Source organism: Schistosoma haematobium, chromosome 2 (genome assembly GCF_000699445.3).
Source record: "Schistosoma haematobium chromosome 2, whole genome shotgun sequence".
In the NCBI taxonomy this organism is placed as follows: domain Eukaryota; kingdom Metazoa; phylum Platyhelminthes; class Trematoda; order Strigeidida; family Schistosomatidae; genus Schistosoma; species Schistosoma haematobium.
In genome coordinates, this window is record NC_067197.1 from 5,600,837 (window position 1) to 5,666,026 (window position 65,190).

The 65,190-nt window shown below is 36.9% G+C and overlaps 1 protein-coding gene across 1 annotated transcript; it reads right to left on the minus strand.

Moving 5' to 3' along the window:
- Positions 1 to 829: 829 nt before the first annotated feature.
- Positions 830 to 48,610, minus strand: MS3_00006075 (uncharacterized protein). Its single transcript, XM_035731355.2, has 15 exons — positions 48,552 to 48,610; positions 44,557 to 44,779; positions 43,120 to 43,369; positions 39,216 to 39,335; positions 35,446 to 35,697; positions 33,881 to 34,037; positions 31,851 to 31,963; positions 28,579 to 28,770; positions 26,784 to 26,885; positions 18,700 to 18,837; positions 12,030 to 12,452; positions 7,638 to 7,739; positions 6,293 to 6,424; positions 3,662 to 3,879; positions 830 to 1,109 (listed from the first exon to the last, which is right to left on the minus strand). Exons 2-15 carry the CDS (start codon positions 44,733 to 44,735, stop codon positions 953 to 955), a joined length of 2,535 nt encoding a protein of 844 aa, XP_035587364.1. The 5' UTR covers positions 44,736 to 44,779; positions 48,552 to 48,610; the 3' UTR covers positions 830 to 952.
- Positions 48,611 to 65,190: the final 16,580 nt, after the last annotated feature.

Below are 65,190 nucleotides of genomic sequence, written 5' to 3' on the forward strand. Positions count from 1 at the left end.
GAAGAGCATACAATCAGTTAACAGGGAGTAGATTTAAGAAATTCAAGCATAGGATTGTGAAACAAGTTTTTATTTTAGATTATGGCGTTTTACACGGTATTAAAGTATTATGGCTTTTTAAATCAATATTTATATTTTCAGACAGGAGTTTTGTGGAGATTGTAATAATTTAATAACTGGATTCATGAGTCAATTGAAGCTAGACCACTACGGAAAACCTGGAAGCAATGGATGGCCGTTTCGTCCCACCATTGGACTCCTCAGCAGTGCACATCCACGATCCCTCACAAAAGAGATTCAAACCCAACACCTATCAGTCTCGTGCGTGAATGCTTAACCACTAAACCACTTAGCCGGACGGCATCCAACGGTGTTAATGTCTAGCTTCAACTAATCCACGAAATTGATCGACACATCCACCATTGTCATCAGTGAGTTACTATCTCACAACAGACCTGGTTGAACTCCACTGGTCACTGCTTCTCACTAGAACAATTTTTATTTTCCATAGTTTAGATCACCGTTAAGCTACTCTATCAATATAGGTATTCAGTGTGATAAAGCTTCAAATGTGACTAGAACTGCATCCTATATTTTGATTCTTGCAAATTCAGAAAACGATGCTATGCTTAGGCTTCAGTTTGTTGAATTCACTAAAACTAAAGAGATCATTAAGATAAATTCAATCTCTTATGAGATGGTGAAGAAGATTTGTAGCTCAAGTGGATGATTTTGATGGAATTTTATTCTTTGAGCTGGATGGTTTAGTCGTGAAGATTTCATTGTTCTTCTGAACGACAATCATCAGAAGAAGAACAATGAAAGCTCCACGACTAAACCACCTAGTTCAGAGAACAAAACTTCATCAAAATCAATCTCTTTTCGTTATTTTGATAAACAATTATATCATTTATAAACTAAATAATGAATGAATTATTTAATGAATCAATTTTCATTGTTGTAATTCTGTTAAGATATTTACAAGTATATTTGCATCATTTTGTAAATGATTTAATTCATTATTCATTTTCAATGCAATATTACGCCAATAATCTGCTTCAAGATTTGTACAATAATTTGGATTAGTATACATTTCATTCATGTATTCTCTACATAGAAAAATTAAAAAGAAAGACTTTAAGCAATATGTAAACATATACATATATATATATATATATATATACAATGAGATTAAAGACATACATTTCAGCCACCTTAGGATTATACAAAAATCTTAATGTTATTGTTCACAGTGAGACTCGAACCCAACACTTATCTTTAAATAAAACAAACAAACAAATTGTTAACTTATTGATTGAGACCAACATTGAAAACCTGGAAGCACTAGTTGGCTGTTTCGTCCTATTGTGGGACCCCTCGGCAGTGCGCATCCACGACCCCGTCTCGCGGGATTCAACCGGGTCAGTTGTGAGGTAGTAACTCACTGATGACAATGTTGGATGTGTTGATCAATTTCGTGAATTAGTTGAAGTTAGACATTAACACAGTTGGATGCCGTCCGGCTAAGTGGTCTAGTGGTTAAGCGTTCGCGCACGAGACTGATAGGTGTTGGGTTCGTAACTCCTTTGTGGGGGACCGTGCATGCGCACTGCTGAGGAGTCTCATGGTGGGACGAAACAGAGACCCAGTGCTTCCAGGTTTTCTATAGTGTTTTATCTTCAACTGACTCATGATCTCAACTGGATATATATATATATCATCATGTTTTAATTGGCATCCAATTGTCCTGTTAGAATCTCATTGGTTTAAAAGTTACTCAACGGTTACTTAGAGTAACATATTTTGTATGAATTTGATTAAGAAAACAATGGGTTATATACTAGTCCTAGATTGATCTTAGTTAGGAATACATTGAAAAAAACCCAGTTTGCACCAGACAAATGTATCGTCGTCTTAGCATGAATCGAATCTTCAAGAGTTATACCTTATTGATCTTGTTGGAAAATGAACTCATAACCTAGAATTTTAGCAGTGAACACTTATTCATTAGACCAATGAAATCACTGAGATCAGTGATAAATTAAATGATTTTTCATTAAATTGTTTCATTAAATTAATTCAATTGTTCAAGATTGTAAATAAGAGAATCAATTACGAGAAATCAATAAATCTATATTGACCAGGATTAATTTCTTGATAAGAATATAATGAAACAGTCAAACAATTTAGCAAGAACTCAGTAGGTTAGATAACATATGGATCATAACTGTTAGGCATCATAGTATAGTGATTCAAGAACGTATGATAGTGATCTATTTAACAAAGAATAATTGTGCTCAGTATTAAACAAGGAGGTAGTGAATGTAAATTTCATTTCACCTAATTAAAATGTTTTGTCCTATAAATTCTTATAGTCATATTTCTAGGAGTACATCTGAGAATATTTAGATTACACAATTTGATGTCAAGTGTAGAATATTGCTTAACCTGGCTTTCGTGCTAGCTGATACAAATCTTCAAAATGCTTGTATAGTTTTGACGGAACCGATATTTCCCTGTAAGACTCAAAACTATATCACCTGGTAGACTATAATCAGAGATGTTACCACTTGATTATCAAATTATTAACCGACATTTTGTAAAATTGAATCGTTTACACCATGGTCAATCCCTTAGTAATTATCAATATTGCTTATCCAGTCCTTAGTATTGAATAAATTATCCTAAGCGATTTTGAATTCTCCAACGAGAAAAAAAATGGTGATACATTGAAGTAAACATTGTCAAGTATTGGATTATGGAGTTCACACATCAGTTTTAGGTGGATTAATGATTTCCTCTGAGAATATTATTCCAAATTGACTAATCTACTTCAGAGAGCAAAATATTATTGCTAATTCTTGTTGATGTGATTTTGACAAAGATGTGTACAAATAGAATAATAAATTCATCCACATGGTTGATGATAATTTGATAAAAGAACTTACCTCAATTACATCTTTTGAATTTAATATTCCTTTTGTCAGACGATCTTATAGATCCAATATAACTGAGATCAGTATCAGAAGGGGTTTTGTGGAGATTGTAGTAATTTCAACAGTTGAGATCATGAGTCAATTGAAGCTAGACCACCATGGAAAACCTGGAAGCTTCAATTGACTCATGATCTCAACTGTTGAAATTACTACAATCTCCAGAAAACCGTTTCTGATACTAATCAAAATATGCTCACTAGTAACTGGCTTCAAGAGGTATATCCTAGAGTTCTAGTGAGAAGCAGTGACCAGTGGAGTTCAACCAGGTCTGTTGTGAGATATCAACTCACTGAAGACAATGGTGTACGGTGGCGCAATTTCGTGGATTGTTTAGAGTTAGACATTAACACCGTTGGATGCCGGCCAGCTTAGTGGTCTAGTTGGTTAAGCGCCTGTGGCGAGACTGATAGGTCCTGAGTTCGAATCCCGCAAGGAGGGATCATGGATGCGCACTGCCGAGGAGTCTCACAATAGGGCGAAACGTCAGTTTACTGATTCCAGGTTTTCCATGGTGGTCTAGCTTCGATTGGATAATGATTTCAACTTTTGAAATCAATGATAAAATGAATGATTTCTTTTGTTAACAGCCAGAAAAGAAAGTTTTTTATGAAAAACAATATAATACACACGCACGCACATATTATACATCCCTAGTTTTAACTTACTCAATATAAGAATGATCTTCGATTTGTAATAATGAAGAGGGAATGTTTTCATTTGTATATTGACTTGTATTCAAATCATATTCACTTTTATCCCCGTTGTGCAAATGATGGTGAAGATGAGGATGATAATGTTTATTTCGATTAGTCATTAATTTTTTCAGTCGATTTAATTCTGTTTGTCTGGACACAATGGTATCAATTTGATTTTTAAATTGCCTCTGAAATGTAATGAATAAAACAAGAATTTGTTTTTAATATGTTAGGTGGTTGGAGATAGTCAGTAGGAAAATCTACTTCGCTTGTAAGTTAAGACTCGTAAACATGATATTACTCGCGATATTGAAAAAATTGATACTTACTATGAGATTCGAATTCAATTTTAAAGGCTGAGTATGACCATACACTACTGAGGTATTTGCATCTTGACTGCTTTACAGGATTGAGTTGATGATCAATCAGTTGTAAATGAGGCAATTAGCTAAATATTCTTAATTAACAGCGCAAATATTCATTTTGAAGCTTAAAACCATTGAGATTAGATGGTGGTTGGAGGTAGTCAACAGAAAACCCTGGACCCGGGTTTCGTGCTACTTGACACTCGTCAGCATGGTGTACCTGTAATCTTGAGGGAACTGGTGCTCCCTGACGGATTCGATCTCGTGTCACCCAGCTTCGCAGTCAGAGACGTTACCACTGAGGTATCCGAGCCGTGACTAACCTCCTGTAGGACTGAGATATAATCGCAATTGATTGATCACCACCCAGTGATCAATCAATTGTGCTTAAAACCATTATTTATCTCTTCGAACGCTAACGAATTATTCAGTAAGAAACTGAGTCTAGATACTCAATAACTAGTATAGCATTTATAAAATTCTCACTGTTTACATTCAGGACTTAAATTGATCAACCTCTGTCGGCAGCTATGTATGACCACAGGATTCCTACATATTACTGTTTATTTGCAAGTTTATTTTAAGGAAGTCTTTTAAATAAACAGGAATATCAATAATACATCGTTAAATACTGGCTGGCTTATGAGATACATTTATCGAAGTTCTATCAAAAATCAGAAGGGGTTTGTGGAGATTTTAGAAATTTCACTGATTGAAATCATGAGTCAACTGAAGCTAGACCACCGGGTTTTCCATGGTGGTCTAGCTTCAGTTGACTCATGATTTCAATCTGTGAAATTCGATTTATGTCATATCTTTTCTGTTCGTTTGCTACTCATCTTAACAATTTAAGCTCGTCATGTCCATATATAGGCCAACACGCATGAGCGTCAGGAGCTACGTTGATCATGACTGAATAAGTGGCTCAGCAAAATCTGGGATAAATTTACAGAAATGTTTTGTGGTAATGACGAATTTTTTATTTCGAAATTAAATCCCTCCCCGTAATGAAAAAAAGCACGTCTGTTGGAAGATCATTTTCCTTTCAGATTTTCCTCAGAAATTAAAAAAAAAGTTCCGTTAATACTTTTAGACTCATCCTTACGATTTATGGGAGAATTAGTCTCATTAAACCCACAAAACGAAGTCACAGAAGAACGTTCTGAGTACTATGTATGATAGAAATCTGGTTCTGTCTATGCATGTGTACACCAAAAATACCTAGGGTGGAGTATACCACTGAAGAGCAATTTAGTAAAAACCAAACTGAATCCAGTTATTATCAATATGCACCTTGAATACAGATATCATTTGTACAACAACTATGAGGTTTACCTGTTTTTGAACACCTTCTACACAATTTCTACCTATTACTAATGAAAAGTAACTATCCATATTACCAAACCCTTATAAAAACCCAAGCCCGTTTGGTAAGAGTACCCACCCTATTTCTAATTGAGGTGAATTATTTAAGGTTAAGATTAGGAGTATGATACATGTAAAACTGCTCTGTAGTCATACAAACGAACGAGTTTCGTTCAAAAATATGAAAGACGCCATATGAATAGTTTATCCATAAAGCGAAGTGTCACTAAGTCAAAATTTCCATCTGAGTTACGAATTTATGGTTAGGATTTTGGCATAGTGTCAAGTTGCCTATCATATTACAGTCTACATAGAAAGAATTAGTCAGTTAACACTTTAACACCACTAGTTTTGTTCTATGTCTGCAAAAACGTTTTTGCTATCATATTAAAGATTTTAAGCAGTGTACAAAAATATTTCTATTGTACGCCACACATAATATATGTAGTTCGAACAGGAACTTAAAAGTCGATTTCTTGGTTCTGATTACCTCGTCCCTAAAGTATACTTTTACCAAAAGTGTTAACTTCCTTCAAACAAATGCTCAGCCTAGTAACCTCTGTTTGTTCTATAGGGAATTCAGCAAATGTATCATAAACATATTCAACTCTCAAAAAATCTGAATGTACGTTGTGTACAGTGACTGCAACAGTATTATTATTACTATTACTTATTACTGGTTACTATTATTACTAGTTGAAGTAGTAAAAGCGGTAGATTTGAGAATTTCACGTGATCCAAACCTTTACTGGAAGATACCAGGGCTAATACGATAAGATATTTGAGGTTCTCTAAAACAATATGACCAGTCAACTGACATTGATTATAGGCAATAACAATATTAATGATAAAAATTAATGTAATATCATACCTCCCGAATTTTGATATATGAATCATCAGTTCTTTCAATGAAATCAGTGTTTGTGGACGCATCACAAGTTACTCCAGATTTCACGGATTCCTGTGATTTTTTCAGCTGAATTTCAAGTTTAGTTATACGACTCTGGAAAAAGAGCATGAAAAAAAGAATAAAACATTTTTTGCACGAAAAAGTTATTTATTTGAATGCCATTCAACTGTTATTTGGTGTAAAGTAGACTCGTAAATTGATTAGTTCCGTCAGTCAGTCAGCTGCAGCATAGGACCAAGCACATATATGCATCTGTCCAAGTTGCCATACCTCATTAACACAACAAGATGAACACCGGATTCATAGAAGTATTTAATTCAACGGTGGTAATATATAAAAGAAAGATTGCATACAAGGACCGTTGTTGCTACCTTGACGTGGTGGTCGAGCTTGCCTATCGTGATGAACCAATCGAGCTATACTGGCTGGAACAATCGTTCCTCAAGGTCTTACCATGCCAGATAGGCCGGTTGAATAGCGATAAGACTAAAAGCAACAAACTCAAGGTCTGAGGGTAAAGTCATACTGCTGACTGTACAAAGGTGTGACAGCAGTAAGGTGTTCCCTCCAGACAACCAGCATAACAGTGATGCTGCCTTCCCACAAGGAGGGGTACGGTTATAAGTCGTCGACCCCAAAAAAATGCACACCTCGCCTTATCCCACGGATACCTGTTTCCTTCGGTAACGTCTCAACAAGTACGGAGCTAACACGAAAATTACCCACTAAAAGGTCGTGTATGATAAACTTCAAGCAGTTGTCTCTTGGGCACTGCGATCACACTCTCAGGTCACTAAGACCATCTTTAATCCAATTTCCTTTTCATGTACCTCCAGAAGAACCTTTCTACGGTGTGGGCAACCGGGAAGTGATAATCGCCCTCATACCTCTAACAGCACTCAGTACCACTGTATTCATAATCAACCTCCCTCTAAATTGATTATCTAAACAAAATCTTACGTAGTGATTGAGTAGTTCGTCGGTTAAAGTGATCAATTTTAAACTACTTGATCGCATGTTTATACCTGACTCTACATATTTCGGTCTACACAACTTTATCATATCATTTGCCTCCAGATAATAAGCCTTCAAGTATCAAACTCATGGTCATTGATAACAAAGTCAATAGGTTGGGAGAAAGATAGGTGTAGTCATACGAAGTCATGATACCAGTCTATAAAGTCATTGAATTTTGGTCTGGAGCATATTGGTAGGTGAAGAGTATCATGGCTAGGATCTGTGTACTTGTAATATTACTAGTATGTTAAATAAATTAAGCGGATATACATATACAACAGAAACTGACCTGTAACAAGTTTTTGAGTGCATTATGTTCTTTCAAACTAATTGATTCTTTATCGTTGATGGAAACATGTTCATTGTTTTGCTCATTTGAATTGATTATTTTCTTAAAGAGTAAATATCAAGAAGTAATGTAAAAAAGAAGCTAAACAACGAATATTAAAATTATTCCATAAAGTGTATATTCAAAAATAATGAATCGCTGATAGAATAAGCGAATGGAATATTCTAACTAAATTGCTGCACTCTGACCAATTATGATGACAAGTAGTCATTTTTATGATTAATGTAAAAATTATTCCCCGTTTACACGGTAAAGGAATGCCAGTCAGTCAGTCAGTCAGTCATACACAGTGTAGAATCTGATACATATGCATCCGTTCCAGTTGTTATACTATACAAGTACAGGGAGGTAAAATCAATCCAAGAGAAATCCCGGTGTAATCAGAGTAATTAAAGTCTCAGTAGTAGCGGAAAAGACTAAATAGAGAAAAAGAAAAGAAAAGATATAAGGTTTTAGGACTCAGATTCTAAAGGGATACAATGAATTAATGTACCTACTTCATTACAAATAATTCTTGGCCATGACATTCAAAGTCTCTAATTATTGATTACAACAATCACAAGGATCACAACCAGGTGGTTTACATCTATCTATACGGCTTAGTTCAATTGCCAATGATTTCATGAACTGATGCTACATCTTTGTTTGGTCGCCCTTAGCTTTCTTCCAGCCTACTCAAAAACCAGATAAGATTGAGATCGTCCATGTAGGCGGTGATTGGGCATAAGTTACATATGTCATGATCACATAAATTGATGAAGACTCACTGCCTTATTAATTGAATTTCCATATTTACTTAGTAACCTATTCCTAACCTCGGTATTCGGTCGTGATAAATCTATGGGGATGAATTATTATCGAACACTGATAAACAATTAAACACTTCAATCATTCCAATTTTACGACATGTGGTCTCATATACAAGTCATACTTGTCAACTTGAACTTGATGGAAGTATTTTACAAAAAAGACATGTTTAAGCCGTAAACATAAAACTTTACCCCTGTTCCTACATTGAAGGTCTTCAATTTCTATTTTATTACTTAACTGAATGTAGAAAATATTTTTTCCGTTTTTTAGTATCCTTGTTACAGATAACCATCATGGTGATTGTATTTGAGATCGTTTAGTGATTATTTTTACACAAATTACGACTATTAAATTTATGCGATCAGATTAAAATGTATCACAAACTTGTACATTACACATTACATGTAATTCTTGTCTTCTTCAGTCAGTCAGTCAGTAACAACGTAGAACTTCGTATGTACGTAAATCAGTTCGAGTTGCCATACCACGTAATATTACCACAGAGATATAATTGTCAATTCAAATCGCATAGTGGTAGAGGTTGTAAAAGTATAAGTAGTAATCGGAAACATTAGAGTTTGAAGATGTCATTCAAAGAGTATAATCCAGTGAAATAAATTTGGAAAGAGGAAAAAGGGAAATGAAGATTTCAGAAGATTAGAATTTAGGAGAACACAAAGAGTGGATGCACCTGGCCATTGCAAACGATTTTGAGCCATGTCATTCAACGTCCCTAACCATCGGTTGCTATCGTCTCGCGGATCCTAACCAGGTAGTCCACATCTACCAACATGGCGTAGTCTACTTGTCAGTGACTTCATGAGTTTGTGCCATGTTTTGGTCTGGTCGCCCCTAGCTTTCTTCCAACCTACTCCTATACCATGAAACATCGCACGTTGGGGCAGTCGGTGGTTGGGCATGCGTAACACGTGTCTCAGCCATCTCAACTGATGAAGTTTCACTACTTCATCAATTGATTTGTTTTCTTAGAACATTGTTTGGATTTATTTATGTAAAATAATTGATAACTGAAATGATGATAAGTGCTTAATGTTGTCAGTATCCATATGTCATAGTAGATGTGATGGAGAAACAGAACTTTCTTACGGGGATGTTCTATTATAAATTCAATTAAGAAACTGATTTGGTAAAGAAACCATACAATTCTCAAGCAGTGAAGTACAATTGTAAACCTCACTACACTCACTTTAGTTTCACTTCCAGGATCATAAAACTAATTTTAACTCTAAACCCTAGTGTACTAGCATGTACATGATTGATGAGTCAAACTAACACGACAGTGGTTACGTAGCTATCTCAAACATGTACAGACTATTATTTCATTTGTTGAATAGGTTTTTAACAAGATAAAATAAATATTTCATCACAACAAGTGATTTCGATTAGAACAATACAATCTTACTACTTAACTGAATCATTCCATTGGACTGAAATTAATAAACGTCTGTAAAAATCTTATTCTTTTTAAAATTAACTTGCAACTAATTGAGCTCGGAATAGTGATCAATTTTATATTTTCAGAATGGGAGTTTATTAAAGACTGTAGTAAATTTAATAGTTGAATTCATGAGTCGATCTAAGCAAGACCACTATTGAGAACCTGAAAACACTGGACAGCTGTTTTTTCTTAGATTGAAACTCCTAGGCAGTGCCCAATCACGATCGCAAATGTGAGACTCGAGCCGAGTACTTTCGGTCTCGCTTGGGAACACTTAACCTCTAAAGCGCTGAGCCGGCATTGAAAGGTGTTAACGTTTAACTTCAATTAACCCATGATCTTGCACAACCCTTCGTCCATTTTCTTGGTGCATTATTATCCAAAGGGGGGTATGTAGAGATTGTAGTAATTTTAATAGTAGAACTTTATATTTGTCCAATCGTTTAGTGCTGATTGGATTCTATCGATCATGTTACAATACGGCGACAAACCAAAGTAACTTGACATCATACTCATACATAGATACTGTTTCACATTAAAAGATTTATTTATTTATTTAAACACATAAACATTGGTACGAGGAGGCACCAAATACATATGCGCCACAAAGATCATTCGATTTGTGTGAGGGCTGGAATACTGTCCGGGTGCCCAGACCGAAGTATATGGTTTTCATAGGGGGCCACTACCCGAGACTTTGACCTAAACGTCTAATGCACAAGACAGTGAAGCAGGGAGATGCAGTCCCATGGTAGCCAGTGACCAACAACCAGTTCATACATCACTTGTTCTCTCAGGATCCTGAATCCCATGTGCACAATTGGATTGAAATCAGGGTTTTCCATCTCCTCTAGATAGATTTTCTGCATCCATAAACCTGGTTAAATCGCCGGACATTTGCTTTTCGTCCTCTCGATTTCATGAACAATCGCCCCAACCGTCAGAAGGCAATGAATAGGACTTTCTTGACAGAGGCTGTATACGCGTGGCCATATAAGAGCATTTCGAGAGAGAGAGAGAGAGAGAGAGAGCTGACTCTCCCCATCTTCAACCATACCATGACATTAAAAAAATCTCCTAATCAATGGTATTATAAAATTACTGCGAACACCTGAATGTATAACCTATCTTTTTTCTCTTCCGATAATGAGTTTATTTTAAATATTAAGTATTGAATATTTGTGACTGATATTATATCAGTGTATTGAGTTACTCTCTATTATATTAGGTATACACGTAAACACTCATTTAATATTGTCATATTAGTGCTAGGAAGCAAGAGCAATATATCTACAACTGAAAAACATCTGAAACTCAAAACAATTTTCAATCAACACCATGGTCAGAATTTTCAATACAAATGTCAAGACAATTCTACTGTATGAGGCAGAAACTTGGAGAACTACGAAAACCATCATCCAGAAGATACAAGTGTTTATTAATAGTTGTCTACGCAAAATACTTCGGATCCGTTGATCAGACACTATCACCAACAACCTACTGTGGGAGGGAACAAACCAGATTCCAGTGCAGGAAGAAATCAGGAAGAAGCGATGGAAGTGGATAGGACATACATTGAGGGAAGCACCCAACTGCGTCACAAGACAAGCCCTCACTTGGAATCCTGAATTCCAAAGGAGGAGGAGAGGAAGACCAAAGAACACATTACGTCGAGAAATGGAGGCAGACAGACATGAGTGGAATGAACAATAATTAGATAGAACTAGAAAGGAAGTTCCAGGACAGATTGGGTTGGAGAATGCTGATCGGCGACCTATACTCCATTCGAAGTAACAAACGTAAGTAAGTAAGTGCTATGAATTATCTACTACTTAAAAAAAAATAACAACTGCTCATGGAGAAGATTTATAGCTCAAGTAGATGATTTCAAAGAAATTGTATTCTTTGATCTGGATGAATTGATCATAGAGTTTTCATTGTTCTTCTTCTAATATCATTCAGAAAAAGAACAATGAATGTTCCACAACTAAACCATTCAGTTAAAAAAAAACAACGACTCATTTCAATAGGCAATCACAATTACTTAGATGAGAACAACTTACATTTTTTCTCAAATTTATCTTATCATTAATCTTATTTATTTGTCTAGATTGAATTTCATATAAATGTGAATAATGACATTGTTTATTTTTATGTATTAAAGGCTTGAATTTATTATTGTTGTTTAAATGGTTACTATTCAATTGTGCAAAATGTTTCATTTGTTCAATTGTTTTTTGTCGTTGTTTTAATTGTATTTTTAAATTGGTTATTTGACCGCGTAAATCATCTAATAAATTTGAAAGGATTATTGATTGATTAGAATTTTTTAATTGTTTTAATGATTTTTGTAAAATTTCTGGGTTTTTTAAATCATTTGATGTTAAAATAGAATTTTCATCTTTAGATAATAAAGGTGAATAAGTTTGATTATGAATACAATATGAATTGATATATGATTCTAATGATTGTATACGATCTTCATACTATGGAGATATATAAGAAATAAGTGATAACATTTGTTAGAATTAAGTGATTTAATGAAATAATACTCAAACATCAAATGCATCGTTTCACATATGACGGGACTAAAATTACTTCATATAGTTTCTGTTATAATTTATGGGTTTGTGCCCTTAACAATCTATAATGTAATGATACAGCCAATTATTGAATAGTGATTTATCAACCGAACTAATGAAGCATAAAACCTATACGAGAAGTCTAGAGGGTTTATTAGTTCTTCTTCCTGTTTAGCCCTGCCTGTTAAGTTCAGAACATCAATCTCAGCCTCGTCCATATGAATCATGTATTTCAAACATAGTGGGTTTATATACAAACTAAACAGATCACATCGTACCATAAAATACAAAATAAAATCTGTACAAGATTTAGCCAAATGTGGCTGTGAATGTGGGAGATAGTAATTGATAGACTGTGTATAACTCAATAATGATAAATCGTATAATAATAGTTCATAGGTTAAAATAAAGCTTATAATAAGAGGGACACAAATATGAATAGTTTAGTTACTTGACAATTATACGATAAAAATGTAGGTATAGTATTGGTCCGTATAAATGGGTCTCAGAATTTATCATTCATCATTCTTATCGCGATGTAACAGTTTCAAAGGAAGAAATGTTACCTAAACGTTATTCAGGGTCCATCTCATATTCTATAAAGTTGAGATATTTATAATAATTAGTAGTAATTATTGTTGCTGATCAAGTTATATTAACATTGGGTCATTAAGAATAACTATCAAATTCCATTTCCAGTAGTTGAGATCATGAGTCAATTCAAGCTAGACCACCATGGAAAAACTGGGACCAGTGGACGGTCGTTTCGTCCTACTACGGGACTCTTCAGCTATGCTCGTCCACGATCTCTCACGAAAGAGATTCGAACCCAAGACCTATCGGTCTCGCGCGTAAGCGTTTAACCACTAGACCACTGAGCCGGACGGCATCCAACGGTGTTAATGACTAACTTCAACAAATCCATAAAATTGAGCGACACATCAACGATTGTCATCAGTCAGTTACTATCTCATAACAAACCCAGTTGATCTCCGCTGGTCAATGCTTCTCAGTAGAACTCTAGGATATCCCTCTTGAAGCTAGTTACTAGTGAGCATATGTTGATTAGTACCAGAAGGGGTTTTCTGGAGATTGTAGTAATTTAATAGTTGAGATCATGAATCAGTTGACTTCTGATATTAAATTCCGATTTGATTAACAGAACTCAATCAGCTCTGAAGACTAGAAAACAATTATGTTATTTATTCCTGTTAGAAGTTCAAATAGTTTAAAATTTATCTGTGTTATATTTAATCAAAATGACTTTGTTGTCTCGGGAACCGCTGATCAGTGTCTCATGGACTAAGTCACTACACAAAACTCTAATTCCAACTAGTTCTATTTCGTGTTTACTATTTACTCTATAAATTATTGTCGATGACTTAGCCAATTACTCGCTCGACCAGCATCATTAACATTGAACCGGCGAGAGGTTCCTTATTTTATTATTCATTTTAACACATAGATATTGGTACAAGGAGGCACCAAATACATATGCGCCACACAAATCTTATTCGATATGTGTGAGGGCTGTGATACTGCCAGGGTGCCCAAACCGAAGCAGGGGGTTTTCTTAGAGGGCCACGCCCCGAGCCTTCGACCTGAAGATCTAATCCACAAGGCAGTGGAGCATCGTAAAGAGATACAGTCCCATGGAAGCCGGTGACCAACAATTGGTTCATACGCCATTTGTTCCCTCAGGATACTGGAACCTATGTGCACCATTGATTTGGAATCCGGTTAAAGCACCGGACATTCGCTTTTCGTCCTCCCATTTTCGTAAAAAAATACCCCCGCCACGAGAAGGCAGTGAGTAGTACTTCCCTGGCAGAGGCTATATACGAGTGGCCATGTGAGAGCAAATCGAGAGGGAGAGCGGACTCTTCGCACTCTCGGCTGTACCAGGGTATTTGGGGGCTACTATTCGCTAGTTCCTCTTTACGCTCTGCCTTGAATTCAGAAGAATTATTTGCATAGTTTCCAAAATAGTTATTCGGTTAGTGGATAACGTTTTTTATTATAAAACTAAATATTTAACATAATTCGATAGAATATAAATGCTCAGAATACTTTGGAAATTTTAAGTTGACTAAATGTTCCTTAAAAATGTTTGAAAGACATATTTATCAAACTGTCATTATCATAGAGTTGGGGGGTGATATGAAGCCATCAAAGATTAAATATAATAATTGAATCAAACTGTAATTTATCGGTTATATAACTTGAATATTAACTATTACATCATAGAATTGAATAGTTCTCCATATAGTTCGTTATAAATGGCAGAAAAGTGTAAAACCAAATACTCAAATCTGTAATTGATTTCAGTCAGTAAATCACAACTGACGTAGGATGTAGTATAGATGAACAGTCGGTTTAAATTGTCACATCATATTACCACGATGAGTTATAATTCACATACATGAACAACAAAAACTTTGAAAGGACAAAGGTACTATTAACAGTAAAGAACAAAAATGTAATGAAGAGTTTTAGTATTTTGTGTGTTGTTAAAGAGATGAGAGTTGTTGCTAATTATCGGTTCCCCACATCGTGAAAAGATATTCCTTGAGGGATCTAAAAGGGTGTTATTAACTCTATAAGTGACTGCAGAGACGAAGAGACAACTGCTCGATACCAGTGACATACGTCCATTTTTAACAAATTTTTGATGTTTTAGCTTTCTACTTTAGAAGGCTTTAGTGGAAGAAATGGTGATCCATTTGGTAAGGTGAGGTGTGACATTTACAAAGTTGATTTCTTCTTGCCTTTTCCTTTCATTATGAAGAGACAGAATATTTATATTTAGTATATGGGTAGTAATGGAATTTGACACTCGAGTTGAGTCTTATTTGGACTTCTCAAAACGGATATACCTGTACCTTAGTGTTGATGTTCATAGTGTGAGTTGAACCTATTATCTTTCGCTTCAAGTGTGCTACTCATCATCCACTGAGCCTCTGAAATTTGGATAGTCATTTTTTTCTCAGGATACTGGAGCCCATGTGCACCATTGGTTTGAAATCAGGGTTTTAAAACTCCTCTAAGTAAATGTTCTGTATCCACTAAGCTGGTTGGATCGCCGGATACTCGCTTTTCGTCTTCTCAATTTCATGAACAACCGCCCCAACCGTCAGAAGGCAATGAGTAGGACTTCCTTGACAGAGGCTGTATACGCGTGGCCGTATGACAGCATTTCGAGAGAGGGAGAGAGAGAGAGAGAAAGATAACTAACTCTCCCCCACTCTCGGCCGTACCAGGTCATTTGGGGGCATGATACGCATTTATTCCAATATGTCTTTAAACAGTTTAATATGAAAACCATCATAAACATTTCTTATTCTGAAATCAGTATCCTGTTTTATAAAACATTTACGGAAATATTTCTATGTTCGTTAACTCTGTTTGTTGTTGAAAAACATATTTGCTGTAATAATGATCTTATTGGAAATGAAGAAGTCAGTTCTTCTTGAACTTATGACTGTAACAAAAAATCGGGTTGAAAAATGCCAATATTAACGATTGTTTCTGTATTCAGCCCTCAAATGCCCTGGTACGGCCGAGAGTGCGAAGAGTTCGCTCTCACATGGCCACGCGTATATAGCCTCTGCCAGGGAAGTCCTACTCATTGCCTCCTCGTGACATTACTGTTGTTTACGAAATTGAGAGGACGAAAAGCGAATGTCCGGCGCTTTAACCGGGTTGGTCGATATGGAGAGTCCACCTAGTAGAGTTGAAAAACCCTGATCCCAAACTAACGATGTACATGGGCTCCAGTATCCTGAGGGAACGAAGGATATATGAACCAATCGTTGGTCACCAGCTACCATGAGACTGCATCTTGTGACGTTGCTCCACTGCCTTGTGAATCAGACCTTCAGGTCGAAGGCTCCGGGTGTGGTCCTCTAGGAAAACCACGTGCTTCGGTTTGGGCACCCGTGCAGTATCACAGTCCTCACAGATATCGAATGAGATCTGTGTGGCGCCTATGTATTTGGTGCCTCCTTGTACCAATATCTATGTTTTAAAATAAATAAATAAATAAATCCAGTAAAATCGAATCGAATGAAACGTGGGCTTTATTATGTCACAAACTAAATAAGTCGACTACTACTACTTTTGATAATTGAGTAGTATGTATATTTTTGATGACAATATTATGTGTATAAAGTGTACAAAGAGTAGAATGTTAGTAAAATGTCATGATTTAAAACTTTTCATTTGTAGGTTTGAGTTTCCTTACATCTATATCAGTTTAAATAATTAGTGATTGTACTTAATTAGTGCCGAAAATTCCAGCACAGGAATTTATACATAGTAAATTCTACTGTATATAATTTAGGATATGAGAAGTTTATAGGTTTCTGTAATGTATCTTAGTAATTCTATCTGCCTTCCAAGTTTGTTCAGCTGATTCAAATACAGAAGGTTTGGAAAACTCTTTAATGGTAACAGTTCATTGTGCTTTTCCCTTTTTTTTTTCCTAAAGCATAAGTTACGTATAAACAGTGATCTTAGGTGATTAGGCCGAATACTATGAATCTAGATTCTGCGTTGACTAACTGTGGTCAAAAATCTCTAAATGGATTCATGAAAATACGTTTATTCACCGTGATATTTGAAACCATACAATCAAGTGTCATAGTCAGTCATTTTACTCCTGAACTTATCAGTTTATGATTATGTTAATGCTTGATAAAAACGATTACGTTTTAGTTACCTGTCGCCTTATACACTTGAGAATTGAGGAATGATTAAATTACTCTAATAGAAACGGGTTAATTGGGGATACGATAACAGAAGCTGGGACGAAAAACCTCAAACATTCGCCGCCAATACAGATAAACATATAATGTGGGAAAAACCTGATATTTAAATAGAGCATCTTGAAATAGTATAACTCAGTATACGTAGTAACGGGGGGCACCTTAAAGTAGACATTAAATTAGTGAACCAAATGTAGTGACAGCCAGTCAGAAAAGGTAAAAGACCATGTGAAGAATTTAGTTAGATGATATGTGCCCTCAATTATCATTACTATCTAAATTGACTGAAATTAGACTTGGAGACTACTGAATCCCGGCTAAGCGGTTTAGAGATAAAACGTTTGTAAGCGATATCGAAGACCCTAGGTTCGATTCTTGCCCCCAGGTTCATGGACTCGCACTACTGAGGAATCTCATGCTAGGACAAAATAGCTGTTAGCGCTCCCAGGCTCCCAATAGTTGTCTAACTTAGACCTGTTTGTGATTTCAATGGAAAACTGAGTAATCAACTGATCGCATTGACAGAATTATTTTCTGTAGCAGTGAGATTCGTACTCGTCTAGTTTTCAGTGGTGAGCGAATTTTATCGCTAATGTTTCAATCCAGCCTAATTCTAAGTAACTTAGTATGTTTTATTGTTAGATGAATTGTTCCTATGACTTGTAGATGTGTTATCGCAATCGGTATAATCATATGATTTAGTTCAAAAATAGTTAAAATGTTCAAAAGTTCCCTTGTTTTTCCTTGACTCAACTAAATCTCTATTGGTATAAAAGTATTTGATAATACAGACAAAAGCTGAAATATGGGACATATTAGTCATATTTGCTTCATTACCTAGACTAATATTGTAAATGGGTATGGTTTATTAGTAACTAAGCGGATGGTTGCGCAATAATCAGCTCAAAAACCTTGTCTTAATTATTTGATGTTCACCCTTAACCTCTAATATTTAGTTGATGATCTGGAATATTACATGATAGGGATAGTTTATAATAGTAATGCTCAAGAATCAGAAAAAAGTAATATTTTTTCAACTTGAAAGGTGAGCTCAATCGGCACTGGGGACTAAGGAAACATGGTATTTATTGACCACTACTCAGTGGTCAAATAAGTGGCCAACTCACGCCTAAACAGCACAGCGACAGCGATTCGGACGGTGAACCTGAATAACTCTGATCTGAATCCCATTGAAACCATCAGTTTCCCCGAAATTCCAAGTACGTCTTGTTGATGAGTTCTATGTAGTACAAAACTTAGGTGAGGTAATTCTTCCTGCCATCGACCTTGAACTATTTAACACCATTAACTCTTGAAGATTGATTGAACGTTAAATTTTAACAAAACAAGAAAAAAACGGTGAATGACACTAATGAATCAGTTACCTGTAATTTAACTTGTTCATACTGTTGCTGAAGTGCACGAATAGCTCGTTTCTCATTTTCATGAGCTCTATCTAATTCTGATTCAAGAAATTTAATTCTTTGAAGAAGAAATGCTTGTTCACTTTCATTTGATAAATCCTTTAAATATTTAAAATAAAATTAGGAATAACGAGAAAAGACGGTAACATTGAAATAATAATTAAATGTATAGTGACTGATTTTAGCAAGCGGATTTTCTTTGAGCTGAATGGTTTGGTCGTGAAGCTTTCCTCGTTCTTCTGAACGATATCATCAGCACAAACTTCAGGTAAAATTGAAGTGTTCGAATTTCTTCACATATGGTTCACAGCTTGTCATGTAGACCTCGATGTTGATTGGTTCTTGTTGACTTTAAACCTCTCATTGTTCAGAAGAACGATGAAAGCTCCACGACCAAACCATTCAGCGCAGAGAACAAAACTCCATCAAAATTATCCACCAGAGCTACAAATCTTTTCTACCATCTCAATGTAATCTTTATTATGACTCTGGTCATCATTGCCGCTTCCATTGTTCAATATGTGTCATATCTAGGGATTTTCCATTTATTTAATGTGTTGGTACAATGTTAATCAGAGTGTAATTTTCACTTTAGATTTCATTGAAACCATGATCTAATCTACGTTAGACAACCATTGAAAACACGTAGGCATTGGACGACTGCTTCGATCTAATTTGAGACTCTTCACCAGTTCACATCCACGACCACACAAGCAGTAATCGAACCCAAAATCTTCGATCTCGCGCACAGATGCCTAACCTATAGGGCATTAAGCTGATATCTAACAGTGGTAATGTCCAGCTTCAATCAATCTACGAAGTTAATCGAGCGATGTCGTGGATTATTTAAAGTTGGACGTTAACACTGTTGAATTTCAGCTAAGTGGTCTACAATTTAGGCGTCCGTGAGCGAGATAGGTTTTGAATTCGATTACTTCTTGTGTGGTCGTGGATGTGAACTGGTGAAGGGTCTCAAATTAGATCGAAGCAGTCGTCTAATGCCTACGTGTTTTCAATGGTTGTCTAACTCAGATCAGACCATGGTTACAATGAAATCCAACATCCAACACAACCACATACTGACAGTTCATGATTTCGTTTGAAGCTATAACTTTTAGCATATCCGTGTTTCTCATTCGCCATGTTAGACAGCATTACTTCGAACACATTCATAGCACACGGCTGCTGATAACTCGAGCTATTTGTCATCTATCTTAAAGTGCATTGTTTTACTCAATTGCTAGGCAGATTTCAATGGTAAAGTTAGCCACCATTTTAACAACCTCATATTTGCCAAGTGTAAGATTGTCTACTCTTTTTTTGAGGCACACGTTTTGTATGAGTGCTAATGAAGCTACACGATAACCGTGACTGAAGTACCGGAAAGTGGGGTTCGAACCACTCATCCAGTGATTACATAATTAGTACATTAACCACTAATCTACCAATCCAGTTGATTTTTCATCCTTCTCTAATCGGTTAATCCAAATTATAGCAGATAGCATCATTTATAATGATGATAACTTCAATAGTGTTGAACTGAAAAAATTGGGAAATGGCGTCAAACATTTAACTTTATGATCATTATTACAATATGGTAAATTTTGAATGGTGCATGATGTCACTTCAATGGTATAATTAACTTTTAGGTAAATACAGTCAAAAGATGAAACTCTCCAAGTCTAGACTTCCAACCTATCGGCTCTCATCAATATCATCTGTAACATGTAAGTAATTGATGCCACGTCAAAGACTTTCAGTTTATCCTTACACTACTGAGGACGTTACGTAACGAATATCAGTCACACTGTATAGTAGTGATAAGTAACTTAGCGTACAGATGAGATCATATTTTTAATTGAAGTAATTAAATGCGAAGAAAATTTATTTCTACAAAATCGGTATTTACCGCATCTAATTTCTTTATACAAAACAGCTTAGTGTATTCTGTACGGCTTGCCTTGATGTTGCCCTAATTCACAAGGAATATCGAGGCAGTGTGCAGAGGATGCACATATGCTAATGAGCGACTGATCAATTTCAGTCCTAAACATCGATGAGAAGATTAAAGTAAACAATATCAAATGAATTTAAACTTCCCCTTATTGCATAAGCAAGTGGCTATCAAGACTCAGTACCTAAGTGGATAACGCGATGGCTTTTGAAGCAAATGGTACTGAGCTCGGGTCCCGGGGTGAACATCAATTCTGGAATACTGGTACATCCAGTTGACAAGTCCCAAATGGGATGACGCTCGAGACCTGAATTCCACTGCCAGCCACCAATTATATTGGCTTATAATTCATTCATTAGTGAAGGGGGAAATTCAATGGAATTATCGCGAAAACAATCGGAAGTAAAATAATTAACGAAGTCTAAAATATAATCTAAAGAGTGAGAACATTAACAATGGACAGAAAATCCTAGATTATCATAACACTTAATTAGAATTACGGTAAAAAGATGGTACAATATATAGTGAGACTATGATTCATGAACGACCTTTGAGTGATGCTAAAGTGACTTTAAGATCCACATACTAACTAGGATTAAATGAGGGTTAGAAACCAGTGTGAGGAATTAGAATTAGAATTTACAGTTGATGGTAGCGGTTTAGAATTAGACTTAGAGTTTTCATCGCCAAGTGACATCAGCTATAATGCCAAGACGCTATTTAGCCAAATGTATGAATGAATTTCGCGCTAAAATCCAAGAGCTGTTATTTTATATATCATTGGTTCGTCCTCAAATTATAATCTCATCGTAATATATGTATATGTTTATATCTTACAGACATACAATTCAAACTTCATAGATAAACATTGTACTGCTTTTAAAAATTGAAAACAATAATTTGAATGAATTCAATAAACAACTTTTAAATCTCTGTATGTGAGTTAACTGGATAAAAGTACAAGATAGGAATGAAACAAACAGAGTTGATGATTTTGGTTATTACCCTGAAGAAGTTCAGACAAGTTTGCTGGACGAAACGTCAGAATTATCTAAATTTATCAAACTTAAATGGAACAGAAAAATCAACCTTTAACATTAAATTATTTGCTTCCTAATACAACCTTGAGATGACACATTTTCTATGATTATTATATGAACAGGCGGGATCCCGCCTGCGCACTGCCGAGGAGTCCCACAATAGGACGAGACGGCCGTCCATTGCTTCCGGGCTTTCAATGTTGGTCTAAGATTAATCGGTTCATGATCTCGATCAAAAACTTAATAATCTTCACAACTCCTAAACAAATTCATTTATTAGTGTTTTCACGTATTACAGACAGAATAACCTGTGGGAAACGTCAATAGAATAATTATGTAATATTGTACTGAACAACACTTTAGATGAGGACAACCGATTTATTATTTAATATGAAATTATAGAATACCTTCGTAAGATATGAAAACTATACATTAATACTTCATTTTCAAATCTTCCATCAATTGTCCTTCACATTCCCTATGATTCTTCCAATACTCGATTCCTTTCTATTCTCTTTTCTGTTTTCTCCAACTCACTTTTCTTAACCATCTGCTGACATGCATTCCACTTCAGACTGGTGTTACATACTATTTAAGTATGTCGATATAAGTAGCATACAACACAACATTATTGTAATACTGTTGTTTTTCCCCCCAGAAAACTATTTGGTTACAATAATTGTTTTCATATTAGCTAACACTAGTCTAGAATTCATCACAGTTAATTTAAAAATGTCTAAAACTCATCTTTATACCTTGCACATATTGATTAATTAGATGATTATGACCACTTAAATCTTTCATGAACAAATTCTAATCACTTTCCTAATAAACGACGTTTGAGGTGGATAAGACATGCATTTTAGATATCTTCTAAATGCATCATGAGGCAAACGCTAACTTGGATTCCTGGAGGAATACGAAAAAAAGGAAGACCAAAGAACACACCATGTTGGGAATTCAAAGCAGACATGGAAAGGATTGTCCAGGACAGAGGTCGATAGAGAATGCTGGTGGGGGGCCTATGCTTTTCCATGAGGAGTAACAGATGTAAGTAATTTCCCCGTAAATGTATAAATTCAAATTGAATTATGTTAAGAGTATAAAACTTTCTACAGTTATACACTGACAGACATGTGTCATTTTCCTACTGTGGTGTATGCCACTGATCTAGACAGATATAAGTAGTATGCATTACCAATCGAAAGTAAAATCCCTGGCTGCAGAAGATTAAGAAGATCAAAGAAAAGAGAACGAGAACAGAGAATGATTGATGTGGAAATGAAGAAACAATAAAGTCTGAGACAATTGATTGACATTTTGCAAATAAAGATTTACTGTATGGTTCTCAGATTTCACTAAGAGATTCTGTAATTCCTCATTCCAATACATCCAATTGTGTTCTCGTTCACTACACTACTCAATAAAACGAAACGAATCAAATTTCAAATAAATTTAACATGTTCATAGCATGAGGTTTGATACTGATGTCTTCATAATTAAATGAAAAAGAATCAGTTACGGAGAGACTATAATTTATGGACGCCCCCAATCATGTAAAAGATAACAGGCTTTAGATTATGATGCAAAATTCATTCATCCATTTGGTTAAATAGATTCTTGGCATTATAGCTGATGTCAGTTCGTGATGAAAACCTCGAATCTAATTCCTAACCTTGACAATCAACTGTAAAGCGTAATTTTAATTCCTCACACAGGTTTATCATCTTCATTTAGTCCTAGTTATTAAGTGGACCCACTCAAGGTCATTTTAGCATCGCTCAAAAGTTATCCATAAATTATAGTCTCATCTTGGTTACTAGTCAATAGATAAATCGTTTTTATCGACAATGAAAAGAGAGAAAAAACGACCAGAAAGTAGGAAATAAGAAATAAAGAAACAAAAATATATTTGTTCATAAATATAAACAAAGAGAGAAAGAAAATTCAATATTCAATTAACTGATTTGTTGTTGTCAGGATGAAAATAAAAAGAAACAATGTCACATTCTTGTTGTTATATGATCAATTTACACTTTGAATAAACAATATTGATCGAAATAGTTCATTTAACCGTTACTATAAGATTTATTTTTTTTATTTTTATTGGTATCAGGGATTGAAACAATCATAGTAACTAATTGAAAAGAGGGGTGGATAGATAATAAAACATTTTGATATGGTTGAAATAATAAATAATCGATTCATTAATTCATTGTAACAAATTAACATTATTAGGATACAAATGAATCTAATTGATCAGTTAGTTGTAGGAAGAACTATATGTTTCAAACGGTAATATTTATCAAGGCAAATACTTCTAATAATACTACTGTTGTGAGTAGAACACGGGCGGGGACAACCGAATTGTACTTAACACAAAATTACAGAGATACTCGGTAAAATAGAAAAACACTATAGTAAATCGTTAGTTTGCAAAATATCAATCCATCATATCAAACAGGACTGTTTCTGTTGCAATCATCAATCCATTGTCTCACATTTCATTGTTTATCTGTTTTTTTACAAATTGCATTGTGTTCCCGCTCTTTCTTTCTTGATCTTCCCCCATCTTCTGCTGCCAGACATTACGTTCTTTAACTCGCGTCATATACTACTTACATCAATATGAGTAGCACGCATGACACTACTACAATGTATTTATGTGAATGACTAAATACAATATATTACATTTCGTTCTATGACACTATTCAATAAAGTTTCAACTCAACAACTTATTCAGTTGAAAAACACACTACATAAAATGAATGATCTTATGAACATTACGATTACCAGGTATACTGAGATATAAAATCAATCAGATCATTTGTCTACTCAAAGATAACGTAATATATAAAAATTATATCAATTATGTATGATTGCTAATTATAATAAATGAAACAAATTAAAGTTGTGGAATTAGACCACCATTGAAAACCTGGAAGCACTGAACGGCCGTTTCGTCCTATTCTGGTACTCCTCAGCAGAGTGCATCCACGATCCCGTCTCACGAGATTCGAACCCAGGAACTATCAGTCTCGAGCGCGAGCGCCTAACCTCTAGACCACTGAGCCGGCAAACAACGGTGTTACCATGTGCTCACTAGTGACTAGCTTCGTGAGGGATTTTCTGGAGTTCTAGTGAGAAGCCGTGACCAGTGGAGCTAATCCATGTCGGGTAGAGCCAGGTATCTACTTCAGTGCAATGGGAGATGGTCGCGCAATCTGGTGGATTGGTTGAGGTTGGACATCAACATCGTTGGATGCCGACTCAGTGGTCTAGTGGTTAAACGTTCGCGCGTAAGACCGAAGACCCTGAGTTCGACTCCCCCGAGTGGAGTCGTGGATGTGCACTGATGAGGAGTCCCACAACAGAACGAAACGGCCGTCCAGTGCTTCCAGGCTTTCCATGATGGTCTAACATCAATCGATAAATGGTCTCAATCAAAAACCTATTAATCTCCACAACCCTATACTGGTAAAGTTGTGGAAACCGAGAATATGTCAATTTGGATTACCTCACAAATGTGATGATTACTGATTTATTGAGCCCGAGGTTGACCAAAGTATAAAGTTGGATTTAATCCCTGAAGAAGTTCTGAATCCGTACTGCTCTTTAATATTAAGACAAAATAACCATCTAATGCTTTCTAGTTCTCAATGATTATCTAGCTAAGAGCAGTTCGTGATGCAAACTTGAAAAAAGAAGAAACTGACTATAGTCCTTTTGAAAATAGAGTATTGATAACATTGTGTAAAACGTTCATTTTCTTTTACTTCAAACTGGCAATAAAGTGATAATTTTGAAAAGAGCATGAACAAAGATTCTAGCAGAATAGCATGAATTTATTTTATTTCGTAGGTTCTCGTCAGCTGTTTACAATCTGTGATATTCAAAGTCATAATTACATAATGGGCTTAAATTACTTGCACGAAAGGGTTTAGTTGGAAGTTATATTGAAGACATGTTAGTATAGTATATCAAGGGTGTAAATAAATTTCATAGACTGAATATTGTAAATATATACCTTATGTGAAAAAGCATTCGTCAACATTGATTGCGACAACAATTCAAGGGGCCAGAAACAAGTGATTACATAATGAGCAAACGTTGATAGGAATAAAATGAGTAGAGCTCATTTGATAAAATAAGACTGCTAATTTGGAAGATAGTCGAAATAAAACTCAATGATGTAATAAATGCAAGAAAGAGTTTAAAGAAAAAGAAAAAAAGATTTTGAGATGCAATGAAGAAATATTTATCACTAAGGCAAGGGAAGATTAATAACCATCTCCTTTTGAACACATAAGTCAGGTTTTTGACGCCTGATAGCAACGGCGTCAGAAAACTGGAGATTGACTGTTTCCTAATCAATTCGAATAATTGCAAGGTATCCACCTGATGTCATGTATCAAGGAGATATTTAGTAATTGCACTGTTTAGAGTCCTGAATATCACAGGTTGTGAGCAGCTGACGAAACCCAACGAAATAAAATGAAATCATACCATTCTGCTAGAATGTTTGTTCTTGCTCTTTTCAAAATGATAAAAGGAACTGTGTGTATGAAAGTGATAATTTTCCTTATGTATTATCTTATGCTGTAGAAATTTTTTATATTCGGAGTTCACATCACAAATTGACTTAAGTTGGACAACCATTAAAAAGATAGAAAGTATTGAATGGCTGTTTCCTTATCCTATGAGACATTGCAGCAACGTGCATGGTCATAAACCCAATAATTATAAAAAAAACTGATTTCTATGCACAAATGATTGTTCATCATCTTCCCAGTATTAAAGTCAAACATTCGATTCATTCGAACGGACTTGGATATTCTTCCCTTTTGCTCTGAGGAAAATTAATTGTCCACACACAGAACTCTTCTGAAAGACAGATTTTTCTCAAATTCTAAGAATATGTGCTATATCACATCATTCATGATCTTATGACTTCCAATTTATTCTGTCCTATTTTATTCAAAGTCTATGCAAGAAAGTCACTTTGGTAAGTTGTACTTTAAATTCAGTTAGAAAAAACTAATCTGACTTACCTTACTGTTATGTGGCTGTTTTGATTCACTCGACTTGGGACCAGAAACCTGTTTACTTTTAAAATATGATAATTCTGCTTGCAGTTTTTCCAATTCTCTAGCCTATATCCGAAAAAGAACAAGAGACAATTATTGAGAAGTATTGCAAGTCAAGATAATTCACTAAATTTTGTTTGCCCTCAAACCATTACTTAAATGGCTACAACATTTAAACTAGTGTTTAACCTCATCATATTAATTGAATTTATCGCAATATTTAAATAACGCTTAATTAAAAGTAGCAAACTACAACCTGAGGCATCCTCATAGAGCTGGTGGACAGTTGGAGCAACCTTGCTGGCCAACCAAGCCAGTCGACGGAGATCGAACTGATTATCCATTCTGTTTTATCTTTAATCAACTCAGGTTTCAATTCAAGGCCCACTCATCTGATATGTATGCTAATGAGACTCCTCAGCAGTGAGCATGCACGATTCCCCACAAAAAAAGATTAAAACCCAGGAATTATCAGTCTTGTGCGTGAGCGCTTAACCACTAGACCACTGAGCCGGCCGGCATCCAACAGTGTTATTGTCTAACTTCAGCCAATCCACGAAATTCAGCGACACATCCATCATTGTCATCAGTGAGTTACTATCTCACAACAGACCAGGTTGAACTCCACTGGTCACTGCTTCTCACTAGAATATACCTGTTGAAGCCAGTCACTAATGAGCATATATTGATTAATATCAGAATTGGTTTTTGTGGATATTATAGTAATTTCATTTGATGAGATCATGAATCATTTGAAGCTAGGCCACCATAGAAAACCTGGAAGATTAGCATACTATTAAAACAGGTAATTCGACCAGAAGGTCAATTTTTAAAAAAATCAGGAAGAATTTCGAAATTGTTTTATCTTAATATAGAATTCCTTAGTATCGTGTACTCAGGACCGCAAAACAAAGATCGGCAGATTACATGATAAATAGATCCTCTTTAGATTCCTCAATCGGCATCTAACAACTTATATTTGATTTCATTGATAACAGTTTCACATTCGACATATTGTTGAACTTTATCGATAATCAATATGCCTTCATTTGTCAACTGGAATTTCATTGAAGATAACTTGTCATCAAAGAATATATAGCAACTCACGTGGAATTGATTTGGTTCACATTCGGTTAAGTCATTTTGTTAACTTATTAACGAACTGAGTCATCCGTACAACAACAACAACTTATCTATATCATTGTATCTTTATTATTGTTGCGAATGTATGAAAATGTATGGTTGAGCATTGCTTACTGCCCATGCATTTATTCATGCTGCTAGCCTCACTACTAACCGCTTAATTGATTCGATGATTCCTTCATTTCACTATGTATATATATGTCCATGTTATTCATGTTCATTGCTCTCTCTCGCTTAATTGTACTCGCTTACTCGTACTCATATTCGCTGACTCACTCGCTCGCTCGCTTACCTGCTTGTCTTTCTGCACAGCTCTTTCATGCTTGTTTGACGCACCTGTAATTTTGGATATCTGTGTGTGGTCCCATAATAAACATAATCAACACTTCATATTCGCCTTTTGATTAATATACCGTTGGGGTGTTATCTAGTGACGGTTATCAAGACGAACTGTATACAAAGTTTAAGGATTATATTGAATACCGACCACCACAAATACTCTTCAACCCGAATCATTAACAAGTACATGATAGTTGTTCATCCAAAAAATCAATATACGATACAAATCATCATTAAACAATTAATTCCACATAGAAATAAAATTGTTTCAATGTACTTGGTTTTGTAATTTCTTTGAATCTTTAATGATTATTGATTGATTTTCAATATACCAACGTAATTTCTTTTGAAGATCTTCTATTTGACATAAATATGTTTCTTTCATATTTGTACAATCTGTTTGAGATTTTTCTTTAAAATTTTCATATTTTTCTAATAAATCATTTTTCTCACGTATATGATTATTCATCTAGAAATAAATAAAAAGGGTATATTTAGATAGTGGTCGGAGGTAGTTGACAAGAAATCCTGGACCAGGTTTTCGTGCTACTTGACACTCGTCAGCAAGGTGTACCTGTAATCTTGAGGGAACTGGTGCTCCCTGGCGGATTCGATCTCGTGTCACCCAGCTTCACAGTCAGAGACGTTAACACTGAGCTAGCCGAGCCGTGACCGACCTCCTGTAGGACTGAGATGTAATCACGATTGATTGATCACTGGATGGCGATCGATATCATGTGTGTCTAGTCCTTATTAGTGCAGACTGAATGCGATCGACCATGTTACAATGGGGCCACCAGCCTAGGTGACTCGACACTGCGTGCACTATTGTGAGATTAGATGGTAGTTGGAGGTAGTCGACAGGGTATATTTATTTATATTTATTTACTTATAAGAACTTAAAAGTAGTATGTATATGTGTGGTTTGATGGAGTTTTGTTCGTTGGGTTGGATGGTTTGATCATGGAACTTTTATTGTTCTTCTGAACAACATCGTTAACACAAACTTCAGGTAGAAGTTTATTTGATGTTTGTACTGATGATGTTGTTCAAAGAACATAAATTCCACTAAAATGATCCACCTGAGGTATAAATCTTCTCTACCATCTCAAAAGTATATGTGTGTATATAATTTGAGGTATTAAATAGAAAGATAGCCGGTAAGAGTAGAGGGTATTCATAGGTTACTAGTATTTCATCATAGGTGTCTTTGAAACGTTGCTCGTATATCCTGGGACCATCGAGTAAGTAACGCAGTTGTAAGGAAACGGGTACTAGGTGAGGGTGGCAAATCAATTGATGAAGTAGTGAAACTTCATCAGTTGAGATGGATGGGACACGTGTTACGTATGCTCAAACACCGACTGCCCCGGCGTGCGATGTCCAATGGTATGGGAGCAGATTGGAAGAAAGCTAGGGGCGGCCAGACCAAAACATGGCACAAATCCATGAAGTCACTGACAAGTTGACTGAGCCATGTCAGTAGGTGTAGACTACCTGGTTGGGATCCGCGAGACGATAGCAATCGACGGTTGGAGACCTTGAGTGACATGGCTCAAAATTGTCTGCAATGACGCAAGTGCATCCACTCTTTGTGTTCTCCCGAATTCTAATCTTCTGAATTCTTCATGTCCCTTTTTTTGTCCTCTTTCCAAATTTATTTCACTGGATTATACTCCTTGAATAACATCTTCAAACCCTAATGTTTCCGATTACTGCTTATACTTTTACTTGCTCTACTACTATGTAGTTTGAATTGACAATTGTATCTCTGTGGTAATATTACGTGGTATGGCTACTCGAACTGATGTACGTACGTACGAAGTTCTACATTGTTACCGACTGACTGACTGAAGTAGAAAGATATTATTAGTTTATGTTTAAGGAATATTTTTAACTCAAGAATTTTTAAAGGATTTTATTATAAGGAAAAAAATCACCTTCGAAGTTTCAATACTTTGGGATGATTTTGTAGAATCATTTATCTCATTGCTGAATGTTTATTTGTCGAAGTACCTAAGTGAAATAAATTTTTTGGTGGTATGATTTCTGTTTGTAAGCTTTTTATGAACTAAGTTTTTGAATTTTACTCTTACAATTTGTTTATAGAATGGCAATGAGATGTTTACGATCTACTAACCATTGACTTTGGAATACGTTATATCACAAAAATGGTCTAAATAAGATGAAAAACGTCAATATAATTGAAACCCTTGGAGATTTTTTTAATAAACTGGGTTCGAGTCCCACCGGTGGGATCGTGGATGTGCACTGTTTAGGAGTCCCATACTAGGATGAAACAGCTGTCTAGCGTTTACAGGTTTATCATGGAGGTCTGGCTCATGAATTCAACTATTAAATTGATAAACTGTGTTATTTGTAAGCAGGTATTCATGTTAACCTAGTTCTGTCAAGAGTAAATATTTCATTTTTTTTAAAAAGGTTGAAGATAGTCATCATCCAAATTACACAAAATCAGTCTTAAAAAATAAATGCATTTTGATTCGTAGTGGAATCTAGGATGCTCTTTTCGTTTAGCCCGGGACTAGTCAGTTGGATGTATCACCATCTCATTGTTCACGTTTACTTTACGACTCGAATCTATTGAACAGGTCATTGTCTATCTGGACTCTGGATAACACTTTGGGATTTGAATGCAAATGTGAACATCAACAGTTGTATGGGATGCTCTGGATTCCACTGTCAGCCACAATCCATCTACTCTGGAAAAAACGGATAAAATGACTATATCGAGGTGATAAGCGAAGATGCACAAACGCCAACAAAGACTGGACAAATTTTGAATCTCAATATCAACGGCGAGATAACTATTATCTCAACTAATAATTACATTAGAAGGGTAGGTTGAAAATAATTTTCATTCCGGGCTTACTGGGTAGTTATTTCGCCAGATGGTGATAGATAACAAAAGATGTTAGAAGTGAATAGAACGAAAATCATCAAACTACATCACGAGGCAAGCCCTAACTTGGAATTCTGAGAAGGAACGAAAAAGAGGAAGGTTAAAGAACACACTGAGTCGAGAATCGGTAGTAGATATGAAAAGGATGAATAACAACTCGAAAGGATTGTTCAGTACAGTATTGGATAGAGAATGCTAAGGGGTGGCCTATACTCCTCTGCAAGGCGCACGTAAGTACTAGTAATTAATATCAAATATCTGCCTAGAACTCACTTGGTATTGTTTTACTTGAATCTTCCTATTGATGTTTAAGACTGCAATTGATCGGTCTCTTACTGGTATATGTGCATCCTGTGCGTATTGCATCGATATTACCTCAATTCACAAGCTATTTGTAAGCAATGATGGATAGTGGCTAGCAGTGGAATCCAGGACGTGCGTTTCGTCCTATTTGGGACTCGTCAGCTGGATCTGCCTAGAATTCATTAATTTTCAATAGTTAACTAGTTAATCTCAAATGGTCAGTACTCATATTCATCTACATATATCTCCACACAAACGTGCACACATGCACACAGACATACAGGCGAATAAAACTGTACGACTTTAACAGGATATTCACTTACTTTTAAATTCATGTTTGTCAACTCTAAACGTGCATCATTTAATTCTTTTGTTAACTTATTTCTTTCATTATCCAACTGTTTATTCAGTTCTTGTAATTCATTTATTCGATTTTCTGTCATAATTATAAGACGAAAAATTAAATATATGTCTGATATGATCAATATTATCATGATCATTATTATGGTTGTTATGCTCACTATTCACAATTTACTGTTTTATGATTAAATATTTATAAAATTCCATTCTAATTATTGTGATACAGAAGTAAATTTGATACATAGTTCACATAAAGAGATGATGGTAACTAACAATGGAATTTAGAACGTGAGTTTCATCCTATTTGAGATTCGTCAGCGAAATGTACCTAGACCTCAAAGTTGGTGTTCACTCTGGGACTCGAACTCAGTAACCTTTGGTTCAAACGTCATTGTGTTATATACTTAGTTACTAGATTGTGTAATGGGGTAAAATTTAATTTATTTCTTCATTGGTTGTTTAAATCATTCTATTGATGTTTAAGAAGGTAAATGATCAGTTTCTTATTGATGTATGTGCGCATCCTGAATTCCACTGCTAGTCACTATCATCTCTGCTTATAGTGTTTGTGACTTAAGGCCATATCTACGTCGAAGGTGGATAGGAAATACATCGTGGAAATCAACAAACTACATAACGAGAAAATCGCTAACCTGGAATCCTGAAGGGAAACAGAAAAGAAGAAGATCAAAGAACACATTAATCAGTTAAGATGGCTGGAACACGTGTTATGTATACCCAACCACCAACCAGACCAAAACATTGCACAAATCCATGAAGTCACTGACAACTGGACTGAGCCACGTTGGTAGGTGTAGACTACCTGGTTAGGATCCGCGAGATGATAGCAACCGATGGTTAGAGACCTAAAATGACATGATTCAAAATCGTTTGCAATTGCGCAGGTGCATCCAATCTTTGTGTTCTCCTAAATTCTAATCTTCTGAATTCTTCATGTTCCTTTTTTCCTCTTTCCAGGTTTATTTCACTGGATTATACTCTTTGAATGACATCTTCAAACCCTGATGTTTCCGATTACTGCTTATACTTTTACTACCTCTACCACTATATGATTTGAATTGACAATTATATCTCTGTGCTAATGTAATACGGTATGGCAACTCGATCTGATGTACGTACGTACGAAGTTCTACGTTGTAACTGACTGACTGACTGACTGACAGAAAGAAAACATTGTGTTGAGAATTAGAAGCAGATATGAGAAGGACGAATAGGAACTGGGAAGGATTGCCCAGGACAGGGTTGGATGGAGAGTGCTGATGAGCGCTCCATGCTCCTTCACGAGAGGTAACAGGTATACATATATATAGTTGTTTATTGGAAAATACGTTAGTTATTAAGGATTTGCAAAACTGTTAGTGAACCTGAAAGGACTATCATTTTTCATTAGGTATTTGTTTGCATTTATTCTGCCCATTTTTCAACGTATCATCAGTGCAATGTAAGTCACTAATTGAATGTAAATTATTGTACTCAACTTCGAGCTACATGTTTTGTACATTAGAACTTATTGGTATTACTTGTATATACAAACCAAAGTAGGTTCAAGAATGTTTTAACAAATTAATTGTATCTTTACTCTAATCACAATGGAATTTTATAGACTTGGTATATAACGGAGAATTATGAGATGGTGGAGAAGATTTGTAGCTCAGGTGAATGATTTTGGTGGAGTTTTGTTCTATGAGCTGGATTCAGCTCATAGAACAAAACTCCACCAAAAACGGAGAATTATTTATGGAAGAAGTATATTTCTTCTGAAATATGAACATCTTTGCTGAATTGAATTTATACAATTTCGGTTACAGTTTAATAATGAATCTTTTCATTGATTATAAGCAAAACTGAACTTTTAAGAGAAAATAAAAGAAAAACGGGACTTCAATATTTAATGTATTTTCTCATAAATCATAGGGTAACTACTACTGTGTGTTAAGCATACTTTTTATAAAAAGTATTTACGATTATTTACCTTGATTCAATCTTGAATTCCCAGATAACATGGTACATATTTGTTGACTACGCAATTTTAATTCTTTATTTAATTGTTCAACTTCAACTCTTAAAGAAAGATTTTCAGTAGTAAGACGTTTTGCTGTCTGTGAATCTTCGGTTTCAGTTTGCTTATCCTTGATTTAAAAAAGGAAGGGATAAGAAACAAACTAATATGAAATGTATCAGAAGGAGTTTTCTGGAGATTGTAGTAATTTCAATAGTTGAGATCCTGTGTTAATTGAAGTATAAAACCATGGAAAACCTGGAAGCAATAGACGATCATTTTGTCCTATTGTAAGACTACTCAGAAGTGCGCATCCACGATCCCCCACGGAAGAGATTCAAACCCAGGAACTATCAGTCTCGTACACGAACGCTTAACCACTAGACCACTGAGCCGGCATCCAACGGTGTTAATATCTAGCTTCAACTAATCCACGATACATCCATCGTTGTCATCAGTGAGCTACTATCTCACAACAGACCTGGATGAATTGAGGAGTCACACAATAAGACGAAACGACCATCCAGTACTTCCAGGTTTTCCATGGTAGTCTAGCTTCAGTTGACTCATGATCTCAATTATTGTAATATGAAATGTGTTAAGATAAGATAAAAATACTAAGTCATTTATTATACTAATTGCTTAATATAATATTTGTTTAATTTCAGTGTGATATATGATATATTTGTAATAACTTAATGTGAATTTCATTCGGTTTTGAATTACTTTAGTGTAAAATACATTTTTGTATTTCTCCAGTTTGTGATTAATCAATAAATGTCAGTAAAATCAGTGCATAAATAAGTACATATTGATTACAGAGTTATTCTCATGTTTTTAATTTTGATGATGAGTAAAATATTTCCCCGCCATCAGTCTCCTCCTCCTCTTTGCGTTGCCCGGATCAATTGTTACTGAAAGAACTAATACCATAGATTACTGGTTTTCCATGGTTATAACAACTGAAGATGTGTTGAACCTTCAATGAGTACTTCTTTGAACAGTTAGGAGACCTAATAATTTTTTTTCGATTGGGATCATGAACCGTTAGACCACCACTGAAAACCTGGAAGCACTGAACGGCCGTTTCGTTGTATTATGGGACTCTTCAGCAGTGCGCATCCACGATCCCGCTCGCGGAATTTGAACACAGGGCCTCCGGTCTCGGGCGCGAGCACTTAACCTCTAGATCACTGAGCCGGCATCCAACGGTGTTAGTGTCTAATCTCAATTAATCCACGAAATTGCACAACCATCTTCCATTGTACTGAAGTAGGTACCTGTCGCTATCCAACATGGATTAGCTCCACTGGTCACGGCTTCTCACTAGAACTCCGAGAACTCCCTCAAGAAGCTGTTCACTAGTAAACACATGGTGATTATCAATATGGGGTTGTGGAGATTAATAAGTTTTCGATTGAGGTCATGAACCGATTGGTGTTAGATCACCATCGAAAACCTGTAAGCCTTAATAAATTATCTGCATAAAGGATATAACAATAGACGACATACTTTTGACAGAAAAAACACAAACTAACTTTGTGTAATTTTTTAACAGTTGCATACAACTTTTCATTTTCACGTTGATAACCTGCAATTAGTAATTCTTGCTTTGCATATTCTTTTTTCAGTTCATCCATACTAGTGAAATTTTGCACAGGTTTAATACACTTGTCAGTATTTGATTCTGTATCATTATTCCTTCTAACATTCACTTCGTTAACTTCTGTATTTAGGTTGGCTAGTTTTTCGTCATCATGACTTATTTTATCGTTATAATGTGAATTGCCCTATTTCGTAAAAGAAAAGTTGAACAATATTTGAAAAACATATATAGTCAGTAAAATTTCATGTACAACATTGTACTACTTGTTTTTTATTAAAGTAGAATATTATTATTGTCAAAAAATATTGCAACCAAGAAGATCGATTCACACGTAATTGTACATATGATATAACCAAGATAAACGAGTGCAAAACAAATAATGTAGCTTTAAAAACCCAGATTTTATATGGGATTCAAACACCTATACACTCATTAACATAAATAACAGATAAGAATGACAAAATTTCATATCCAGTCAGCAGAAGTGAAGTATATTGGAGCATTAATGTGCAAGGTAAATATTACTGGTAGTTAGCAGAGTACTTAATTGATTGAATTGCAAGAATATCAACTATGACATTAAAATAGAAGTAATTATAACTAAAAGCTAAATCATTTCCAAGTGAGGGCTTGCAACAACAATTGTAGGAGAAGACGACCAGTGTAACAGCAGCCTCAAAAGCAGTATGATTCAATATACACAAAGGGAAAAGCAAGATTCTCCGATACAACACAGCATGCACCAATCGACTCACACTTGACGGAGAAGATATGGAAGGTGTAAAAACATTTGCATATTTGGGTAGCATCATTGATGAACACGGTGGATTTGATGCAGATGTGAAGGAGCGGATCGGTAAAGCAAGAACAGCATATCTACAATTGAAGAACATCTGGAACTCAAAACAACTTCCTGTCAACCAACATCAAGGTCAGAATTTTCTATACACATTTAAAGACAGTTCTACTGTAGGCAGCGAAAAACTGGAGAACTACGAAAGCCATCATCCAGAAGATACAAGTGTTTATTAACAGTTGTCTACGTAAAATACTTCGGATCCGTTGGTCGGACACTATCAACAACAGCCTACTGTGGGAGGGAACAGACCAGATTCCAGTGAAGGAGGAAATCACGAAGAATCGCTGGAAGTGTATAGGACACACATTGAGAAAAGCACCCAAATGCACCACAAGGCAAGCCCTCACCTGGATCCTCAAGGTCAAAGGAGGAGAGGAAGATCAAGGAACACATCAAGCCGGGAAATGGAGATAGACATGAGAAAAATGAACAAGAATTGAATGGAACTAGAAAAGAAGGTCCAGGATAGATTGGGTTGTAGAATGCTGGTCGGCGACCTATTCTCCATTAGGAGTAACGGGGGTAAGTAAGTAATTTAATCATTTCAAGCAACCACACGAAGGAATATACCATGATACAGCATTGACCGAAAGGGCTATATCTTTATTTACATTGAAATAAGGAATTCAGTTTACTTATAAATTCTGGTTTTAATTCAAAGAGAGCTATTGAATAAGGTAGAACAGAATAATTAGATTATGTATAAATTAACCATCAATCTGATGATATTTGTTACAAAAGTGTGTTGACTCAATATTAACCATCATTTTAGAAATGTAAGCATAAATTAAGTAGAAGATTTGAGATTAAATAAGAATGAAATAACATTAAAAGGACTGTGTATTTTAAAAGTATTAGGATTAGATGAGTATGCTTTGGTCTTTAAGAGTAGCTTTGATCTATATCAAAAAGTCTTATGATTTTCGAGAACCTAAACGACTGAAATTTATTTCTTTAGAATAGGATACTCGTAGTTGACTGACTTGCTCAACATTATGCTTATCAGACCGACCGACCGACCGACCGGACTGTAAGATAATAAGGAACTAATTGAAGTGTACCACAAGGAGGCGTTCTTCTACCTCTTCTTTTCTCTTTTTTTTCTGCATGATTTGCCATCTTTCATAGAAAACACTTTTGTGAAATATGCGGATGATTTTACTGTATGTATGCTGATTTCCACCTCTTTACATCCCGTAGAAATGAGTTTTTGTCTCGGATGGAATGGTGGTCTGTTGTTAATGGTCTCATACTTAATCCGTCTAAATGTCAAGCTGTTAACTTTAGCATGAGACATGAACGGCATCCAAATACCATTTTGGGATTCCATAATGCTTGTGCCATTGGAGACTATTCGATTAACACGGTGTTGAAGGTTCATTACCTTAGCGTTACATTTTCCTCTGATCTCTCTTGGTCTTCTCATGTTTTGCTGTTACCGCAGAAAGTTTTCCGTTTGACTTACTACATAAATAGGCTGCTTACTTTTGGGATTACTCGACATTTACGCTTACAATATGTCAATTACTGCATATTACCTATAATTCTTTACTGTTCTCCATTATTCTTTCCCGGGCTTTTGAGAAAAACGGTTATATTGCGGAGAGTTATGAAGACAGATAGCAAGGTGTATGGTGAATCTTTTGAGGTCATTATTAATATGTTCGTGGATAGACATCTAAAGTCTTGAAAACTCTTAGCAAGTGTTATCTTATCAGATACTAACCATTCCATTCACTCATATATTTCTCCTTGTATATATTCTGGTAGAACGAGACGTAATTACATTAAAATCCATGCAAGCAAGCAAAAGTATAAAAGTTCTATGATACCTTACCTAGCAAATATACTGTGTGACGAATAGGTGGTTAGAGTTGACCTATTCAATAACCTGAATTTTTAAACATGTCTCTATTTGAGAAGCTGTACAGTTTCAAATCTTTATTTTCACCTTTTTTCTTCCTTTTTGTTGTTTTTTTCGTAATAATAACAGTGTATATTATTTGGCGTACAGATTAGTGTAAGGTAGTGTAGTAATAATAATGGGGGAAACGAAAAGGTACAATCAGAAGAAATCTTCCAGTTAAGGAAGAAGCAGCCACTTTTTATGAAGAAAGTAAAAGAAAGTTACAGCAGGATCGCTACTGGCTCCTATTCTGAGCCATATCTGATAAGGTCTCTAGCCACTGTGTCGCACCATCTCTAAGACGCCAACCAGGGAAATGTGAAGGACCAATAGAAGCCAGCCCTTTGCAGTTTTCTTTCATCCCGCGGCACCATGTCATACACTGACCACCTCTCCGCTTTTTTCAACCAGTCCCGGCGTCCGCAAACAATGCACGATGTGGAATTCTCCGGACGACATTCGCAGAACATGCCCAAGCCACCGAAGTCGGTGTTTCAAGGTGGTGACACCAATTGCCCTTGATCTATGAGATTAAAATCCCTTCATATCTTTCTTTCTATGCATTAAATATTTCTTCCTGTACTACATCCTTACGTGTGATCTTTCTTTCATCTATTAACACCATTGAATTAACTACTTTATGGATTCGGTATTCATCTTGTTGTGCTAATGAGGTATGGTAACTTGGACCGATGCACATATACGTGTCTGGTCCTACGCTGTAACTGACTGACTGACTGACATCCATTATCAACAGTCTTATTTCATCATTGTTATAGCATAGTACAGTTTACTTAGACTTAAATAGAATCATTGTTTAGGAAAGATATACAACTAAAAAATATACCCTTTAAATACTGTATCTAATCATCATAAATAGATGAAATAGTTTGACAAAAATAGATCTGGAAAAACATTTTTTTTGTTTCCACTTTACTTGTAAACGTGTTATCACATTTTGTAAACGAAATACTTCAGCTTCATAATTGGATCGTAGATCAGATATTTGTTTTTCATATTCAGTTTTATTCATTAATTCAACTTGTAATTTTGCATTCTAATAAGAGAAAAAAAGAAAATTTCTTATGTGTTTATATCCGGTTTCTTGTCATGTGATTTATCCACCAATCAAAATACGACTTATACAATCTTCGCACTGTGTCAAACCAATGACGTTCGAGTGGTATGAGCAGCCTAGCGTCCTTATTGGTCCTATGTCCACCTGGCCCGTCCACTTGAGTCCAGAACACCAATACCAGCTTCCGCAATATGAATCACTTATTTGAAACATACTCGGTTTGGATAACGCGATGGCATTTGAAGCGAACGGTACTGAGTTCGAGTCCCAAAGTGAACATCAAATCTGAGATGCAGGTACATCCAGCTGACGAGTCCCAGACAGGATGAAACTCGCGTCCTGGATTCCAATGCTAGCCACTATCCATTTTTGCTTATAATACTCGGTTTATTTATATATATATCAACCAGACAGACCACAACTTACCATATGTGGCTGTGAACATGGGAGACAGTCGTCAACAAACTGAACATAGCTTAAGAACCGTAAATCGTACAATAATAAATTATACATAATCTAATTATTGAATAGTTATATCATAAGAATGTATAGATAATATTAGTCAATCAATATATCTCAGAAGTTACTCGTGATTTAGTCTTCGCTCGGATATAACACAATTTATACTTCAAAATTAATATCAGTTGAGAATTTGTGAAGCCTGTATATAACTCCAATTAGATCTTATGAATAATTCCTAATGAAAGATACATTTCACCAATCCTCTTATGTATAATCATCAACTTAAATCACGTTAGTAAATAACGAAATTAAGTAAGTCAAATACGAGAATGGACTTTTGAATACGTATATTTTTTACAATCATTGATCTGGACAAACAATCAGAGGAATGAAACGAAGAGGGAGAAGCGAAATGACACGCGGTGGAGAAGAAATGTGAGCCTACTTCAGTTAGTCAATATTAATAATCACAAAAAAATAAGCTACAGACATGTGATGAGTAGGATGAGATGTACACACAAATATGCTCATATAAGTCAGTCAGTCAATCAAACATTAACAACGTAGAACTTCGTACGTTCGTACATCAAATCGAGTTGCCATACCACATTACATTAGCACAGAGATACAATTGTCAATTCAAATCACATAGTAGTAGAGGTAGTAAAAGTATAAGCAGTAATCGGAAACATTAGGGTTTGAAGATGTTATAATCCAGTGAAATAAATTTGGAAAGAGAAAAAAGGGACATGAAGAATTCAGAAGATTATGTTCATATAAAAACAGTCAAGGTTGATAAGTGGATAATTAACAAGGTCAAAATGTGACTCAAGAAGAATGGATAAATTGGCCTGTACAAAAGCTAGAATAAACTATATGGGCTTAACATAGCAACCGACACTACACACTTTTATAGATCGTCTTTATTTGAAAATATAAGCTGACCTAAAATGTTCCTATAGCCATTAATTATAATGTCTGCGAGATTAGAATTTATGGACGAACCAATCAGATTTACGATAACAGGTCTTAGATTTTGGTGTGAAATTCATTTACTCAATTCGCTAAATAGAATCTTGGCATTCTAGCTGATGTCAGTTTGTGATGGAAATCCTGAATCTAATTCCTAATCCTCATCATCAACTGTAAATAATAATCCTTATTCTTTAAACTGTTTTATAATCCTCATTTAGCCCTAGTAAGTAGGTAGAAACTCTCAAGGTCACTTTGGTTTCGCTCAAATATCGTTCATCTATTATATTCTCACCATTATTACTTCCAAAAAATTCTACCGTAGAGTTTCTTAGAATCCTACCCATCTTATTATAAAAACCAATCACAGTCAATCACTTCTATTTGTTGTAATTATAGCAAAATAAAACAAAACAAGAAAAGGAAAACGAATGCAGCATTTCAAATATATTTCGATACTAAGGATGAAACACAATGTTTAGTATGCAAGTAATTGTATTCCTGTTCGAAATTTCTGCTTATTTTAAATTGTATTCTTAGTTTACATAATACTTAGTATCATTGTCTGGTGTTGACAAGTTTGTAATTCTAAGACTGAAACATTTCTTTCATAACAAATAAGTTAAGCACATCGCAACAAAAAACAAATCAGTTTATCAATATGTTTAGGTACTACTATAAATCATAAACTAGAATGAAATTAGTTTTCAAATGATTATTCGTTTGATGATGTTTTATGATATTAAACACACTTATGATGTGTAAAATCTCATGATAACCAACCCTTCCAAGTAAGTCATACAGATTATGAGATTAATGGTGACATACTAAAAAACGAATTTTTTGAACTTCTAATACCAAATTTGTAGTCATGTCAGATTTCTGGCGGTAATTTGCTAATGATACTGACTTACTTACTTACGGCTGCTAACCCTCGTCGTGGATCGTAGGCCGCCCAACAGCATTCTCCATCCAACTCTACCTTGAACAATCCTTTCCAGTTGTTTCCAGTTGCTATTTATCCTTTCGATATATGCTTTAAATTACCGACGCAGTGTGTTCTTCGGCCTTCATCTTTTCCGCTTCCCTTCAGGATTCCATGTAAGTGCTTGCCTTGTGATATAGTTTGATGATTTCCGTAATGTATGTCTTATCCACTTCCATTGTCTTTTGCTAATTTCCTTCTCAGCTGGAGCCTGGTTTGTTCTCTCCTAGAGTAGATTTTTGTTGATAGTATCCGGCAAATCGACATTTGAGTATGCTACGTAGACAACTGTTTATAAATACTTGTACCTTCTTGATGATGGTTTTAGTGGTTCTCCAAGTTTTAACTGCATACAATAGAACTAAATGTCTTGACGTTCGCATTGAAGATTGTGACATTGACATTGGTTGACAGTTGTTTTGAGTCCCGTATTTTCTTCAACTGTAGGAATGCAGCCCTTGCTATACGTCTGTATCCGATCCTCCTTGTTCATAGATTATGCTTCTCAGGTACGTGAAAGCCTCCATTTCTTCAAAAGCTTCTCCATTAGGTGTGATTGGGTTGTTGTTCTCTTTGTTGTATTCGAGGAACTTGCTTTTTTCTTTGTGTATGTTGTTGCTAATGATAAATATCTGTAAATATTGTGTTGCTTTACAAATTGACTGAATTTGGAAACTATAAAGCGTTAGGTTTTTATCTAATAGTTTAAAAATAAAATGATTGTCATGTAGCCTGGAGGTCTTAGGTCCGATTCCTTAGAGTCATAGGGATTCATTGCTTAAGAGTTCCCAAGTGAAATGTGAGAACTATCTATTTCTCATTGGTTTATGATAATTCTCTGGCCAATAATAGTTTGTGATGAAAAATATCTACAGTGCTATTTAATCTCCACAAACTGTTTGACCTAAGAATAAAATATATGATGTAGAAGATGATGAAAACCTTGCTGTAATCGTATATAAAATTCGATAGAACCTGGGCCCCAAATATGTAGAAGAAACTAGATGTAAACATAATATTTGAAGTAATCACGAATATTGAGATTTGAATAACTTAAACGTTTCACATGGAGAACTGGCTTGAGCTTCTTCAGCAAAATAATTAGAACCAAAATTATCAAAGATAAATAAGGTTTATAAAATGTCATCCAATCATGTTGAAATCGAAGTTTGAACAAGATTCAACGAGTTTAGTATTGACATTTAATGCTGTACTTATCTTGTTCATCACAAAATGATCTATTCACACAGAACTGTTTCCATAAAGTCTAGAGCCTTCAAAAGAATATAAATATTTAAACAACACATGTTTTACTTTTATAATGCATACTGCATACAAACTTACGGCTTTTCTCTCTTCATCCAAATGTCTTTCAAGTTTAGATAATAAATCGAAAAAGATACTTTGGTTAGATTGTGTGTCATTACATTGTTCATGTTGAAGAATACTACAATCGTCCATATTAACAGGATTCAGTATACACTCTTTTGTATTATCATCAGAATTCATATTCATTGAACTATTCTCACTGCTACTACTAGGAATATTATCAGGTTGACAAATTTCTGAAGAGTTTTTACTAGGTGTTTCATGTCTGAATAGAAGAAAAAGTTTGACATATGTTTATTAATAACAAACGTGATTAGACTACACAAATGCACATTTTAGTTTTACGTATGATCTGTTGAAGTTCCAGTTCCCTTAAATTTGGTCACTTGTGACTTATTATTATGGAATAGAGATTTTAATTATTTATTTATTTGAACACATTAATATTGATACAAAGGGGCACCGAATACATATGCACCACACTTCGTCATTCGATTTGTATGTGGGCTGTGATACTTCCCGGGTGCCTAGAACGAAGCAGGTGGTTTTCCTGAGGGGAAACTCCCGGAGCCTCCGACCTAAAGGTCTGAGGTAACGTCAGGAGATTCAGTCCCATGCTAATCGGTGACTAACAGTAAGTTCACATGCCATTTGTTCCCTCGGGATATTGGAGCCCATGTGCACCATTGGTTTGGAATCAGGGTTCCCTTACTTCCCTAGGTAGACCCCCTATGTCCACCAACCCAGCTAAAGCGCCGAACATTCGCTTCTCATCTTCTCGATTTCGTAGACAACATCCCGCCGTGAGAAGGCAGTGAGTAGGACTTCCTTGACAGTGATTGTATACGCGTGATCATCTGAAAGCGTTTCGAGAGAGAGGGGGGCTGACCCTCCCCACCCTCAGCCGTACTAGGGCATTTGGGGGCTTTGTTGTCATTTCATTATCAACAATGAGATCAACTTATTAACAAACCTGAGACAAATATTTTTAAGATGTCCACGAAACTGTGTAGACGAAGATTGATTTATTATGTGGAACGGAATTAAAAACTTCTGGTAAAGTGAAATATTCTGAATAATGCTTTAAGGGATTAGCACAAAATAATGCAATGAGAACAGGGTTTGATAAAAACTGCTATCAGCCATAATTCTCCACGAATTTATAATCTTAGAAACTGGTCTATATTATTTTATGAAATTCACTCTAGGAGATTGTAGCCTATTTATAGATTAGTTCTTTATGATTTTTTAAATTTTTGCTTTCTTCCTTGTTTTATTTTAATGAAAATAACATGGTATGGCTATTTGATACAAGTCTATAGCGTGAAATTGAGCACTTGGTTCCCTGAGCAAAACCACTCAATATAAGAGGAAATCAGCACTAACTATTGCGTCAAAATTAAATGAATTAACCGTAAACAGATGTACCATGTCAAATTAATGAAAACTAACTTTCCAGTATCCTTTTTATGACATATTTTGGATGAGAGTTTCATTCTTCCAGTCCCATACTTCTTATGACATTTAAATGATGATGAGGGTTTAAAATGCTTACATGACACTTCATGTGTGGAACAAGGATAGGAACTATCACATACAACTGGTCCTCTTCGGATACTCTCACGCATCATGGAAATGTATGAGCCAACTGATTCAATTTCTTTGAACTTGACTTCTGTAACAATGAAGGTGTATTAAGATTTATTAAATTTTATAAAGCATTAAGGTTCTGTAAATAGAAAATAGGAAATAACTTCAAAATTTAAAAGAATTCATTTGTAGACATTATCTTTCAACAGGCAATAATCATTGAAAAATAATTCACAGAAAATGTTTATCTCTTTTGTCTTATGTTGAATTTTACACCATTAAGAGATAGCAAAATAGTAAACCAGTTCTTGTTGATAAACTGTACTACCTAACACAATTGAATCATTCCCTACACTAATGCATTTAATAAAATTTTATCAGCATGACATGTAGATAGTTGGAACAAATAATTGTTATTAAAGTGACCAAGTGCTTGGTACTCTATGAACTGCTAATAAGAATCATTCAATCACAAGATGTCAATAAAACACTAAGTAAACTTTTTATTGTGCTTATAAGTAAATTAATCGTGTTATCTGTATATTTTCTTCATCATTTTTCGCCAACAAATGAGACTCGGATGAAATGTGAATAGAATTAGTAAAATAAACACTAAAGACAACTGGGAAAAGTAATATATGATTATTTATTGAGCTATTGTAACTGTTTTCTCTTATCTTTCGTGTTGTTTTAAATTTTCATAGGCTGGCTACAAATCTTAACAATATTTCTCTTGAAATACATATTAAGAGATAATGAGTTTGCAACTATTTATCTATTTGGAATCACATAAGCCTAAGATGCTATACAGTGGTTGAATAAACGTTCTTTGTAGTTCTTGATAAAGTTAATAGTTGGCGGTTTTCTTAATTATAACTGAAAAATTCATTAAATTTACGCATCACCTAGAATACATGATCAGTTCAACATTCCAAGCTAGTGAACTTAAGCCAGGACTTTAAATTTGACTTCGCAAACTCAAACGATGTAAAGTGTTAGACTTGACTAAAGCTACTTTCATGAGAAACTCAAACTGTAGCTCTCCTAGAGTTGCTGCCGGTCTGAAGCCCACACAAAGGAGGAGGGTCGGGCATGGGATTAGCAACCCCGACGCGTATAAAAAAATCTTGATAAAAAAGCGAAGACCAGATTAATCATATTAAACTATTTAAACTCTGCTTTCCGAGTTGAAGCAGGAAATATGACTCCTCATGATGAAAGCCGAAATTCTTCGAAAGTCACGAGGCTTATGCCTCTTCTAACAACCAGGCCAACAAATTGGTTATAGGCAGGACAATGTTCCCGCACAAGCGCATGCATAAAGCTACGTGGATCTCACCAGACTACACCACGGAGAACTAGACAGGACATATTTGTATCAATAAAACATTCAGAAGGACAATGAAAGAAGTAAGAACTAGGAGAGGAGCTGACATAGATACAGATCACCACCTGGTGGTTGCCAAGATAAAACTGAAGCTAAAGAAACACGGGACAACTAGACAAACAGCATTACAAAGGTTCAATACAGCCTTCCTTCGAGATAATAACGAACTCAGCGAATTCGAGATAGCTCTCAACAGGTTTCAAGTTTTAAGGGATCTACTGGAAGAAGAGAAAACTACTATGGAGAATAACTGAAAGGGGATCAAAGAGGCATTAACTTCAATGTGTCAGGGAGTTCTGGGATGCAAGAAGCATCATCAGAAGGGATGGATTTCTATCGAAACTTTAGACAAGATTGAACAGAGGAAGAACAAGAACACAGCAATTAACAACAGTCAAACAAGAACAGGGAAAGTCAGGCCACAAACTGAATACACTGAAGCAAGCAAACGAGTAAAGAGGAGCATTAGAGCCGACAAGCAGAAGACAGTGGAAAAAGCTGGAACAGAATGAAATATGAAACAACCATATGACACGACGAGAAAACTAGCAAGGATATGTAGCAAAACAGAGAGAAATGTCTTGAAGTTAGTAACTCTTAACATCCAGGGCAAAGATTACTAAAATGACAGAGTAAAATCTTTGCCAACCAAAGATGCTCTTCAGTTACACAGTCAAGAAACCGCTCCAGATAGTTGCATATTTAATGAAGTTACGTAATAATAACTTTCGCACTGTTTTTGTCTAGGTTTCAGTTTATTAAAAGTTCATTTCAGGAGTTCAGGATATTAGTCCTTTACATTCTAATTAACAATGACTAGGGACCATCTTCAATGTATTATATGTCAGGTTTGTATGAAGATAAGCTCGCACTATGCCTCGAATAATCGTTGAATTGAATCAACTCCCCAGAATGCGGAAAGTTTAGTGCATAACTGTATGACTGAACTACATCTTACTTTTTACGGTGTGAATGTGATTTCAGAAGACTTTTTGCTATGCTTAGTAATCCATCATTCAATTTTAAAATGTTTGTAGACTATTAGACTTGAAGACTTTTTCATATGGTAATTATTCCAGAAAAGCATTATTCCAACCTTATCAATTGCATTTCACCTTACAAATGATCACTAGAACGGAAGCCATGGTGAAGACAAACTTTTCATGCTCTACTTTTGTAGGGATTGTGAAGCAATTACGTTTGCTTCTTATTTGAAACAAGCACTAACTTTCAAAGGGTTCTTTAATGAACGATTTCACAAGACTAATATTTGGACGAGGAATATTTCTTTCGATAAATTCTCTTCAAGTTCTACAATTATATAGTCAAATTAATAATCCGAAAAATGGCCAGGTTAAGGGCAAGGTACATCGTTTAAAGCTAAAGCATGTGAACGATTTTAGATTTTTATTAACTCTCTGGGTACCGTGGATAATATAGTTAGCTGGATTTTTGATAAGATTCACTCCTATTAAATATCTAATGGACTATTGCTTTTTAATGCACGTGAGCCCATATCCATGTAGTTAAATTAAACTTAGTTTACAGAAAAATCTACAATGGATTTAGGTCGGCTCTCGATTTATTTAAATACGGAACGACAGACAGACTAACACTGTACGGGACAGATACCAGACATATCAAGCTGCTATTTGCGTGCTGAGTTTTGTAGGTAACTCTTTTCCCCACTAGATTGTTTTTTTTTAATATACATGATCACTAATATGCACTAATACTATGGTAGGGCGGTAGAAATGATGTCTAGAATCCTTGAGTAAGATTGAGATGAAATCCAAAAGAAAGCAATCAGTTTATAATAATTTGCCGCAAAGGTATTAGATATAGGGTATCATTATTCTCGTGTGTGTGCACACAAAAACGTTTTGGCTTTAAGTTTAAATACACATACACACAAACTCAGCCTTTATATTTTCATATCACAAGTGTTCGCCCCCTAATACAGTCTAATTACACATGTTATACTTACGAACAAAAACCTGTCATCGATTTTCCTATGTTACAGATTTCCGATAATAATCATCTATAGTTTGGCAAAACCAATAGTAATGGTTAGATTTTCTGTCTTGACATAAGAATGATTCGGCGAGGTTGTAATTTCTAAAGCTCCTAATTTTATAGAAAATTTGACCCATTTTGGGGAAGCCGCTATAGTCAGCTTGGGGAAATGGCACAAAAACCCAAAAACTCCCCAAAGTTGGGAGCTTGAGTTATGGACGAACCAATCAGGTATACGGTAACAGGTCCTAGATTTTGGCGCAAACTTCATTCAACAACTTGGGTAAATGGAGTTTTGGCATTATAGCTGATGTCGGTTCGTGATGAAAACCCTAAATCTAATTACTAACATTAACTACCAACTGAAAATCATAGTTCTAGTCCCTCAAAATGTTTCATAACCCCAATTCGGTTAGAGCTTCAATGAGCGATGAAAAATAACTACAAACCGTACATAATGACGAGACAAAGTAGCACGAAGTAAAATGAATACGATTCGTTAGAAAATCTGAAGTGCCGCGGATAAACATAAACTTATTTGACCCAAACATGAATGTTAGTGATACGCTTAAACACAAAAAAACAACTTGTAGTTTCATGCTTTCATTTAAGTTCGGAATACGAAATAAACATGTGGTTACTAAGGTTAAATTGTAAGTGTATTGTCTGTCTGCTAGATTTGAAATGTTTTGGGTTCTTTAAACAATTTGGAGTTTTTAAATATGTCATATTGCACCAGTTATAAGAAGCCCAACTATGTCCTCTGTCTACCCAGTTATTCCACAGAAAGTAAATGCCCATCTCACGTGAGCTTGATCACTTGCTTGCGTACATAATATTTTTATTCTAATAACAGGTAACCTTTATCTACTACAGTAGTTGCTCCCAAAATCAAAATAGGTAGGAATCCTTATTTGGTAAATTTGAAAATACGCTAGTTCAAATGGTTGAAATGGTTGTGGACGGAATAGAAGAAGCTTTCGCTTAACAGGCTTCCGTGTCTAGTAGCAGGAGATCACCAAATCCTCCAGGCAGGAACCTAGGTATGTTAACAATAAAAAAGGAAAAGAAATTGGTAAATCATAATGTGATGCTGTCCTTGGTCCTTAAGAATAGGTCAAGTTGCCTCTTGAAGGACTCCTGAGAAGTCGCTTGGACTAGCTCGGCCGGCAGCGAATTCCAGCTTTTGACAACTCTTAAGGAGTAGAAGTTGTGTCTACATTCCGTCTTGCTATGTTGTGTTTCCAGTTTCTGGGTGTTACCCCTTAGATTATTATTCGAACTAAGCTTAAGTAGGTGTTTAAGAGGATGTCCAGAAGTGTTAAGGATTCTATAAGCTATCAGAAGATCACCTCTAAGACGTCTATACTCTAATGGGTAAACGTCTAGTGAATGGAGGCGCTCTTCGAAAGGTTTAGATTTGAGTCCTCGAACTGATTTCGTGGCTCGCCGTTGGATACGCTCCAAAGTGACCTTGTCCTTTTGGAGTGAGGGACGGAGTACTATGTTTCCGTACTCTAAATGGGGACGGATGAAACTATTGAAGATTGTATGGAAAGTTCGTCCGTCAAACTGTCCAAAAATGCGCTTCAACGTTACCAGTGCAAGGTTTGCTCGGAAGGCATTTTTGTCACAGTTAGCGTAAGACTTTAAGTCATGGGGCACCAGGACTCCTAAATCTTTTTCGACTTGGGATACTACTAGAGAGGAGTTTCCTAAGTTGTAACTGTAGTTTGCGACATGTCGCAGATGGACTACTTTACACTTTGAAGTGTTAAAGGTAAGTCCGTTATCGTCTGCCCAACTTTGAAGTCGAGTCAGATCCTCCTGAAGTGCCTGTGTATCGTCTTGGTTGCGTATCTCTCTCCAAAGTTTCACGTCGTCGGCAAAAAGTAGTAAGTCTGACGTTACCTGTTGAGGAAGATCATTTATGTAGATCAAGAAGAGAAGAGGCCCTAGTACTGAGCCCTGGGGGACCCCACTAGGACATTCCATAGCCTGAGATAAAGTGAAATTAACCCTAACCTTAAAGTGTCGATTTTTAGGTATGAAGTAAGCCAATCGATTAGAGGTGGTTTGATACCTAGTCGTTTGAGCTTGTTGATAAGACACAAGTGGTTAACCTTATCAAAAGCTTTTGAGAAATCAAGGTAAATGACATCAACCTTTCCCTTGCAATCGAGGATGCTTGTCCATCTGTCCACCGCAGTCAGCAGGTTGGTTATACAAGAGTAACCCTTCCTGAAACCATGCTGTTGGGGTGAGAAGAAATTTAAGGACAGTAGATAGTCATTTAAACCGTCGCATATCAGGGACTCCATGAGTTTTGAAGGTAATGACAGAAGAGCCACCGGCCGATAACTTGAAGGTTCATTGCGTCGACCACCTTTGAAAATTGGTGTGATGTGAGCCAACTTCCAGTTTTCCGGTAATTTGCCTCGGCTAAGCGAGTGTGAAAACATCACGCTAAGCGGCGTTGCCAGGATTGAGGCTGCCTCCCTCAGTATGGCAGGATGAACCATATCCGGGCCAGGAGAAGTGTCAAGTCTTAAGTGCTGCAATTTCCGGAACACCAAGTCAGCGCTTAGGTCCACTTCAGAAAGTCCTGTGGAGTTGGAGATGAGACTGTCGTCAATAAAGTTGATGTCAGCCGGTTGAAATGTTTGAGAGTAATGGGCCGCCAGAAGGTTAGCGGCGTCGCCATCGTTGTTGGTCGGGCCGTTAAGACCTAGCAGTTGAGAAACTCCTGTTTTGGCTTGACGAAGAGAGGCTGCATAACGGAATAGGCTTCTAGGGTTAGAGGCGAATTTGTCCATAAGCTTTGTTTGGTACTGAAGCCTGTCTTCTCTTATAGCCTTCGTGCATGTGTTCCTGATATGTTTGTATTGCCTATACGCTCCATCGTTATTAGTTCGTTTGTATTCCGCACAACAGTGCCGTTTGCGGCTTAGGAGGCGAAGGGTACGGTTCTTGATTACTGTAGGTGGCTTGAAGCTTTTGGGAACCGTTTGAGGAACTGAATGGTCTGTAGCACATAAGAGCGTGTGCAGTAAGAAGTCCCAATGACCATCCACATCGATTTGAGGGTGAACATCCCAAACCACCTGTTGTAGATAGTCATGTAGAGCTGGTACATTCAGCCGTTTAAAATTCCAACGCAAATTATTGTTGGGATACCTTAGCTTAGTTTTGATGACAAAACTGAAGGCTATGACGGCATGATCGCTTTTTCCCAGAGGAGCCAGGATTGAGAGGTTGTCGACTAGGAATTCTTCGTTAGTGAATACACAGTCTAAGCGCGATGGTGTCTGACTGTTTCTCCAACGAGTTGCCGACCTCACATTTTCATATAAGCCCAAGTCATCGATGAGGTTGAAGAACCGAGCTTCAATTGAGTTGTCGCCTCCAGTGTACGTGTGTTCCGCGAAGTTGACTCTAGGGAGATTAAAGTCCCCTAGAATCAGGATGTGTGTGAAACCGAGACGGATAGAGCGGGATAGTCCTTCCAGCATACGACTATCGTACTCGGTGTCGGCAGTTGGCTTCCTGTAAATGACTCCGACTAGACACCTGGAAGTACTAGACAATCTTACAGAGCACCATATGGATTCCTCAAGATTGTTAAACTCGAGGTTGTGAACCTGGTGCACCTCCAAGCAAGAGCTTATGTATATGGCTACTCCGCCCCCAATTCCTGTTTTTCTGTCGTTGTGGAACAAAGTCATCCCAGGCAATGCTAACTCTTGGTCCGAGAACTGAGAAGATATCCATGTTTCAGATATTCCTATCAGATGGGCCTTATTAGCGTTGCTTAGTTCACGTAGTTCATCCAGTTTGTTTGGTAGACTCGCGGCGTTCATATATAAGCAGTTTATGCTTTCAATTTGGAACGCGTGAGCTTCGTCCTGTTTTTCTGTATGAACCTTATGTGAATGGACAGGTAGCCCACCTATGTGAGGTTTGCCGAGGTGGTAGGCCCTGTCCTTTACACGTTTTTTTATCGTTTAGACAGTCCACAAGTGGAATGGTCAGCTCCAACTTGTCTTTGTTCTTGGTCCTAACTTCGTATGGCCTATCCGGGTGCATGTGGATTCCAGGTGGCAATCGACGTCTATTAGCACGAAATGCTTCCAGAACTGCAGCCGCCATGTGGGAAGATGGGAAGGTTATCTTCATTAGACGGGGTCTAAGATCACCGTCCTTCTTGGCTAGTCTCGTCACATGCTGAGTCAGTATGTGTTTGAGCCTCAAGGACTGTTTGATGAATTTCCATTCCCTGATGTCAGAATTTGATTGAGTAGGGTCTGCATTTTCCGGTATACCTTGGACAATTATGTTTCTTCCGCGGAAAAACTTCTCACGAGATTCTTTAGGGACGTTTCGTATGATACTGCGCTCAGAGTACGGTATGTCGGGCAGTATTCTTACGTTACCATCTGATTTCAGCAAGTGGCTTGCTAGCAAGACGTCCTCTACGTCGGTAGCAGCCTTAAGTGTTACTCGGAGAAGCCTCGGGTGATTTAGATGCTTAGAATCCTTTCCTCGAGTGAGCCGGGTGACCGTCAAAGGCTCTATTCTAGGAAGTTCGAGCTTCTTGTTCAATTCACCCCAGAGCATCCTGTCGTTTTTGTCCTGCAGACTGAGAGGAAGATCAGGCTTGTCAACGAGGTTCATGATAATGAGAGAATCGTCACGAACTGCTGTTAATTTACCAGGTTTCACGATGGGTTCAGGTTTAGTAACTTGTTGTTTGGAGGTCAGTGTGCGTTTATGAATCATGGGCTCTTTATTGACCGGACGAACAGTCTTGGGGGTAGACTGTGCGACTAAATTACCAGTTATTTTCCGTGCAGCAACTCTTGGGTTGCTCGGCTTAGGCGGTGATGCCTGGTTCTTTTGGGCTCTCTTAACGTGGGTCGAATCACATGCAGGGTTTTTGGCAACCACTGTTGTGTTCGGGGACCCTGAGCTGGGAGACCCGAGTTTGCCTAGGGAGTTCAGTACCGTCGACGTAATGATGGTACTGAGCCTCGACACGTCGTCGTTAGTGTGGATGGATGCTCCATCGATGGAATACCTATCGATATCCCTGTTTTTGAGTCCGTTGCACTCTCTTGTTTGTATATCAGTTTTTTTGCTATCGTATTCCAAGTTAACTGACAACTTGTTCCGAAGACTTGTCAGTAGGACAATGATGTTACTCAGCAAGACTACGGAGTCTGTGTTGCACGTGACACACACCCACTTTTGCTCTGACTTGCTGAGTCTGTCGTAAGCAGTTGCTGTCAGATCTGTGCATGCTTCGTGGAACCAACCTTTGCAGTTGTCGCACTGCATGCCAGTTGTGACAGCAAAACGGCATCCCGGACGTTTGCATGAGTTTTTCATGACGGTGTTGAAGCAAATTATGTTATAGATGCTTGCAAGAGCCTAGGACCTTTTAAAAAAAAACACTAAAAAGCACACTGAAAACGGACAAAAATGGACAAAACGAGTGATATAAACTGAAACTAGTCTATACGTGAAAAACAAAAAAAAGCCGAACAGTAAGCTGAGGCAAAACCACAGGTAACTATTAAATATAGTGAAACTCAAAAAAAAGTAATCTACCGAACGTATAGCTCAGGATAGATTCTTTAGAACTGAAATGGTACTTTTGTTGCGTAAGAACACAGCAAAAGTTTGATAAATGCAAATCACGTTGGGACTAAACTTCCCGTTCGAAAAGCGCGGTCGGTGAATTTTCAACACCATTTCATTATCAGTCCAGTTATCATGGGGCACATTCATATGTTTCCTGTGACATCCTGACGTCAAGGAAAAAGGAAAAACCTGCCCCTTAAGAGACGAAAGTAACTACATGCAACCAAACTCCAAGAATTACTTCATCACCCTTATAAAATAATAAATGGAGAAGAATGTTTAGCTACGTGTAACAAATGCTCTCTCTTCACACGACTGTTCGGTCTTGAAGAAACTACTGGCAATATAGAAGGAAATATCAGCTTCAGTTTCAGTTTGGGGAGGACAGGAGGCTCGATGGCCTATGTTAGTCCTGGCAATGGTGGTCTCTCAGTTGATCCAACTTTCTTTTGAAAAAGTCGACGGATGGAGCCTCAACCACGTGCTGAGAAAATGAGTTCCACTCGTCGATGATTTGATGGGAAAGTCGATAGTCACTTACTTACTTACTTACGCCTGTTACTCCTCGTGAAGGAGCATAGGCCGCTCACCAGCATTCTCCATCCAACCCTGTCCTGGGCAATCCTTTCTAGCTCCGTCCAGTTGTAATTCATCCTTTTCATATCTGCTTCTATTATCCGACGCAATGTGTTCTTTGGCCTTCCTCTTTTACGCTTCCCTTCAGGATTCTAAGTTAGGGCTTGCCTCGTGATGCAGTTTGACGATTTGCGTAATGTATGTCCTATCCATTTCCATCGTCTTTTCCTAATTTCCTCTTCAGCTGGAAGTTGGTTTGTTCTCTCCCACAGAAGGCTGTTGCTGATGGTATCCGGCCAATGGATGTTGAGTATCTTGCGAAGACAGCTATTTATAAATACTTGTACTTTCTTGATTGTGGTTGTTGTAGTTCTCCAAGTTTCAGCTCCATACAGTAGAACTGCCTTGACGTTCGTATTGAAGATTCTCACTTTGATATTGGTTGAAAGTTGTTTTGAGTTCCATATGTTCTTCAATTGTAGGAATGCGACCCTTGCTTTGCCGATCCTCGCCTTTACGTCTGCATCGGATCCTCCTTGTTCATCGATGATGCTTCCTAGGTATGTGAAGGACTCTACATCTTCCAGAGTTTCGCCATCAAGAGTGATTGGATTGCTGTTCTCCGCTTTGAATTTGAGGACCTTCGTTTTCCCTTTGTTTATGTTGAGGCCTACTGATGCAGAGACTGCTGCTACACTGCCTGTCTTCATCTGCATCTGTTCGTGTGTACGTGATAGGAGGGCTACGTCATCTGCGAAGTCCAAATCGTCTAATTGGTTCTGAGCTGTCCATTGTATTCCGTGTTTTCCCTCAGATGTTGTGGTCTTCATAATCCAGTCGACCACCAGAAGAAAGAGGAAGGGAGAGAGTAAACAGCCTTGTCTGACTCCGGTCCTTACTTGGAATGCATCTGTCAGCTGTCCTCCATGCACTACCTTGCACTGTAGTCCGTCGTATGAGTTCCGGATAATATTGACAATCTTCTCAGGAACTCCGTAGTGTCGAAGAAGTTTCCATAATGTCCTCCTATCTACACTGTCGAATGCCTTTTCATAATCAATGAAGTTGATGTATAGTGATGAGTTCCACTCAACTGATTGTTCGACGATGATCCGTAGTGTTGCAATTTGGTCTGTGCACGACCGATGCTTACGGAATCCAGCTTGTTGATCTCGAAGTTGGGCGTCTACTGCATCCTTTATCCGGTTCAGCAACACTCTGTTGAAGACTTTCCCTGGTATTGACAGTAGTGTAATGCCTCTGTAGTTTTCACATTTGCTCAGATCCCCTTTCTTTGGAATCTTGACGAGGTGTCCTTCTTTCCAGTCCATCGGCACTTGTTCCTCCTCCCAAATCTTTTTGAATAGAAGGTGAAGCATGTTTGTAGTTACTCCAATGTCTGATTTCAGTGCTTCAGCTAGTATATTGTCAGGTCCTCTTGCTTTCCCGCTCTCGATTTGTGTGATGGCCATGCTGATTTCTTCCTTCTTTGGTGGATTGACATCTATAGGAAGATCTGTGTGTGCTGCTTCGATATCCGGTGGATTCATTGGAGCCGGCCTATTCAGGAGTTCCTCGAAGTATTCTACCCATCTGTTACGCTGTTGTTGAATTTCGGTGATTGGCTTGCCTTCTTTGTCTTTGACCGGCCTCTCTGTTTTACTGTATTTCCCTGATAGTTTCTTCGTTGCATTGTAAAGCTGTTTCATATTTCTTTCTCTAGCAGCTTTTTCTGCCGTCGTTGCTAGTTCTTCCACGTATTTCTTCTTGTCGGCTCTAATGCTCCTCTTCACTTGTTTGTTTGCTTCTATGTATTCAGCTTGTGCTTGGACTTTCTCTGCTCGTGTTCGGCTGTTGTTCGTTGCTGCCTTCTTGTTCTTCCTTTCTTTGATCTTGTCCAGTGTTTCTGTAGAGATCCATTCCTTATGATGGTATTTCTTTAGACCGAGAACCTCTTGACACGTTGAAGTTAATGCTTCTTTGATGCTTTTCCAGTTGTCCTCCATAGTAGTTTCTTCCTTCAGTAGATCTTGTAAGGCTTGGAACCTGTTGTTGAGAGCTATCTTGAATTCATTGAGTTTGTCAGTATCTCGAAGGAAGGCTGTATTGAACCTTTGTAGTGCTGTTTGTCCACTTGTCCAGTTCTTTTTCAGATTCAGTTTCAAATTGGCTACAACTAGGTGGTGATCTGAAGCTACGTCAGCACCTCTCCTGGTTCTCACATCTTCCATTGTCCTTCGGAATTTTTGTTGATGCAAATATGATCTATTTGGTTCTCTGTAGTGTGGTCCGGTGAGATCCATGTAGCCTTGTGTATACGCTTGTGTGGAAATATTGTGCCTCCTATGACCAATTTGTTGAATGCACATAGATTTGCAAATCTTTCTCCATTTTCGTTTCTTTCTCCCAGTCCATGTCGTCCCATAATATCTTCATATCCAGTGTTGTCTATTCCGACTTTGGCATTTAGATCTCCCATCAGAATAGTTAGGTCCTTTCTTGGGCATTTCTCAATGATTGACTGCAGCCGCTCGTAGAACTGATCTTTAATTTCGTCGTTGCTATCATTGGTGGGTGCATAACATTGGATAATATTCATTAAGATCCCCTCCTTCTTTGTTTTGAATGATGCTTTGATGATTCTGGATCCGTGAGATTCCCATCCTACAAGTGCATTTCGTGCTACTTTGGACAGCATAAGAGCGACTCCCTGAGTGTGTGGAGCATTGTCCTCTTCGTGACCGGAGTATAGCAGCATCTCTCCCGTAGCTAGCCCTTTCTGTCCAGCTTGGGTCCAGTGGGTTTCGCTGATTCCCAGTACTGCTAAGTTGTATCTCCTCATTTCATTGATATTTGACTGGTCTTCCCGGTTTCCCACATTGTTCGAACGTTCCATGTACCTATAAAATTTTTTGCTCTAGTTGTTAGAAGGGGCATCGGCCTCGTGGCTTCCGAAGAAAATCGGCTTTCACCATGAAGCGTCATAATTCTTCTAAATGAAGACCTTCTAACTCCCAGGGCAGAGTTAAAATAGTTTGGATTATTTTTTCTGGTAAGAGTTTTTTTAGCGAGTTAGTTTTCTACGGGATGGGGACGCTAACCCCATGCCCAACCCTCCTCCTTTACCCGGGCTTCGGACCGGCAGCAACCCTATAAGAGCTACAGTCAGCTGACAAGTAATTTGTTCTTTGCTTGTGAACGTTTTTGGAGTGTCCTCGTAAATTCTCTGTTTTGGAAGACAAGAAAAATGAGGGCATGTCAGGTGCGAATGTGGCACTAAGCAATTTGTAGACTGTATCAAGTCGCCTCTAGTTCTGCGATATGACAACGGGGGAAGGTTCAGCTTGGCCAGTCGAGCTTCAGACGGAAGCTTCTCTATTCCGGGAATCAGCTTAGTTGCCGTTCTCTGAACCTTTTCCAGAAGTTCACTGTCTTTTTGTAAGCAGGGGCTGGCCGCTTGTATGAAGTACTCAAGTTTAGGACGTACGAACACTGTATACAAAGTCAAAAACATCTTAGCGTCGACATGGCTTAAAGCCCTACGTATTGACCATAACGTTCTAAAACCTTTGGCGGCTATTGCACGGCAGTGTGCAGTAGTCTTTAAGTCTTGACTAACGATAACTCCTAAGTCATTATATGTCTGGACGACAGGTAGCTCAGTGTTATTCATCGTGTATGTATCTGTGCCTTGATGACCGATATGCATCACAACACACTTGGAAGTATTTATCGGCAACTGCCATGTTTGAGACCATTCAGATAACTTCTTCAGGTCATTTTGAAGTTCTAAGCTATCACTCTTACATCGTATCGTTTTCCATATCTTGACATCGTCAGCATATAGCAAGACCGATGATGATAGGAGACAAGGAAGGTCATTTACATACAAGAGGAATAGCACTGGCTCCGCAAGTGTACCCTAGGGCACTCCACTAAGCACAGTTTCCCAACTAGATAACTTTGAGTTCATCCGAACTCTTTGTTGACGCCCAACTAAGAAGTCTTTTATCCACATCAATAAATTACCTCCAATCCCGACATTTCTTAACTTATATAACGGCCGGTTGTGCGGAACTTTCTCAAAAGCTTTACTGAAATCGATGAAGGCGACGTCTACAGGTAGCTTTTGGTCCTTAAGAGCGCACCAGCTTTCACGAGCCACTAATAATTTAGTGAGACAAGAGTAACCTATTCTGAAGCCGTGCTGCTTCTCCGAGAGGATCCGGTTTTTATCGAGATACTTAAACAGCTCCTTCCAAATAATCTTTTCTAAGATTTTAACAACCACACTAGTTAGGCTAACGGGGTGGTAGTTCTCAGGTTTGTGTTTCGTACCTGTTTTGAAGACAGGACTTACTATGGCGTTTTTCCAGTCTTTCGGTAAACGACCCTGCGTAACGGATAGGTTAAAGCATGCACTTAAAGGGCTTGCAACGAAGTTAGATAATTCCTTCAGTAACCTAGGATGTAATTCATCGGGCCCCGTGGATTTACCTATGTCAAGCTTATTTAGTAGACCAAAGACATCGAGTTCTTTAATGGTCATGCTATCCAGTGTATGTATGGGGGGATCTGTATACGCTGACGGGAAGGGCGCTTCTATGGTATATACGTTGCTAAAGTAGTTCGAGAACACTTGAGCCTTACTAAAGTCGTCTTCCACTAATGATGAAGCAGTACTGTCTCCCCATAGAGCAGGAATATTCCCTTTGGTTTATATAGGAATACAAGCGTTTAGGACATTATATGGATTCCTTAACAAGTTTTCCTTCGTAAAATTTTCTAGACTTACAGAGGGTCGAGGCACAAGTATTCCGAGCCTTTCGATACTGAGATTTTGGCTCATCAGCCCCCAGCAACCTAAATCTATCCCACATTTTCCTTTTCGTACGGAGAAGGATACGGACCTCCCTACTGAACCATGGTAGTGGGTTTTTCGGCCCCTTTGGTATAGTCCAAGGGACGTGAGGTGTGGTAACTTTTAAGTATGAATTTCGAAATGCGTCCCAGGCCGTTTCAATGGAGGACTCTAGGTCTATTGTCTAATCTATTAACGATGCTGAGCGCATGATGTCTGGTATGTTTGCTTTCCAGACGTTGGGTTTGGACTGGACTGACGCGTCCTCGTGATTGGCAGTTATATGGAAGTCGAAAGTTAAAACTGCGTAGTCACTTTTACCCAGGGGTGGCATATGATGGAGGTTCGCAACATCATCCTCATAGTGAGTCAGTATAAGATCTTTTTAACCTTTAAGGAGGGAGGGTGGCGTTACTGACCAGCAAACATGATGGTGGGGAGATAAATTCAGTCCACCCATGTCTGTAGGACAGAACATTTTGTTTAATTACGGCTCTTTATGGTTTAGTGGGATGTCACGAACTTATGGTATTGATACTGATTTATCACCCAAAATACCTCTTTAAATCGTGTTACGAACGTTGAATTGGTTTCACTTCCTATACAGAAATCCTATTACAAGCAAACTAGACAATTCGTTAATATACAAAGCCTACTCAAGACCCTATAATACCTGAAAAAAAATAATACAGAAAAACGAAATGGGCTCTAATAGCTTTGATAATAAAAGGAAAACAGCCAATTGTATATCACAATACTGTTTCTAGCACTATATTTTGCTTTATAATCACACATAATCCCATACTCTCAGCTCCTTTCTGAATCCCCTCCATTTGTCAGTTGTATGTCCACTCACATCTTGTTAACACTTATTTACTTTAACCTATTAAAATGCTCTTTCTTAACAAATACTTTAATCAAAGAAAATTAGACTGAGTAATCATACCTTAAACATTCCTTCATGAATATTGGCTACTCTGCCTCTCGTCCCTCCTTTTACTTGCTCCCTCTTTCAGCCCCCTTGAGGTATGGAACGGGTGACTTCATCCTGCACCATCCTTAAAGCCCTGGATATTCCAAAGGGACATAAGGTTGCGGTTTCTAGAAGCTCATACCTTCAATGGACCTATCCGCGACCTTCATGAGGCGTGCCAACGGTAATACTGACTAAAACCCTCTACATTCATATCTTTTAAATTATCAACCCAGCTGAGTAATTTACTACAGTGGGTATTGTATCATTTGTATCAATTTGATCTTGCCTGTAAACTAGCATGCCTCATGTAACAAACTGTTATTTGAGAATAAATTATTATTATTATTATTATTAATAAGGATGATTCAGTGACCGGATCGTACCTTGTCGCTTCTTTCACATGTTGCACTAGAGCACATGTGATAACCCCATCAACTAGTTCCTGCTCGAAAGAATTCTCCGACGATTTAGTTCGCAGATTTTCACAGTCTACCATAGGTGCATTAAAGTCCCCTAGGATTAGACATCGACCACTTTGGGACCAAGTATTGAGACTGCTTAACAGGATCTCATTTGCCTCACAGCTTGGACTGCGATAGACCAAACCAATCAGCAGCTCTTGTCCCTTGCATTTCAAGCGGCAACTATCTAATTCTTACGTCCCACTCTCATGGGACACTACCGATAATGGCAAATGGGATATCATTCCTAATGAATAGAGCTATTCCCCCTCCTTTACGCTTTTGTGTTCTGTCGGCCCTTACTAACGTAAAACCCTCGAAATCGAGTTCCATACTATCTATAGCATGTGTCAGCCAGGTTTTTGTTACTGCGATTATGTCTGGCTTTGTAGAGTCAATCTGTACACCTAGTTCCGATCGCTTATTAAACAAGCTTCGTGCATTGGTGTAACAGATGCGAAGCCTGTTTAAGTGCCTTCATGCTTCACCCAGAGTGTCTTCGGCATCATTCTCTGTCGAAGTCTTACAACCCGAAAATTTACAATTTTCAGGTCCCTTTCGCCAGCGTCTAACCTAAGTTGTAGTTCTTTCTCGGCTTCCCGTCTTTTAACACGGTCTGCCAACGGTAGGTCCTTTTGTATAAAGACTCCTGAACCCTTTAATTTGTGTCCATTCTGTAAAATTAGGTCACGTTCGTTCGAAGAGTTGAATACTACTTTAAACAGTCTGTAATGATTTGGTTTCGAGTCCGCTAGACTCCCTAGTCTGTACACCTTTAGCAAGGTGACCCCGGTCCTATTTTGAGGCATGAGTTGAACAAGCAAATGCCTAATCAGTACAATGTCATCCTCAAAACGAGCTTTAGGTTCAGAGCTCTCGCTCTCCTTGATTCTATGAAAAATAGCTGATCTGTCGCTATGGTCAGCTTTCGATTTTTCAACTACTTTTACGGGTGCAGGGTTCCCTTTTATATCCCTACTTTTCTTCCTTACAACCAGTACCCATTCGTCAACGGTGCTGGTAGAAGCAATAACAGTTGCGTCAAACCTAGTGTTGGATTTTGGGGGGTTGTCGACGTCCTGAGAGGTCGTGTTATGTTTACCGCTTGAAACCGATCGAGCCTTGCGATTGCGGCTTTTAGGTGTTTCCTGTTGGATCCCATCTGGGAGACGGGGAACAGAAGACCCTACTTTTCTTGAGCCTTTGTTTAAGGCAGGCCCCTTTGGAGACTGCTTTTTCTTCTTTGACGGGCGTGAGTCATCTATCATCAGACTAACTTTAGTTTCCTTCGCGTTGATTTGCGTGTCGACAGATCGAGTGTTGTTTGAAGCGTTCCGACTATGCTTGCTAAGACACTTCTTTGCAGCATCAACCAGTGAGATGGCCTCGGTTAACAAGCTGTTTGCATCCGAGCAGCACTGTTGACAAAGCCATACACAACCCTTCTTACTGAACCGTTTGAAAGCAGCAGGCGTTAAGTTCGTGCAAACTTAGTGGTACCAGCCTTTGCACTCCTCGCATTGCATGCCGCTTTCAACAGGATAACGACAACCCGGACGTTGGCAACTGCTCTTTTTACACTGTCCGGTCATTTAGGAGGGGTTCTTTTTCAAGATGCGATAATACTCAGAAACAAAAAAAATAATCAATGACAAAAAAAAGTGAAGAGCTGTAGATTGCTAGGACCAAAAGTACTAACAGATACAGTTGAAAAAGAGGTACTCAAGAGTACCAACGACAAAACTAGTTGAGAGAACAGTAAAAACGATACTGTAGTCGAATACTTTAACTGAAATAAATTCAATTAAAGTGAAAACAGTAGTTTTGATACGTAATAAACGATCAAAACAAACAAATTTACTCAGCGAGGAAAAATACCACTGTCCTTTTTAAATAGCGCGCAAGGTAGATATTATGGGAATAAACATGTGCCAAAGGATTGAGCTACATGGAAGTAATATCATTTTAAGCTCTTCATAGGTTAGATTAATTGCTTGACGCCATCATATCTGTGACCTTGAGGCCGTGTGATGATATTCACTGACCAGGAATATCCAAACTGATTTTGCGCCAATGAACCGTAAAATGTCAAGTATACAGACATTGTTAACTATTGATCATTCATATTATAAAGCTTAGATTGTGAATCACTGTACATGATTGTTATGAGTCAGAACAACTCATTTCTCCTGTTATAAGGTTCAAGCATCCACCTGGAAGCCGAGTGACTTACGTGGTGAAACTAATTTCAAGGCATAAAAATATATGCATTCCGCGTTGTATATTCCAACATCAAGAGGCACACAAGGGCAACGTTGAGCAGCAAACCTTCTACCATTTCATTAGACTTTGCTTTCAAAACATACATTTTTACCATAGAATCAAACAAACTCTTTACAAGTGGTGAATTCATCCGAGCACTGTAAAATAACCACCTTTCTTGCGTGTTATTGATCCGTATATGATGTTACAGAGTAACCATTCCGACCAACTTATTTTCTATATGACAGGTTCTGTGACTCGTCCGCTAAAACGTTACAATCAATACAAGTTACCAAAAGTGACTGTCAGTTTACTTACAGAAGAATATGGCCAGTAACAGAGTTTGTAGTTCTGTCGTGCTCCAGATTTAAAAAGCAATAATTTCAGTGATATATATATTCATTCACGAAGCGCGGCCATATATGGCATTCTCTGGTTCCGACTGGCGTAACGACAGGAACTAATGTAGATATGTGTACGTTTCGCCAGAACAATATAAAAAGGGGAACGACATACTTTTAAAGTAAATCCTCAACTGGCTTTACTTGAATCTACAATAATATTTATATGCTTATATGAAGCTAATAAGTCAATCATGGCAGTTTATTAGTCACTGTTAGAAGTGAAATAAATCAGTCGATAAAATTTTAAGTAAAAGTACAAATTGACAGTATGATGACAGATGTACTAGTTGAGACAAGAATAATAAATGCTTGAATAGACGTTTCATAATAGGTAGTCGGTCAGTGAATTGAAGAATATAGACTCTGAAGTAGCATGCATTCAAACTTACAAGACTGCGCAATAAGAAGTGTTTGGATTACTTGACGGTAAGGCGTGTGTCAGAAAAAAGGGGTGGAATAATAATAACAGCGAGGATGGAAAATAACAAAAAAACAAGATATTTTGTTGAGGCTGATTCGGTAAAAGGAGAGGTGGAGGTCTAGCAAAATTTTTATGAATACGAAAACGTGAGTTGTTAGTTCTAGTCCCACTGGCTTCTGCTATATGCAAGAGTCGAGATTAGGTCTCAAAAAAACTCGTAGATGCACGGTAAATCACCTCAGATGGTTTCTTCTATCTACTTGTCAAACGCTGCCATGGAGAAAGCTATATTGGGTGCATAATTAGACAAGTGAGCCAATTAGTTAGTGAACATTTCCATTCGTGAAATTAATATACAGCTCTGCCTATCACAATCGATCGAAAGTATTTATGTAATAGATAAAATTCGGCCATTTGAGGCAATTTACAGTACACTAACCAGTTTTCTTAAATTTTTATATTTTGCTGGTTATTTGGTCTCTGCAAACTATCACACTGTTAACACTGACTGATAAACTGCCTTGAGTAGTCTAACAATTTCAAACATGAATATAAATATTATTGTATATTGGAGTGAAAGATGATGAAGATTGTACATTTATCCATGTTGTTCTATTTAAGGAAGTCAATTTTTAAACCAGTGTATCTTCTGGACCAAGTGTACTCGACTTTCCATTCATATGCTAGACAAAGCGTTAACTACAATATGATTGCGAAGACACGCTTTTAGATTTCAGCTTGCGCTTCAAAATAGTTCTGTCAATAATCCCAAACATCACACAGCAATCTGAATACTAATAACAATAATAATAATATTAATAATAATAATAATTATTATTATTACTATTCACAAACATCTTATGGGTACATAAGTGTTGTGAAGAAACCATTTCGGCTTTCTTCAAAAAAAGCAATAATACACAATTTTCAGTAATGTTAGCATTATACTTGCCATATTTAAAAGGAAAAATTTAGAGTAATAATAGTAGAATATTAATAGTAATAAATCGGTATTGTGTAATTGAGAAGAATATTGAATTGAGTTTAAAGAAGGAAATGGAGAAAATAAGGCAATAGAAATAAAGGAGACGTGAAATACGCAAACAGTTTAATTGGCGTGTTTATGAACATAAAACAAGAACAAACGACTATGTATATGTCATCAAATTAGTAACAAAAAGTAATTATGAAAATACAACTTATTACTGTATTAAGATAGGACGCTAGAATAAATGCTTGTGCAGTCATAGTTTGGAGTGATGCGATGAAAGTCTCAATTGAGTGAAAAGAATAATGAAATATCAATATGCATGAGTCATATATGCATAGTGAAGATAAAACGGGTCTGAGAAGTTAATTTAAGTATAACACAAGCAATTAAATGGATGATGGACCTTGTTTGTATAAATCATTGTTGAATACATTGATATTCAATAGGTGAAATAATCCACTTTCGGAAAGAAAATCATCAAGGAGACTTTTGAACCAG

Excerpts from the sequence above, each read along its gene's own strand:
- MS3_00006075 (XM_035731355.2), bottom strand. The coding sequence starts at position 44,735 with ATGATGCGTGAGAGTATCCGAAGAGGACCAGTTGTATGTGATAGTTCC. Across the intron at positions 39,336-43,119 it reads TGGATGAAGAGAGAAAAGCC|AATGCAAAATTACAAGTTGA; the intron begins GTAAGTTTGTAT and ends TTCTCTTATTAG. Across the intron at positions 3,880-6,292 it reads CATATATCAAAATTCGGGAG|AGGCAATTTAAAAATCAAAT; the intron begins GTATGATATTAC and ends ATTACATTTCAG.